A 60,948-nucleotide genomic window follows, 5' to 3' on the forward strand; every position below is an offset into this window, starting at 1 on the left:
AGGGGCAAGTGACTGGACCTGACATGTGGAAGCCCAGTAGTTTGGGCCTTGGGTCCAAAAATTCAATTTCACAATCAACAGTCAGTGCACAGATCGTTGCTATTTGGAGGGCAGACTCCTTTTTGTCCACCTGCCTACCACAAGCTGTATACCAGTTGTGAAGAAAAGCAACTGACTGGACTAACTCCATTTTTGTCTGTCTCTGGCTTGATTTTTGCTTCTTAACTTTTTCCTTCTGAGTCTTTCTCCCTTCTGCTGTCACCTTGGCTTCTGGAGATGGATATTGGAATTGATGGATAAACATCTTTATGATGAGGGACAGAAACTACCCCCAAATAACAATGACAGCAACTTTTCTAGAACCTCTTGAAAAGCCAGAATTGAGATAAGGATTGATTAGACCACCTGCTTTGTTGTCTATGCGTACCTCCACCCTCTTTTGCCTCCCTTTACTATAAAATCTCCAAGTTCCTATAAGCCACTTAAAGATGGACTTGGGGTCACTGACCCCCTTTATTCTCCCTATGTGAGCACATTCAATTAAATCTCCTTTCTTCATCCTTCACCACCACTTGTCTCTAATTCTGTTGGGTGGCTAAGGACTAGATGTTGGGGATCCTCACAAATTGGCTATAAAATATATACTCCTTTTCTTGGATTTTGATTTTAAAATAGTTTTTGGGTTTTTTGGGGTTTTTTTTACTTAAGTATGTGATAAAACTCACCAGTGAAATCAGTTTTTTTTTCAGAACTGGGGATTGACCTCAGGGCCTTGAGCTTGCTAGATAGGCACTCTACCACATGAGCCATACCTCCAGTCCCAATTAAACCATCTTTTTGAATATTTCGTTTAAAATTTTTGAATAACTGTTTTAATAAAATAACTCTTTAACGTCTAAAGGACTAGTCAGCATTTCTACTTTCTCATGTGTCAGCTTTGGTAACTTGGCAATGCTCTCTGAGTTCTTGCTCAATTTCAGCACAGCACAGTGGCAGTCTCTGCACCCTTGGGACCTGGTGCCTGGATTAAAGTCCTTGATTCCAGTGGCAAAGTTCTTAACTCTCTCAGCTCAGTTTTCCCATGTGTAAAACGAGGATAATAATATAAGAACCACGCTATTGCATGAAGTTATTATCAGTATTAAATAAATTAGGGTTTTCAAAGTATATAGACTAGTGCCTGCTATATGGTAAAGTTCTTTTTGTTAACTTAGATTTTTTCCTTTTTTTGTGGCTATTAACTAGATTTTCACTTTTTGGTATAATTACTTTTCACAATTCTATTCTAAAGTCATTCTTTAAAAATCTCAGCAGGAGCGGCCTCTTCTTTCCTTCCTCCTTTCCTCCCTTTGTCTCTGACCTTCCTTCTAGCTCATCTCCCTGTTTCTCAGGATCCACTCTTTGGAATTTCTTTTGGTGCAGATGAATTCCAAAGGCTGCAGATCTCCTTTTTGTCTTCCTTCATATTTTTCTTATCAGTTTCACCAGAGGAAAATCAATCTTATTTTTCTTTTCAAAACCCAGATCTTGATTTCATTAATCCTATTATGTGTTTGCTCTCTACTTCATTAATTTCTGGTTTTGCTTTTATTTCATTCTTTTCTGTAATTTTTTTCTAATTTTTTAAGACAGATTCTTAGCTCATTTATTTTTATTCTTTTTTACCGGTATATTACTAAAAGCAGTGGGTGATGATTTAACTGCCTTTTTGTCAATTATAACATGTACTATTTTATTATCATTTTTTCAAATTATTTTAAAACTTTCATTTTAATATTTTTGACTCATTGGTTTGGAAGTATATTTCTAGCTGGGTTCTGGTAGCTCACACCTGTAATCCTAGTTGCTTGGGAGGCTGAAATTGGGAGGGTTGCAGTTAGAGGCCAGCCTGGACAAATTATGTTATTAGACATCCAGTTGTGGTGGTACAAGCCTATAATCCCAGCAACTCTGGAGGGAGAGGTAGGAGGATCACAAGTTGGAGACCAGCCAGGGAGACATCAGCAAGACACTATCTCAAAAACAAAATACCAACAAAAAGGGCTAAAGGTAGGGCTCAAGAGGAAGAACACTTGCCTAGCATGCTCCATGCCAATTACAGCTATGTAAAAACTTCTCACTCTGAGCTAGCAAGTGCGAGGCCCAGGCCCACAAAAAAAAAAAAAAAAAAAAAAAAAGGCCCTTCCCACTCTGATTCTTTTTTTTTCTGTCAATTTTTTGATTTCCATAATTTGAAGCCTGTTGCTAAAAATAGAAAAATTAGAAATGTTTATGTCTTCATAGTAAATTCTGTCTTTTTTTTTTTTTTTTGGTGATACTAGGGTTAGAACTCAGGACTTTGTGCTTGCTACACAGGTGCTCTGCCTCTTCATTTTTAGTCCAAAATTCTGTCTTTTAGGTGACCTAAACAAAATTCCAGTAGTATATCATGTTTTAAAATCTATTTTGTCTGATACCAACATACATCCACATTATTTTTGTTACTGTTCTGCAAGGCATATTTTAAAAAAATTTTTTGCTTTCGATCTTTAAACTTGATTTTATTTACTTTTTTGGTGGTGCTGGGGTTTGAATTCAGGGTTTTGGGCTTGCTAGGCAGGTGCTGTAAGAGGTTGAGCCACACGTCTAGCCCTGTATCTGTACATATTAGATGTGTCTTTTGTAAACAGACTAACAGTCCGTGTTTTTTGGCCTGGGCCATTTATTTGTTGATGCATTTAAATCTATTATCTTACCTTGTACTTGTAATTTGTATCACTTTATGTTCTCTATTTGCTTCCTTTTTTGTTTGTTTGATTGATTGTGGTCTTTATAATGCCATGATTTCCTACTCTTAGTTTCGAAACTTTTACAAATTATATTTCTTCTATTGTAGTGGTTATACTAAAAACTCAATTTGCATAATGATTTTTCAAAGTCTGTGGTTAACCCAAACTTTCCCCTCATTTCAGTTAATTCAGCATCCTAGAACACTTTACTCCATTTACTTTCTCCCCAAGTTATAAGTGTTTTTCATTTTTCACATTATTCCATAAGTTGTTTTAACCTCATTTTAGCTATTGCTTTACCCAGCGTTCATCTGATTTATTGACATATGTACTCTGCCTCTGGCATCACTGTCCTTCCTTCTGATTCATTGCCCTGCCTCTTGGGATATACCCTCTGGACTCTCCTTTCATACATGCTTTCTTTTGATGAATTCTTTCAGTTTGTGTTTGTCTGAAGGGGTCCTTATTTTATCTTTACTCCTGAAGGATATTTTACTTGTGGACAAAATTTTCTGTTGATAGCAACAATCTTTCAGTATTATACACGATTCCACTGCCTTCTGGCTCTCATTATTGTTCTTGAGAACTCAGTTGTTGAACTAATTGTCACTCCATTGATGTTAATATACATTATTCCCCCAGTGATGCTTTTAAGAGTTTCTTGTTATCGCTGGCATTCTTCCAGTTTGCTACAGTCATTCTAGGGATGGGTTTAGATCATGTTTTTGTCATCATGGGTGCGGGGGTTTGAACTTAGAGCCTCACGCTTGCTAGGCAGGCATTCTTACCTCCTGAGCCACCCCACTAGCTAGGGATGTGTTTAGTTTGTTTAGTATGCTTGACATTCATTAGGGAATCTGGGGGAGGATTTTTTTTTTTTTGGAGGTACTGGGGCTTGAACTTAGGCTCTCATGTTTGCTAGGTAGATGCTCTAGCACTTGAGCCACTCTGTCAGCCTTGAGGGAGGTTCTTGAATGTAAGGATTGATTGCTTTCATCAGCTACGAAATAGCTTCGGTCATCCCCTCAGCATTGCTAGAAGATGTGGCTTAAGTAGTAAGGTACCTGTGCAGCAACCGTGAGGCCCTGAGTTCAAGCCCCAATCCTGCAAAAACACAAAACGTTGCATCTATTTCATTCTCTCTCATTTCTTCCTTCAAGATTCTGATTGCATGTATACTAGATTCTCTCAGTGTGTTCTCTTTATTTATTACTTTATGTTCTGGGTTTGCTGTACTTTTGTCTTTTCATGTATTATATGGACAGTTTTTCCTCCCAATGTTCTCATTCATTGATTTTTCTCTTTGACTTCATCTATTCATTAAGTAGAGAACGGACTTATTTATTGAGTTTTAAGTTTTAATTATATTTTTTTCATAGAAATTTTATTTGTCCTTTTTTTTAAATATCTTTGGTTACCTTTCATACTTTCCAATTTCCCACTGAATATTTCAAGCTTGACACAGAAAGCATTATTATCTTACAACGTGTTTCTACCACATATTTTTTTGGCAGTACTGAGCCTTGAATTCAGGGCCTCATGCTTGCTAGGCAGGTGCTCTACCATGCCCCACAGCCCTTGTTTTCCTTTAGTTATTTTTCGGATAAGATGTCACATTTTTGCCTTAGCAGGCATGGGACTGAAATCATCCCAGTCTCCACCTCCTAAGTAACTAGGATTACACACATATGCCACGGTGCCCACCCTGTGTTCCTGGTAGTTTTTATACCCATATTTCCTTTGGTTAGTTCTGTAATCTGTTGTTTCTAAGATTTTCATTCACAGTTTTTTCTTTCTTCCCTGTGTACATGGTTATCCTTGTTCTATTTAAATTTTATTCGTAGAAATAATTTGAGGCCAGGAATGGTAATACCTTCCTTCATTTGCTTTTTCCACGTATCTGAGCAATAAGGACACCTTACTATAATTCACCCAGCTTGAATTTTTCTGGGCCATTGAGGCATTGCAGAATCTAGCCCCAAATTCTTAAAGTGGCTGTTTTTCTTTCAGTTTGCTCTTATCCCTTGGGGGTTCTATTTCAAAGTAACCTTGTCTATCTTCTATCTGGACCCAGAATTGAGTCCCCTCTCCATGGTCCTGAGAGGCTTCCTGGAGTCCACTCAGCTTCTTAGCTGCCTTTTCTGCATGGAAAAACACACATGAAAGCCAAAGTAGCCTCTAGTGTGGACTTTAGTCTTCTGTTCCCATCTTACCAAATCACCATCTGGCATTTCCTGTCTAACTAGTCAGCACGTTGGTGCTTTTATGAGATGGTTTTTATATTTTCCAGATTTGCATTTGTCCTCATAGGAAAGCTTGTTTCAAATTGCTTTGTCAAGAAACATGGAGAATTCTCCACAAGACTCTCTATGCTCATTTATTTGTCTTAAGTATTTTATCTGCTTCTAGGCATTCTCATCAAGGAAAATCTGACTCAAGGTAAGAAAGAAAGTGTGGTAGAAAAGAAGGAAGGACGAAAAGAGAACCAGGGGTCTAATGTCTGTGGTAGAGGTGGTGCCCATGAGAAATTCCCAGGACAGAGACTGCTGTTGACATTATTTTCAAATCATTACCACAGTCTGTTGGAGGTGGGAAGATGTGTACATTCCTCCCATACCTCAAAGAGGGAAGAAAGAACAAAGAAACAGCTTGTGCTTTTTAGAGGTTAGTGAGGTTAAGGAAATGAAGAATTAAGAGAGAAAAGGAAGTCTCCGCAAAGACCATAAAGGGCAAGAATCTCTAGGTAGAGCAGGAGCTGGACAGAGCCTAATTTAGTGAAATGGAGCTATTGTTTGGACCATGGTCAGGGGAAATGTATCATTCAGCTTCATGTTACTATAATGAAATACCTGAGGGAAATGGTTTATCCAGCTCATAGTTTGTGAGGTTCAAGTTCAACTTTGGGTAGCCCCACAGTTTGGGGCCTCTGATAAAGGTGTCAGACAGTAATGGCAGGAGTGACTGGTCTCATTTTGGGCCCGGAAGCAGAAAGAGAGGACTGTCAGGGTTCCAGAATTCCCTTCAAGGGCACACCTCCAATCACATAAGGAACTCCACAGAGCCAAACTTCCTAAAGGTTCCACCACCTCCCAATAGCACCACCCAGAGGACCAAGCCTGTAACAGGTGGATTTTGGGAGATAGTCAACATCCAAAGCATAGCAGGAGGATTCTCAGAGCTTATTCTGATCTAGACAGACCTTAAACTTTATGACAAGACAGAGCAGATTAACTTAACGGCCAAAAGTAGAGAGAAGAGTATTTGCTTCAGTGATTAAAAGAAGTAAAGAAGCCAGGCACCAGTGGCTCACACTTGTAATCCCAGCTACTCAGGAGGCAAAGATCAGGAGGATTGCAGTTCAAAGCCAGCCTCAGCAAAGAGTTTGCAAGACCCTATCTCAAAAAAACCCTTTACAAAAAAGGGCTGGTGGAGTGGCTCAAGGTGTAAGCCCTGAGTTCCAGCCCCAATACTGAAAAAAAGAAAAGAAGTAAAGAAGTAGGGAGCACCTGGATTTGAACCAGGGACCTCTTGATCTACAGTCAAATGCTCTATCCCTGAGGCATACCCCCAAGCCTGTCTCTAAGCCCTGACTGTACCTATTGAATTAAAAAATCATCACATCTTCACATGGCTTGCCACACCCAGACACCAATGATGGTGTCCTAACCATCGTGTTGGCTCCTTATGCAGCTGAGAGATAAATTATTGCTGGAACCTCACTGCCTGCTGTCCACCTCCACTCTCACATGGTCACTGAATCAAGTCACTTGTTGATCCTGACAGTCACATCTGTCTTCTGCCAACATTCTTGAATCTCCAAAACTGATTGCTTCTGTGCAAAATTAAGCCCTTCCTGCTAGACTGTGCTCCTTCTCATCCACAGTAGGACCTCCACAATTCACCAGGCTCCCTGCCCTCGCTGCTGTGGCCTGTCATGGTAGCCCCTTTTTTGAGGACCAACAGGGGAGGCTGCTCTTGAACTAGAGATTTATCCCTGTTCTAAGGTCTGCACCCCAACATCGGGTCCCATGGGGTGCCCTTTCCCTTGCACCCTGCAGGGACTCACACCTCTTACCCAGGTGACCTGCAGTCAGCTCTGCTCCCTCAGGCCACCTCTATCAACCCTGTTTGGAGGGAGCACAGGCAGATGGAACTACCATGGATTCTGGCCCACAGGGGACCTGAGTCATTGTGTGAAAACTAAAGGGGTGCCTAGCAGTGAGGTGAGCATTTTCTAATAACAATAACTTGAGGCCCTGGAGTCAGAGAGAACTAGGTTTGAATCAAGACCTGAGTTTAAATCATGGTTTTACTACTTACTAACTAGGATCCTAAGAGAGTCACTTAACCTCATTGACCCTCTGTTACCAGATTTTTTTTTTGCAGTGCTGGGGATCAAACCCAGGGCTTTGTGCTAGGCAACTGCTCTGCTACCAACCTACACCCAAGCCCCATTTTCAGATCTTTTAGCTTGGGAATAGCAATAGTACCTGTTCCTTATGTGTTTGTGGTTATTAAATAAAAAAGGACACCTAAAAGTGCCTGGAAGAAAGTAAACAGTCACTCATAAACCCTAGCTCTCAGCACTGCTAAGAGTGTTATAATAAAAAAAAGCATTGATAAATTCCATCACAGCACTCCTTAAAATGGTAAAGAATTAGAAACAACCAAAATATCCAACAGTGTGAGCCCAGGCCTCTTCCACCTCCAGAGGGAAGTTACTCCCCTGGCCTTGGAGGACTCCCCGCAGTAGGCCCTTCTGCACTGAACCCGTCATTGTTGGTTATGTTTAGCACACGTAGCACTGCCTGCGTGGAAACCCCGTCCCACTGCTTCATCCCCGGGCCCCCTGGGCCCTCATACCTACCTCCATCACTGCACCCATCACTCACACCCATAGTCACCATAGGGTCTTTCAGTAGAGAGGGTTTATGTCCCTGTCCCTGCAGTGGCCAGATCCATGCTAAGAAGTGAGGCAGGCTGGCTCTGCAATAATTCTCTGAGTCCTGTCCAATAATCTCACACATGGTCACACCCGGGCCTTAGACTGAGAGGACTTTGACCGTTCAAGGGGGAGGACCATTGAGTCTGATGGAGCTGCACGTGCAGCTTACAAAAGTATGACAGGTCAAGTTAAAAAGGGAGAGAGAATTGGCCTCTGGCACTGTCAACATATCAAGCAAGTATGAGTCACCAATGACTTGATAAACACTATTTCCATGGACCAGGTAAAATGCAAGCTGAATTGGAGCGGGAGTAAGGCAGCAGTCAGTGATTACAGACATTTCTTTTGAACAGTTTTGCTGGAAAAGGGGAGCACAAAAGTGGGCAGAAACTGGAGCAGTCATGGGATCAAGAGGAACTTTTTAAGAGATGGGCACTATTAAGGCTGTGATAATAATCCTGAGAAGAGAGAGAAACATGCCAGAGAGAAAAAGGCATTGTCATCTTGGGGTCCTTGAGAAGGCATGGGGTAGGATTTAATTTAACTTACAAGTGATTGGTTGGCCTTGGGAGAGAATGAGAACTTCTTCCTAATAGGAAGGAAGGCAGAGTCAGTGAGTAAAATGGAGACTGGTTGGTTGGAATTGATGGGAAAAAGATGGAGCTGATTCTCATCTGATTGCTTGTTTTCTGAATAGTCAACATATTCAGCTACAATCGAAGATGAAAAGGAAGTATTGAGGATTTGAGAAGATCCCGGAAGAGATGAAAAAGTCATCCCAGAAATGGAGAAAGCCAATGGACAACACAGAGTAGCAGAAGATTTGGTCGCAGGTGAGTCCAGTCAGTCCCTTTGTGTGCTTCCCCCACCAACACCCTACTGCACTTTTGGACACGAGCTAAGTGCATTACTAGGTTGTAATTTCACAAGGTGAGCACAGAACAGGAAGAGAGGGCCAAACATGGGTATTTGCAAGAGAGTGATTACTGCACTGGGCCATAGAATCTAAGCTCAGTAGGCAGAGGTGACAGGACATGAAGAGACACCAGTGATGAAAAAGTGACCCAGGCAATGGAAAGAGGTCGTGATGATAAGGTCAGAGGACAGAAGGTGGAGGTCAGCTACTGCACTGCAAGCCAGATCTCAAAGGCAGGGCTAGAGGCACAGCCCAAGCAGTAGAGCACCCAGCACTATCAGAAAGGAAAGAAGGCCGGGCGCAGTGGCTCACACCTGTAATTCCAGCTACTCAGGAGGCAGAGATCAGGAGGATCTCAGCTCAAAGCCAGCCTGGGCAAACAGTTCACAAGACCCTATCTCAAAAAACCCATCACAAAAAAGGGGTGGTGGAGTGGCTCAAGGAGTAGTCCCTGAGTTCAAACCCCAGTACCACGCAAAAAAAAAAAAAAGGAAAGGAAGGAAGGAAGGAAGGTAGAAAGGAAGAAAGAGAAAGAAAGGAAGGAAAAAAACAGAAGGGAAGAAAGATCTCAAAGACAGTGGCTTTACTGATGGTCACGTGTGTGTCTCAGATTCCTACCTTATATTCCGTAGTTTTAGCTTGGGGCTGTCTGCCACCACTGGTCTAGGATCCTGCATTACTTTCCTGTGAATCTGGTACACAGTGCTTAAATCTATAAAATAAAAATAGATCCCTGATATCTGTTTTTGAGTGAAAATGAACGGGAAGTAAATTCTTTACAAACACCTGTGCTGAGGTCTCCTACCTCCTAAAGCAAGAAACGGAAAAGTTCATTTGAATGTAGTGCAGAGCAAAGGACGGAACTCAGGCCAGGTGGCTGAACTGCAGATCAAACATTCCAAGTACATCCTGAAAAGGTCAGTCTTTCTACAGGCTCTTATTCCCCAGAGCCTCCCTCTCACAACAAGACCATGCAAACCCCATGGGCCCAGCCTTTCCAGCTGCTTCAAGAAGGGCTTCCTTGTCAGAACTGGCCCTGAAGAAGAGACAGGGAGGAGCTTTGGGAAGGGGTAGAGAAGTGGGGGTGACTGTGGGGACACAGAAGAGGGGAGTGCTAGTCCATGCATTCAACAGCTATTTATTGGGCCTCTACCGTGTTCAGTGTGTGTCAGGTGCTGGGGGCCCCTAGCTGAATAAGAGTTTATCTTGGCACCCCAGAGGGCTCATGGTCCAGAGAATTGTCCCCACTGTGACATACCTGCAATGTGACCATTCTTCTAGTCTCAGGCCTCCAGGTGAAGTGTCTGCACCCAAGGCCAAAAGAGGTCTTTTGCACTTGAGCGTCACGTACGGGCCACAAAAGAGAAACTATTTTCTTGAAGTTTCTGTCAGCAGCATGGAGAAAGGGAAGATTGCAAGGGCTGTGGGACTGGACCTGCAGGTGAGGTTGAAGTAGCAAGGCTTAGCCCAGCTCAGGTCGTTGACTGAAATAGTGTAGGTCTATTCTCCCCGTTTTATCCTCCAACCCAGACATTGCCGGATCATTGTCCTGTTTTGTTTCAAGCTTCATCTGATCACATCGCTCCCTCTGGTGGACATCTGTTCATTGTTCTCACCATCTATTTCTCCAGTTCCTTAAGGTTTTCCCATTGTTTCCCCGCTATCACCACCTTTCCCTGCTACGTACTACTCCATCCCAAAAGACGGACTCCACCTGCAAGTGGAGAAAACAGGGGACACCTGGATTTGAAGCAGGGCCCTCTTGATCTGAAGTCACATGCCCTGACATTGAACTGGGCCTCAGTGTCGTGTCATCTTAAACATCATGTTGTACTAACACTAGCTGTCAGTGGCAGACATTAAATTTCAACTGGTGCAAAATAAAATATTTATTGGGCCACAGTGAAAATATCAGTGAAGAAGCGACAGCCAGGAATTCAAATGCTGTCAGATGTCTCTTGCTTCATTTTTCTCCTTTGGTTCCCTCTTAAGTCAGCTTTGATGTCTCAAAGCAGTTTCTCCAGGCAGCTGAGACCCTGCCTCCACCATTTATTAGGCTCACACTTCCACACTTCTGTTGCCAGAGACAAAAAGGCTTGAGCTGGAAAAAATCTTAGGGAAGGACTCTAGTTGGTTTGGTTAGGATTGTGCCCCACCAATGCAACTAGGGGACAAAATATGAGAGTGCTATAACCACTTCAGGAGTGAGGGTTTTTTTGTTTGGTTGGTTGGTTGGTTTGGTTTTTTTGGTGGTGCTGGCATTTGAACTCAGGAACTCACGCTTGCTGGGCAGGCACTGTACCACTTGAGCCACTGCACCAGACAGGAGTGAGGTTTTGAAGGAATATATCTGCTCCTGTCACCAGGGAAGAGTACAGGCTGAGGAGTATCCCTGAAAGGAGAGAGGGAATCCTTGACTCAACTCCCCGGTTACCCAAGGTCTGTAGGATTTTTTTGGTTTTGTTTTTTGTTTTTAGAACTGGGGCTTGAACTCAGGGCCTACACCTTGAGCCACTCCACCAGGGTCTTGCAAACTATTTGTCTGGGCTGGCTCCGAACTTTGATTCTGCTGATCTCTGCCTCCTGAGTAGGTAGGCATGAGCCATAGGCACCCAACTAAGCAAACTTTTGAGACACCCATAGTTCAGGATTTCATAAGCATGGAAACTGTGCAGAAGAAGCACAGGACCCTGTGAAGGGCCTGCATTTGGTTTCATGCTCTACTGTCTTCATCTTGAAACCCTTAATAATCTTGATCTTGCCTTTCTCTCCTCCAGGTGTGCCACTCCAGGCCAGTGACCTGGAGTCATAACTCAGCACAGCCCAGCGTGGAAAGTCCCATCTCTGTCCCAGGAGGAAATAATTTATATGCCAATGAATTGCCAGACCTGGAGAGCAGTGTTAGCAGCTTCCTAGGGTTGCTGACAACCAGGGGCCTTAAAAGAATGGAAATTTATTTTCATTATTCTGGAGGCCGGAATCCTGAAGTCAAGGTGTCAGCAGGGCCAAGCTCTCTAAAGGCTCTAGGGGAGAATCTGTTCCACATTGTTCTCTTGTAATCTGGAGTTGCTGGCAGTCACTGGTATTTCTTCACAGGTAGACATGCCACTCCAAACTCACCATCCCATGTCCTCCTGTGTGTACCTGCACCTTCTTGTGGTGTTCTCTTCTCACAAGGATAGCAGTCATATTGGATTAAGGGCTCACTCTACTTCATCTTACTTAAATCCTAATTATATTTGCAAAAACCCTATTTCGAACTTAGGTCATACCCATAGTACCAGGGGTTAGGACTTGAACATATCTTTTGAGAGACACAATTTGATCCATGACAATGGGTGAAATGCACGAGGGTCTGGATCACTGGGAGAGGGCAGACATGAGGCTGGAACAGGAGGGAATTCACTGCCATGGGTAGCCTCCCCATGACTCAGGATTCAGTGTTTCAGTAAGGACACCTGGGGCTGGCATTAATCATTTGCTGAAATGGGCCCTTGAAGCTTGGTCATGGCAATAGCCTACAGTAAATGGAGTGGAAATTCTAGAAAGGCACAGTAACAAGGAAGCAATCAGAAAGCTTTTGGGGGGTAGGTATCTTAACCAGCTCAGGCTGCATAATGAAATATAGACTGAATGGCTTCAACAACAGAAATTGACTGCTCGGAGCTCTGGAGGCTGAAGTCTGAGATCAAGTGTCAGCACAGCTGGGCCCTGATGAGGATTCTCTTCCTACCTTGCTGCCTTCTTACCATGCAGAGTTCCAGCCTCTTCCTATAAGGGCACTAATCCCATCACAAGGATGAAGCCACTTCCCTGATGCCCTCACCTAAACCTAGTACCTCCTCCAAAGGCCCTATTCCAAATACCAAATTGGAAGTTAGGGCTTCAGTGTATAAGCTTGAGGACCCAATTCAGTCTGCTGCAGAATGTTAAGATGAATTTACAAGACCAGAGAACCTGCCACCTTTTCTCCCTGGAGGATAAGGAACTTTCTCTCCATTGTTAAGGTTAAGGGAGGCACAGGCATTTCAGGGTGACAGTCGTCTATAACCTGGGATTCCTGGTAGGAGTTGCTGCTACAGAACTGAACTCCCCAGTGCCAACCAAAATGGTGGGATTCCAGATGACTGAAGCCAGGTCAAACTCAAGAGCAGTCTAGGATCTGACTTAGTGGAAGCTCATCTTCACTTGAAAGGACCTAACACTGCTCTTGGATGATGCAAGTTTTCCTTGCTTAGTAATGTATATAAAGACTATATGTATATAGTCTATATGTATATAATGTATATAAGACTATAAAGATGTCTTATAATCAAGGGACCTCACGCTTCATGAAAAATAGTTAATATATAAAAATTATTCAAGATGGAAGGTGGCAAAGAGTGCTGTTAAAATGGCATGATCAGATCAATGACATTAAAATCAATGCTATTTATGGAAACATTTTTATTCAGTAGTCCATAAACCCGAAGTGCTTTCTATGAGTCTAGAACAGTGCTGGCACTGAGGCCCCTGTCTTTTAGACAATGTCAGCCTGGTCCACCAAGCCCACCCAGACCCTGCCTTCCTTTTTGGAACCCTGTCCTGGATTTCAATCCATCCAGTACTTTTTTTTCCCCAGAACTTCAAAATGGAAGCACAGTTGAAAATAACTGTAATTAACTACTGATTATCAGAATGTGGGATCAAACATATCATAAACAAGATCTCTAGTAGGGTCACAAGGAAGCAGGAGAAGTTCACAAGTCTTCATACATCATATTTACAAAGGTTTTAAGTGAATATGACAAATTACAGATCTTCCAATAAAAAAACAACTCCACAAACAGACATGAAAGACCAGAGGACAGTGCAAGGAACTGCCACACGCCTTTGAGTGTGACTCTCAGTTTACCCACACCTGCTCCTGTGCCCTCCAAAGTGGGTAAAATGGCACAAACAGCCCCAGCCCCTCCAGTGGGTCCTTGGGAACATGCATATACTCTAAGTACCCAGGGGCACCGAGTGTGAGATATGGGATTTTCTAACACCTGGGGTTCTGAGAGTCCTAGGGGATCTTGGAACCCAATTTGGGCCAAGATCCCTGCAGCTAATGAGGAACTCAATTTATCAAAACAGCAGAACTCCAAATTGGCCAGCCACCCTTTATGGATGAGATGGTGACAAGTGCCACTAGGATATTAGGGGACTGTTCAGTTGCTGAGAGACCACACTCACATTTCCTTCTTATTTTCGGTGTTTCTACAAATTTATTGTGCCCATGCCACCTGCCAGTGTTTGTGTGCCCTCGGGTGCCACTGTTCATGGGAGATAGTTCTCACAGCCCACAGCTAGCAATGAGCTATCTACCTCCAGCACAGGTTGGGGCTTCAGAATGAACCATTGTCTGCCTGATCCAACAACAGCTTGAAGGCAAGCCATGTGCCAAATGGACAGTGCCTTGTGGGGGACATAATGGCTGCTCATGAGCTCTAGGCCACAGCCAGACTAGGCTCCCCAATGGGACAATACAGCCTACAAAGATGCCTTTCCCAGATGGTGGTGAAGGGGAAGGTGGGAGCCAGGGAAAGTTCCCATAAATCTTGTCACAACTCACCAAGGTTCTTGGATCCATGTCTGTTGGGCAAATGGACTCAGTTTATTAAAGGGAAGCTGGGTCTAGCCTGGTCTCCACCTTAGGAAGCACTTTTAAATCTGCATGGTTAACATGCATGAAGCCAAAAGCACGGCTTGAAGCAAGCAAGCCATCTCCATCTCAAAGCACTGAGTCCTTACCCTCTCCAAACCGGGATGTATGTCTCCCAAAAATCACTGCCTGGATGGACAGAGGCAAAAGCAATCCACTCCCTCACCCCTTTCCCTCCCAGGCAGTCAGTTCTTTCCCTCCACTGCTCAGATCCTGCCTCTAGGCCTCCACTGCGACAGGAAGCCCCTTGGGGCTTTTGCCAACCTGGCAGGCCTTGGCAAAACATTCCTACCCTGGGAAGCCTAGAGGACTGCAGAGGGCCCTATGACCTGACCGACTAGTGCCTCTGAGGAGGTGGCCTGGATTCAAGGGGCACCAATGGCTAATGTCCTCAGTGGCCCCATCAAGGAGTTCTGAGTGCTATCCTGCATTCTCCATCTTCACACGGGACAGGAAACTGTGCAGAGACCGTCTCAGGCCTTCCTGATCACTCAGCTGCCTCCCACCAGGGTGCAATCTGTGGTCCTGTTCTATTCTGTTGCCCTCAGATCTGGGTGTTACAGGAGGGTCACTGAGGGACCCTCCCCACGCTGCATCTTTAAGGGGATCATGGCTTGAGAAGTCCCTCTTGCAAGCCACATAAGCAGAGGCAGCCCGACTGGCATGACTGCCCTGATGGCGCACAAGCCAGGAGCGACAGGTGAAGCTCTTGCCACACTGACCACAGGTAAAGCGCTTCTCCTGAGAGTGTCCACGCAGGTGTCGCAGGAAGGCAGGCTTGTGTGCAAAGCACGTGCCACACTGGGCACACTGGAAGGCCTGCTCTCCTGAGTGTACGCTCTGGTGCACAGTCAGGTTGGCCAGGCGTGTGAAGCGCTTTTCACACTGGGTGCATGGGAAGGGCTTCTCACCTGTGTGTGTGCGCCGGTGTTCCACCAGCGTGGACAGACGACCAAAGCGGCGGCCACACTGTGAGCACGGGAAAGGCCGCTCACCTGTGTGTGTGCGCCGGTGCTCTAGCAGCGTAGACAGGCGGCCGAAGCGCTTCTTGCACTCGGTGCACTCATAAGGCTTCTCCCCGGTGTGCGTGCGATAGTGCGTGGTGAGTGTTGACTGGTGGACAAAGCTCTTGCCGCACTGGGTGCAGGTGTAGTCACGCTGTGCCTTGTGTGCACGGAGGTGGCTGTTGCGGGTGGTCGGCTGTGTGACACTCTCAGGACACTGGCCACAGGCAAAGGGTTGGGGGCCATGGTGTGTGCGCTTATGTTGCACAACAAGTTCCTTGCTGCTGAAGTTCTGGCCCCTCTCAGCCCAGGGCAAGCACTGCTCTATGCCCTCAGCGCCTGACACAGCCTGGCTCTGTGGGCCTGGAGGGAGGGCAGCCATCTCTCTCTCCCTGGAGACAGGAAGTGGATCCCTACAGTTGCCCTCTTCGCAGTCCTCTTTGCCAGGTTCTCCTTCAGTTGCCCAGGCTGGCTCCAGCCCCTCAGACTCTCCTTCTAGGCTCTTCTCTTTGCTGGCCAGCCAGGTCTCTGCTGGGAGGGGACACAGCAAGTGAGTCACTTGTGCCCCAGGCTCTGGGGCCAGGCCATGAAACTTTGCTCTCCTGGTGTCTGCAGCCTGCGTGTCACACAAGCCTGTCACTAAGAGCCTCACTCTGGCCCCAGCCTACTTAATCTCCAATTTGCCTTCTGCCTGTGCTCATGACATCATCCAAACAGGGATGATGAGGGGGTCCTCCCCACACAGAATACCTCTGCCCTCCACTCTGTTACTCACGCTTCAAGCCCCTCTCAGATCTCTACTCTCCACGGAGCCTCCCAAGAGCAGCACACTGATGTGTCTCCCTGACAGTATAGCCATGAATGAGACATCTTGTCCACCACACCTTAACACGTCCATGAACAAGACAGCCCAGCTAAGATCCGTATCCACACTGTAAGCACAGGTGCTTTCTCCTAGGATACTGTCCATACCTTCAGCAGCTTCTCAAAGGGCTCTCTAGACCTAGATATAGTTCTTTCCTCCTCTAATACACTGTGTATCTGCATTAGTCTTCTCTCTCTTCCTAAATGCAAACTCCATCCAGGGATGGGGAACCTGTGTCTTATGCACCATGGATCCCTGAAGTGCCCAGCACCATGCTGGCTAAAGTTCATAAAATGAAGCCAGCAAATAATTTCAGGAATAAAAACACAGTAATTTCATGGGAAGATACCTCCAGCAAAGGTACAAGGCCACAGAGCTATGAAAACAACACAGGTCACCTGCTTGCTGCCCCTCCCCGCCTTTCAGGACACTCATACAGAAGAAGGACTGGCTGGAGGTACTACCCAGGGGACCCTTGTTTCTTAAGGCCTAGGGATTGCAGCCCACAGCCTTGTCCCCTAAGCCTTACCTGAGCCCAGGTGTGTAGTGGTCAGTTCCTGCAGGTTCCTCCCACATGCCTCTTCCTCTTGCTTAATCCAGGGCAGAACTCCTGGGGGAGACCCCAGCAGGCGTGTTTCTAAGGGGGAGAGGAGGAAGCCCTGAAAGCATCAGATGTCATAGGGCTTTTTTTCCCTTCCCAGTCTCAGTCTCGGACCAGTCACTACCAGGCACTGCCAGCAGAAATGTAGATCCTGGTAAAGACAGAGTAGATACTGGGATTTCTGGAACATGTGGTGTGTGGCAAGGGATCGGGAGAGCCAGGGGCTGGGACTCAGTAACTAGCAGCCTTCCATCACCCCCGCTCTTTGGTAGTACCAGAGCACCTGGCATTTGTCTGGGCCCATGGTTTCCAGGCCTCCACAATCAGCAGACAACCAATGGGATATGAAGGGCTCTGCCTTTTCCAACCAATCTACCTAGCCTCTCTATGCCTCAGTTTATTAATCTACAACGTGAGGAAACAAAAGGCTATAATAATGTTAAATGGATCAGTATTTATAAAGTATCTAAGTACTGATGTGTGTTTATTAAACTAGCAATAAATGTGTTGTCCTCCTTTTCCCTTCTGCTTCCATCTTAATGGCTCTGACGTGGTAGTGAGCCATCCTGAACTTCAGTGACAAGGCTACGCTCTGGGAAAGGCGGAGCAATACAGAGCCTGTAACACCCTGAGCTACCAAATAAGCCCTGTAAAGAGGGAGAAACAAACCATTTTATATATATATGTATATATATACATACATATATATATATATATATATATATAAAATTTTTATTTTTATTTTTTTTGGTGTTACTGGGGCTTGAATTCAGGGCCTCACATTTGCTAGGCAGGCACTTTGCAACTTGAGCCACTCTACCAGCCTTTATTTATACTAAGTATTTTAAAGATAGGGTCTCACAAGCTATTTGCCTGGGATGGCTATGAACCACAATCCTCCTGATCTCTGCCTCCTAAGTAGCTAGGATTAGAGGCATAAGCCACCAACACCCAGCTCCCACCATTATCTTGTTTAAACTGCTGTCCTATTGTTTGGATTTGGTTTTATTCAGTCTGTTTCAGAAGCCTATACAACACAGGACCCATGAGTAGAAGCCAGCCACTCACTCACTCTTTTTTTTTTTTTTTGGTGGTGCTGGGTTTTGAACTCGGGGCATCTAGCTTGCTAGGCAGACACTCTACCCTTGAACTATGCCACCAATCCCTCTAAGGCCCCCCCCCTAAGAATGGAATAACTGTTCCTCCTTCCTGCCTTGGACTTGACTCAGAATAGGGAGACCTTTTGTAGGTAGGAAGGAACGGAGGGAGGAGAGAAGGGGTGGGAGAGGATGAGAGGAAGGAAAGAAAGGAGGGAGGGAAGAGAAGTTTCCAAGCCACCATTGTTTAACCATTGTTCATGTCGCATAACACTGTGTGAGGTTCTGACCTAGGAATAGAGGGGCACACATGTCCCTTTCTGCTGTACCTGAGGCACCTCTAACCCATCATGCTGAGAAGACGCTGGCCCAGCCATACGTGTCTGCCTGTCACATACCAGGCTCCATGATTAACCAGAGCCCTGAAAACCAAGCTTAAAGAAAGCAGTCAATACAAACATACCAACATGAAAAGATCCTTAAGACACACTGTTGAGTGAAAACAGCAAGCTGCAGAATATTCACAGTATATTTGTGGTTTAAATCCTATATTTTTCACATGTGAGTAAATGGAAAAAAAATAAAATTTTTTAAAACCCTGTATTTTTCTATAGTACATGCAGGTACACAAATGTATGAGAAAGAAAAAAAGCCTAAAAGGTCACTGCCAAAATGCACATGTGGCTAGGCTGGAAGGGGCTAGACTGGGGGCAGGTGACCAGTTGAGAGAGCCCTTTTACTTCTGCATTGCTTAACAAGAATGCATTTGTATATGAGTGCATTTGTATAATCAAACATAGGTTTTGACTTTTTTCCCCAGGATTAGAGGCTGGTCAGTGTCATGACATCCAACTACCTAAGGAACCCATTCACATCTCTCCCAGATTTCTGGCAGGAGAAGGCTGTCTGTGGAAACTTCTAGTAAATAAAGCAGGCTTGCACCCACACAGTCTGGGTCTGCTGGTTTGTGGCAGAATGTGTGGAGGCAGCTCCTAGAAGCAAGGCTTGGGCCTGGGGTGAGGGAAGAATCTGTGCTGTCTGGATAAAGATGGAAAATTAATAGAGAGTAGAGTACAAGACAGTAACTGCTAAGACAGAGCCCAGGCAGCCTCCAAGTTCCCTGAGAACACCTCATTCCAGAGCATGCCCCAGCTGCACAGGAGAGCTGCGGGCACCTACAGGGGCACATCAGCCAGGCCCAGCCTACTCTGCGTCTGTCTGGGAGCAGCACAGTCTTGAATAAGCTCTGTTACTGCCCATGCCTACCATGAGGCTCCAGCTCCACCCCCTGCACCACAGGAGAGGGCCCTACTCAGCCCCTGCAGTGGTGTCCTCTGGGAAACCACAAGAGCCACTGCTTGCCCAGTCCTCACTCACCACCCCCAGCACCTCCCCAGCACACTGGGTTGCTTCCTGCAACCTGCCACTCTGAACTCTGTGGTACCCAGGCCATAGCAGGGGCTCAAACACTTCTAGTGTTAGTCCAACAAGCTGGCTACTTGGTACCTTGTCATCACCCACATTCTTCCTTGGTCTGTACTCCCTGTGACTTCATTTACCTACTCAATAAGCGTGTTTCAAAAGAGAGCCTTTCTCCCCAAATAAAATGTTAAGAATCTAACAGCAAAAAATGGTGTCTTGGCTGATTCTTTGTGTTCTGAGCAAACAGAGCTCCCATCCTGATTCAACCAGAGCAGTCCCCTGAATTTCCCCTGTTCTGTTTCTAGCTATCATTTGAATAAAGGGTTTCTCACTTAAAAAAAAAAACTTTGAAATCTGCTTTCTGATCCAATGCTATTATCTGAAAAATAACAAAATCTGAGCTCCCATTCTAGCTTGCTGTTCATTTACTATGTATTCATCACTTATTATCCCAGTGTGTGCCAGGCACTGTGCTTGGTGCTGGAAGGAAAGCATTATAGTAAGGCTCAGATCCTTCCCTGAAGAGAGCAGAGCCTAAACGAAGCAGGAATCGGGTTTCAGGGTGAGGAGCTGGGAGAGCCAGGCTGAGGACCATGACATCAGAGGTCTTGAAGAAGAGCCCCACTCTTCCCACCGTGGCGGTGGGATCCTCCTCTCAGGGTCCTGCATGTGCTTCAACAGCCTCCTCAATCTTGCCTTCCTGAGTATCTGCCCCACTCTTGGCCCTTCACAGGTCGCAGAGCGGTGCCAGGCCACAATAGTGACCCAGGGGACATGCAGGAAGGGGACACAATGTGCAGCAAGGCAAGGCCTCCCAGGCAGCAATGTGACTGAAAAGGACAAGAGGAATGGCTTCCACCGTGCCACCCTTACAGACAGGAGGAGCCCAAAGTCACCTAGTTAAGCCATCTCATGTGACACTGAGGGAAACTGAGGCCCAACAAGGCAAGTCAGTTATATATCACAGCTCTTAGACCTCCTGCTGTGCTTCCTTCCTTGAGCTCACTCCTGCCTCTCAGCCAAGCACCCTCCCTTACCCAGCATCTGTGTAGCATGCTGACACCTCCTTCTCAGACAAACCCATGTGCCAGGAAAGGGAAGGAAGGTGCTTTGCTGGGGCTCAGTACCCTGAGAAAGTCAAAGGGTGGACAAAGAGCCAACTGCTCAACCTGCCCAAAGCAGTGAGAGAATTCCAGGGTGCAAGCAGGATGGTCCGGGAATGGACAGAGCTACAAGCATCTAGGCCTCAGCAAGTCTCACACAAATGCGTGCCTGCGCATAGCATGTAGGGCCAGCCCTCATTTTTTGGACCTGGGACACAGTATGCCCCGCCTCTCAGTAGATGTCTGAGAATCCCCAGTGTGGAAAGCCCAGCTCAGGGAGTTCCAGAGATACAAACATACAGGGAAGCCTATGAGGTGTGAAGGAATGGACAGGGAGCAGACGATTCCAATCTGTGTTTAGTCTCATGAGGCCTTGTATAAGCCTCTTAACTTCTCTGCATTTTACTGTATAAGGCCTAAAAATGGAAATTAAAGATACCTTCTATCTGCCTGAATACAGAGACCAATCTCAATGTGCTTTCGGCTCTCAGATCCAGTCTCAACAGCCTGAATAAAAGAATGAGGGCTGGCAGAATGGCTCAAATGGTAGACTGCCTGCCTAGCAAGTGTGAGGCCCTGAGTTCAAACCCCAGTACTACCAAAAGAAAAAAAAAAAGAATGAATGAAACTAAGGTTGGAAGTCCGTGGGGCTGGCATCTTCTTACCCAGGGAGCCCAGTGTCTCCTGGCTCCCCTTTGGGATCTGCTTGCAGAGCTCCTTCTGCCAGTCTCCCAAGCTGCCCTCCTGCTGCTCTGAGAAACACCGGGCTACCTCTTCAGTGCTCATGGGAACCTGGAAGAACAGATCCCCCATACCTCCAGTGAGTTGCTACCACTTCACAGACCCACCAGAACCAACTCTAGTCTCCTCTCCCCTCCCCCAAACCAAAGGGCATCACCGGCCTAACCACTGGGCAAATGCCAGTTCCTCTCCAACATGTGTACTTCAGATAAAGGACAGAGCCAGTGGCTAGGGGACTGAGGGCCAAGGCTCTTGGGGTCTCCTTCCCTCTCCTAGGCACATGTATCTTCTGTTCTACGTGTGGGCTGTGTGATTTCCCCTGCCTGAGGCAATCCTCTCTCAAAGATCATTCTAGAATAAGATGTACAACTGCTGCTGCACAACCATTTCCCTCCCAACAACCCCACTCCACCTGCCACACTTTCCTTTTGACATTTTTAAGCTCCTTAAAGTCCACTGGCAACTAGCATTAGGTGCCAAGAGGTCAGGCTTCAGCAGCAAAATGGTCTCCCACAACTCTGCCTATGAAGACCCTACACAGTCAGTTCAGTACCTTGGGGACCTCCCCCTTGCTGCCCGGTGGCAGCCACAATACTGAAGAGTTTCTGTTGCGCAGCAGGTTCTCCACATTCTCCAGCCGCCGCTGCAGCAGCCCGTACTCCTGCAGCAGAGTCCCCAGCACGGCCCACTTGCCCTCCAGCTGATTGCTGAGCTCCACGGCCCTCTTCTCACAGTCAGCCAGCTTCTTCTCAGCTGTCCCTGTTCGTACCTCCAGGCTCTGAAGATGGACAGCTTGAGACTCCATCTTCTTCTCCACAGCCTGAACAGCAGCCAGGATGGCCAGAAGAGAGCTCTCTGTGGATTGGATCTGGGCCTCTTGTTGGAGGGGAGTCCCTACATGCCAGCCCTGTGACCAGACACAAGGAGATGAGTCAGCCACCAGGAGAGGGCCCGGAGCCATTCCCACATACAGGAAAGTCAGGGTACTCTCAAATGGGGGAGACTCTTTCCAGATGCCAGACCCCCCACCACATGAGACCCCAACTGACAGACAAAAACAACAAACACTAGACTCCATAGAGCCTTCAGGGGAAGAATCTTGTACCAAAACCCAGGGTATGGTTGGAGGTGTGGCTCAAGAGCTGAATTCAAACCCCAGTATATAAAAAAAGACCCAGGGCAATGGAAAAAGGCAATAGCAAACATGACCACCATAAATGGATGGAAAGTGTAATGGATCTGAATTCCAATCTTCTACCTATATTAGTTTAGCCAGCTTTTAACTACCTTTTCTTCCTCTGGCAATACTGCCCAGCAGCAGGAGTCATGGAGTGAGAAATCTGTATCCAGAAAACCTGCCAGGGGTCCAGTACATACCTAGGTAGTAATCTGAGCCCACACCTTCTTCTAGAGCACCCCGAACTACTGGGAACCAAAAGCCACAGTCTGACAAGGTCACTGTGGCTTAGCAGCATTCCGACAAGGTTGGACTCTGCAGGTGCACCATGTCTCTATCACAGTGGGAAGGAATGCTAAATGGTTTTTTGACTGAAAAGAAGTTTATACTTAGTCAAGGACACTGGCAGTAAAAATACAGGATGGCAAAAACAGAAAGGTTATAACTAGGTCAGAGTGTTTTGATGTTTAAGTCTCTTCCTCGTTTGTATAAAGCTTGCTGAGAAAAATAAAATTTTACCAGGTGGTAATCTTGATATGTGTTTTGTCATTCCCGTCCTGAGTAAGTGAGTCCTTTCGTATGTCCTGTCTTGTTTATTCCTTTCTTGAGCCCTTTCGGGTCAAGGACCTCTGCGATCCCGGCACCACACCCCAGTATTGGGCTCGGATGTGGGTAAGACCTGGGTTTTCTGCTTGCTGATCTCTAAGGCCCTTCCACTTGTCATCTATTAGTGTGTGACTTCCTGACCTGTATGAGATACCAGGTCCCAACTAGCCAGGTGCCTTATCAAACATTCCCCTGGGAAGTCAGAGCCTAGCTGCCAGGAAGCAGAGGCCAGAGAAAGCTGAAAGCCATCACCTTAGAGAAGTCAGAACAAGGAATATTCCAAATAAGACCTTGCCTACAGGAGGTGGACAATGTACAGTGCATTACTAGAAATGATAAAATGAAGAGTTCAGGAATGCCTCAGTGGGGGATAGCTGAGATATAATGGGAATATTCCTGGAATGGACTCAACACCAATCCTGCCATTTGATTCCTGTGCAGCTTGAGGTAAAGCCACACTGCTCCTCTTAAGGTTCGGCTTTCCCTTATGAGGATATCATGGTTTCCCTACCTCCTAAGGTGATGGTGTGGATAAAATGTATTAAAGCCACGGAAAAGCACTCAGAGTATGATCAACACTACCACGTGTATAAATATAAAACAAATATAAAGTCCATGAACCAATGACCAGAATGTATTACAAACCAAAGACTGTGATTAATTTTGTGCAGCTAAGTTTTCCCAATACCTCTCCCAAAAAAGGACTCAGCAAAGTGCCCCACACATACTAGGTACTAGTCACCAGAAGCTGTCACTTTCATCCTCCTCTTACAGCACGATGCAATGAAGTGTAGCTGGGAGGAAAGAGCTAGTCTTCACATTCTTACCTCCCTGCCATGAATCTGACATCCAGGAATGCCTCTAAAACCACTGTAAAGCTATTGCTACCACAAGGTGCCCTCTACCTCCAAAGAGAAAATCTCAACAGCCCAGCCACACCAGCCAGGGAGGGAGTGGGTTAAACCTGAGCCTGAGTACTCAGTAACGCAGACCCTCTCTCAGCAGCAGTAGGAAGGACTTCCTGAGGAATTCTGGAAAACAGCCAGCAGGCACAGGAATCCTTCCGGACTCGAATCAGAGCTCAGGTCTGGGAGACCTTCAAGGGACCCTCCAAGGAGCGAGACCCCGGTTCCCCGGCGGACTGGAGGAAGTGCACCCTCCCCAGACCCTGCACCAGTCTTGGCTTGGCAAGGGGGATGAGAATGGAGTGGCCGGGCCGTCTGACATGATTGATTGTACGTGTGTTAGGGGAGGGGGTGCCAAAGGTCAGGTCCAGGAAGAGGAGCCTTGGAGTCTCCGGAATGAAGTCGTTCACTGTCCGTTCCCACACACCCAGACCCACAGGGCCGGCCCTCGGGATCTCATGGTTCAATAACCTGTTCTACAGACGAGGAAACGGGGCAAGGGAGGGCTTTATCGTGCGGCCCTAGGCGAACTGTCCTCCTCCCACCCAGGCTGAGCGCTCCCCAACTTCAGGTGGCCGCAGGCCGGGCGTAGAACATCCTCCCGGCGAATTTGGGACTCAGCTCCACGTGCCCACGTCTTACGTGTGGGATGCCCTTACCGGCGCGGTGGCCGCCTCGGCCATGGCTCAGCCCAGTCCCTCCTGGTCCCAGGAGTCGGGGTGCGCAGGCAGCCCCACGTAGGCCCAGCTGCCGGGTACTTGCAGGTGACTCCGGGGTGGCCCTCCAGTCCAGGCGCTCCTGGGTCTCGCACGGTCGTCAGGCACTGCATCTACACGCGCTGGACGCGCGGAGTCGCAGTTCGGATGGGGACTTCGGAGCTGCAGCGCGGCGTGCGGGCCGTGCGAACGCAGGCCCGCTTTGTAGGCTGGGTTCTGCCCTTTCCTGGAACCGGCTCCCTATTGGCCAGCCTAGAAACCCCGCCCCTACCCTGCGCTCGGTAGGCTCCTGCAATCCGGAGCCAGCTGCCATTGGCCGCGTCTGGAAGCCCCGCCCCCAGAGCGTGCGCCAGGTGTCAGGGCTGCCCTTACTGGCGGACTCCGAGCCATGGCTCATGCCAAGCAACTCACTGGCATTGTCAGCTGTGACTGCTCAGTGCAAGCTGTCACCTCCTAGAAAGCAGGAACCGGACCACTTGCACGCAGTCAACTATACCAACATGTTTATTGAGCACCAATTATGGCAAGACATTGCCATCTTCACAGTTCATAAAGGTCCTCAGCGTCAGGGCCCAACCATTTCTTCGTATTATGTGAGGAAGAAGAGGCACAAAGCTGGGAGAGAATGGCACCCAACCAGGACTCCCATCTCCAGATGTGGAGCACCTGGGTTCCTGTACTATGCAGCCTCCGTTGATTGATTTCGACTTACAGAGTTCTTTAAGCGCATCACACTGAACACGAGGCAAACTCAATAAGTCTAGCCCAGAGCTGGGCACGTTGCATGCTTTGAAAAAAAAGAAAAGGGACCTGAGCCTTGTGCTTAAGGGTACCTTAGAGGGGGCTGACTACTAGAGAAGCAGGTGTAGGAACGGAGCAAAACTCTTAGCCCTGAGGCACCTCCAGAACACCTGAGATTAGGTCTTGAAGCTGAAGGCTAAGCTCTGAGCAGTTACATTTGAGCCACGTCCCACCTGAGCGCTTGCTGACAGCCCTGACTTGTGGGGGCTTCAAGACAAGGGCCTGAGGAGCAGACAAGCATGATCCACAGCCCAGAAGGGCGGTGCCTCTCTAGGAGCAAACCTGAACCGTCACAGACTTGCATACTTACTGTCATCACAGGGATGATGGCAATGTTACCATCTGACCCCAACTCTGCTCAGGACTTTGGGAAAGAGGCAAGGGTCAGAAGGGCAACAGGAAGTGGCACGGCCACAGACCTGGATACCTAGGAACAAGTCTGAATGCTGCTCTGGTGCCACAGTGCCAGATAAGACAGTAAACTATCAGGAGAGCTGGGGGCTCACAGCCCCAGCTTCAGAAGCACCCACGCCCAGCAGGTCTGTAGACAGTACCCAAGGTAGAGTGACTAGGAGGCACAAGAAACCAGCCATTCTCAAGACTTCTCCATGAGGGTGACACTATTGCCTTAACGTCCTCAATTTACTGTGCTTTGGTAAAAGAGCCTCTGAGCACCAGCCCAGTGGATAAGTCTGACCTCACTGAGCCTGGTGGAACCTCCACTCTCCAGAAAAGAAAGGTCCTTTCTGAGGGGATTCTGCCTGGGGGAAAAGGGATGAACATGGAAGAGAAAGGAGGTTCTGAACTTGAAAGGAAGGACAAAACCAGGCTTCTTATCTGCCCAGTGCCTCTAAACTTGACATAAACTCTGAGATGGGACTCACTGGGGCTGTCCTCTGATGGACAAGGAGTATGATGGAGGTGTCTGAGGACTCACCCAGACCTTTTAGTGCAACTTGGCCCCAGAGTCCAGGTGGGCTGACCAGTCTCCCTTGGACCCAGATCTTAGTCTTAGGGAGGGTCTTCCTGGGCTCACTCTGCATCCTCCTCAAGGCATCTTCAGGGGTCCAGTCAGTGGGTCACTCATACTCACGAACCCTGAGACCTTGGAGGAAGGTCATTCACTCCTGGTTTCCTTTCCCCTCTCAACTGATAGCAGAAGTAAACAGTAAATAGAAGTAAATGCCCCCACGGGGGAAGAACTAGGAAGACTGGGAGCCAATAGGCCAGGAATGCCTGGGGAGACTGTTTCCAGCAATCAAGGCCTCTCCATCAAAGCCCACACTGGGTCTAGACTGAGCTCCACTTCCTACCCTGTCAGCCCCACAGGAGATGGCAGAAAGTTCCTGTCCCTCAGGAGCTCCTGGTCCCCTTTGCAATTACACACAATACTTACAAAAGCACTAGAAAAACTTCATACTAAGGGGAAAAGTCTCAAAGTAGCAAAGTAGAAAATACAAATTTCCAGTGCCTTCCCTCATCTGTCTGTCCACTGTGCCATTTCTCACATGGACTACAGACAGATCCTTGTGCAGTTAATCCCAGTCCCTGAGGGTTCTACAGCCCCATCCTGGAAGGGTCACAATGTCTGGACCTCCTGACTGTGGTGCCAACCAAAGGCTCCAAAAAACTGTCACCCATTTCAGTCCTAATGAATCCTTTACAAGTCAGGAACATGGAAAAGGGGACAGAGTGACAAACAGGAACTGCAAAACGGAGGCACCTTGTCACACACATACACTGTCACCAAAATGGTTGTTGCTTCTGATTTGAATGAAAAAAGACTCTGCAAAGCCATCCTAGAATGATGAACCGCCATCAGGTGAGGGAAAAGCCACAAGAGAGAGTGCAGGTCCTGCCAGGGTACCCAGGAGCCAGAGGGTGCCTGAAAGCAACTGCCTGGTCAGCCCTCCTCATGGCTGGTGCCCTGCAGAGGTGAGCTCCCCTGGCGGGTGGTGGGCACAAGGAAGTGCAGGCCTGCCTGGCCTCGGGTGTGGGTCTGCATGTGGACAGCCAGGTGGTGGTTCCGGTTGAAGGCCCGGCCACACTGGGGGCACTGATAGGGCCGCTCGCCAGTGTGGATGCGCTGATGCCTGAAGAGGTCTGAGGGCCGGCGGAACGCCTTGCCACAGTAGGGACAGGAGGGCCAGCCCTGGCTGTGGCCTGTGTGCTGGCGCTGGTGCAAAAGCAGACTCTTCCGCTGTTGGAAGAAACGCAGGCACTCGCTGCAGTGGTATACCTTGGTGGCTGCTGGCCTCTGCCCCATGAAGGATCGGCCTGCCAAGGAGCGACGATGGCCCATGGGCTCCTCAGGTAGCCAGCGGATGACAGGACCAGGCACCACCACCTCCCCTGGCTCCAGAGTGGAGTGGCCTTCCTCCCAGCTAGTGGATGAGCCACCACACGCCTCTCTGGGTTCCTCTTCCACATGGGTCCGCTGGTGGATGGTCAGGTTAATCTTCAAGCGGAAGCTCTGCCCACAATCAGAGCAGAAGAAAGCCCGCTCCCGCCGGCGAGGGAGGACCCGAGGGGGCTCTCCTCTAGCCCCTGCTGCCTGGGACTCCCCCACAGGCACCCTTGGCACTCCCTGGGCATGATGCTGCCGGGGGCCTCTAGTCCTGCTTCTGGGACCTTTGGAGATTCTACACTTGGGCCGGCTTGGGGACCCCATGAAGAGCTGCTCGGGCACCATCTCGTCCTCAGATTGAGCTTCTATCTTGATGGCCACACCAGCACCACCTGGCAAAGGAATCTACGTTGGTTCCAACTAGACCACCAGCTCAACCAGTGTCTTGCTTTACTCAACCCAGGTCTTGCTTCTAGGCTTGACCTGTTCCTACCTCTCATGAATCCTTTCTCCTTTGTGTACCCAGAGCAGAGCAGGGTCCTGCTCACAGGCATCATCAGGCAGACACTGCCTCATCCTGTCATTCAGCCTTGTTTGCGGTCTTAGGCCTCATTCCTGGAGGCCAAGCTAAAAACACAGGGGAGAGGACAGGAAGCTGCAAGGCCAGGGGTCAATGAGCCTGCGGGATTGGGGGTCAGTCTGGTGGAAGACAGATGGGTGGGAAGATGGAGGCGAAACACAAGAGGCAGAGACCCTGGGCAGTGAGACACCCCAGTCATGGCAGAGGTGGTGGTAGGACACCAAGAGGTGTAATAACAGGAATTACAATCTGAGAAGGACAAGACGCATACGGACCTTGGCTGCCTCTGAACTATGGTTAAGAGGCCTCTGAGGCCTGGAGAAAGTAAATGACTTACTGAGCTCCAAGTCACTCAAACAAGTCCATCTGAATGCCCCCACTTGCTCACACTATACTCTGGTGATAGAGAGAAGACACTGGGCTGCCTGTGATTCCTGCTGGGTGTCAGTGTGTCTCACCTGATTCTCGGGTGTGACTGAGGCAGAGGACATGCCAAGTCAGAGTTGTGAAAAGTACAGGCAGAGGCAGCGACAATGGTCGCAGAAGTGTACCAAGACCCGAGACGTGAGGTCTCAGCAGAAGGCTCTCATGAGTCCCTAGTGGACGAAGCAATGGTCCTGCCAATGAGCCCTATCAAAAAGCATACTCCAGGCAGAGGGACTTACACTTAAATTTTAAGCGAAAACATGTAAAGTGCAAGACACCAGAGGCTGTGAGCCTGGGCCTCCTCTCAGCGCTGCTGTGAGGCTGGAGGCAGACCACAAAAATGGCCTTTCTGTTGAGCAGCACCTTTCCAGCCAAGCCAGACTGCTATGGGGAAGACCAGAGCCACAGGCCGACCTAGGCCCTACAGCCCCCATGCACATACCTGGGATGGGAGGGAAGCCTCAGGAGGAAGCCCCTCACCAGGTCCCCCCACAAGGCCACTCCCACTCCCAAAAGTGCCTCCAAGCTACCATGAGGCTCTGCCACAGCCACAGGTACCTCTTCCCCTCACTCACCTGACCCCACACTAGGCACGATGTCCTTGGGAGGTGAGGTTCGTGACTCAGCCCCTGAAGATTCTCCCTCCTGTTTAATTGAGGACAAAACACTGGTGCTTGCTGGAGGTCCTGTGAGAGGGAACATCCCATGAGGGTCTTTTCAGACATGGGACTCCTATAGGGGGTATAGCCATCTCTCCAGCAAGCTCTAGATGTGCCCAAGAGCCTGCCAGGAAGAGGGGACCCTCAAGCTTCCATCTGGAGGGCTTGAGGTGAGAAGACAGCTATGAAGGTTACCCCCCCAACTCCCATGCAGGCCTGGGTTCACAACTTGTGCCTCTGCATCTGACTGTCACCATGACAGACCTCAAAAGGAAAGAAGGTTTAGAGAGGCCCAGGGACAGACTTCCAGGTCTATGATAGGCAGGGACACTGTCCTCTTACCTGAGAAGGTCCCACCTCTCCAACTCCATGAGCAGAGACCAAACTTATACACTGTCCAGGAAGGAGGAGCACAGGGAAGGGACGGCTGTCACCTCCACCTGTGGGAGGTCATATTCAGTGGGGGAGAGGCACAGAAACTACTGGGGAGAAGGCAGCAGGGACTAGAAGTCAGGCCAGCAACAAAAGGGAAGAATAGGGGCAGTAGGAACTGGACCAGCCCAGTGTGCATGGAAAGAGACACCGAGCTCTGGGATCATGGCCATGTGCCATGGTCAGTGCCCTCTGAGTTACAGTGTCAGAGAAGGCAGGAACGGCCTGTGAACAGAAGCAGACCGGGAGCTCTGCAGAGGTGACTGAAGCCAGAGATGCCAACAGGTCTTCAGAAAGGGTACTGAGACACTGCTGGCAGCTCCAGCTAGGAATGGAACATAACTGCCATGTTAATATGACCACAACCCCAGAAGACCCAATCTGCACCCTCCCGTCACTCCAGCCAGGCAGGTATACCAGGCCCCTTGAAGCTCTAATGCCCTTCCTGTAAATGCCAAAACCTACCTTCTTTGAGGCCTATCTCAGGGGCCTCTGCCCAACTACATCCCCAGCAACCTTTCCCACCCACACAATCCTAGCGTAGGTTCCCAGTGCCACGTTTGTTGCCTGTGCACTGGCATGGAGCACATTCATGCTACTGTCCCAGCCATTCTCACTCACTGGTGTCTGGCACAGGTGGAGTCACTCTTGTTCCTTCATCTTGCTGCAGCTCAGGGGCTTGATCTTCTTTTGGCTCCTCCTCAGGAGGCCTGACTGGGCTAGGGATCCGCTCTGGATGTGGAGGGAGGCCTGGGGAATACAAACCAGTGACACTGAGCTCAACAGTGAGGTCCCAGCCAGATGGCCGGTGACGCTGGGGAGTGATTAATGTCCCTGAGGTCCTGGGACATTAGACCAAAGACAGAATGTGGTGATGCGGTGGCTTTTCCCATCATCCAGAAGCTAGATTATCATCTAAGGCCCCCAAACCCTAGAGAAGGACTGCATAGCTCAGCCTCAGCAAGTCCCCAGAGAGGACTCAGAAGGGCACAACAACAGAGGAGAAACAGTGAAACAGGGTGGCTGCAGGCTTCCCAATGGCACAGCAGAAAAGACATACTGAAGAGATGGCCTTGGTAGCTTCAATGTTTCCAAACATCAAGTATTCTCTTTTAGGGCAACTCTTCGCCCTATGCCTTTCTTCCTCATAGCCCTGACTTCACACAAAAGGTCTTCTCTGGGCTGGGTGACAACCCAGTTGTCAACAGTTTCCAAGCAGTAAAACCCCAAAATGAGCACATGTGCTCCCTCCACAAGACCTGAGAAAGACATGCATTATAAGCAAAAGGTCAATGGTAAAAGAGCTGATGGAATCTGTCACGCGATATGAAATCAGCTGAAGGGTCTCATCATCAATGTGACATGCTGAGAGCAGTCTGAAATCAAGCAGCATAAATGTTCAGACAAGAAAGCCGACTCGCTGAAGAAAGTGGCTTCAATGAGGTTGAATTGACCACACCGGCCTTTTCCAAAATGCAGAGTCCAGAGGACAAGAATGTGTCAGAGACATAAAAGCTATCTGAGCAGGGCTATCTGCTCAGCCTCAACAGGCGCTTCTCTTCCAAGGGTAACCAACTGGTAACCAAACTACAGCCTTATCAGAGGTGAAAAAGAATAATCAGGCTGTATCGATAACTGATAGTGCTCCCACTGATGCTCCTTCACGTACAAGAGAGCAATGAGGGACACCACTGGGTCATGTTGTTCCACAAGCACTATTTGCAGACCTATCACCAGACCCTAAAAATGTTACTTCTATGATAAACCTAAAGATAGCCCACTTCATCAGCAGATCCTAAAAATGTTAATATACCGTCTTCAAAAATCTTACCTAAGGATCCTTCCTAGAACAAGCAGAAGCAGTATTCATTCCACTAAACCATCCAAAGCATCACAAGACAGTGACCCTGAGCACAATAAGTAGGAGTGAGAAAAACAGAGGGCTAGATCCTGACCATTCAAGAGCCAAGGATCAAAAGCAATCTTTTTTAACAATGGAAGGGAGAGCCCAATCCTGGGACACTGACAGTATGGAGAAAGCAGCAGTCCCAGAGCCAAGGAAGCACTGCAAATTCGTGGTGTTTCCAGCCCAATTCTGGTTATTTCTGAGATAGGGTCTCGCTTTTTGTCTGGTCTAGACTGGACTGTGAGCCTCCTCTTTATGCTTCCCATAGTAGCAGGCTGATGGATATGTGTCACTATGCTTTTTCTGTTGAGATGGAGTCTCACCAACTTTTTGCCTGGGTTGGCCTAGAACCATGATCCTCCTGATCCCAACCATGAACCTCCCAAGTAGCTAGGATTACAGGTATGTGTCACCTCCTGGTGCCTGGCTCCATTGAGAATTTTTTATTCCAGATCTGGGGCAGGAAATACAGAAGATGAGCCCAACATCTTATGTCAGAATGCCATCATGTCACATTAAAATGACCTGTGAACCAGGCTGAAGAGTTTCCCACTGACCAAAGATGTCACCAATTTAAGCATGAAATAATGATGGCAAAGGACTAGCTGATATAAAATATTTAACAATCTGTGAAGTCCTCGGCGCCAGTGGAGAGACCCTATCTCGAAAATACCCATCACAAAAAAAGACTGGCGGAGTGGCTCAAGTGGTATAACACCTACCTAGCAAGCATGAGGCTCTGAGTTCAAACCCCAGTTCCACCAAAACAATTAGTAATAATAAAAAAACTGATGAAGGAAAGAATTGGGCAGCTACTTTGCCTTTTCTGTATCACAGTTCGGGGTAACTGGATTGGTGAGAGAAACTATTCTTTGTAAAAGAATTTCACCTTTTAAATGCAAAAATAATGGCAGAATTTTACCGTTTTGCAACCTTCAATGTATTACCAAATCGAGGCAACAATCTTCAGTGGCTACAATCACTGATGAGAAGCTGATGTGGAACGATCAGGCTGACAGTCACAAAAAGAAAGCTCGCCAGACCTTCTGTGCCTGCTGTTGAGAATTAGAAGGGAACAAGATAGTACCACCTCTGAAGAAGCCCTGCCAAGGCCATGGAACCTGTGTCTACACACGCCTCTACGTGTAACTCCAGCTTGTAGGAAAAGCAGGAAATAGGAGAACATGTTAAATGGCACCAAATCCAAAAGCTGGGAAATAATGGCATTAGAAAGACACAAGATAGGGCCAGTCAAGATGGTTCACATCTGTGTGAGCCTGTAATGCAGGTGCATGGGAGGTGGAGATTGGGAAGATCTCAGTTTGAGGCCAGCCCAGGCAAAAGTTGGCAAGACCCCATCTCAACAAGCAATTCAGGCATGATGGTGCTTATGTATAAGCCTAGCCTTATAAGAATAAGGGCCAAGGCCAGTCCAGGCAAAAAGTGCAAGACCCCATCTGAAAAAAAAACTAAAGCGAAAAGGGCTGGGGCATGGTTCAAGTGGTAGAACATTTGTCTATCCAGTAGAGGGTACGGAGTTCAAGCCCCAGTACCACAAAGGTTTGGCTCAAGTGGCCAAATTCAAAGCCCCAGTACTGGAAAAAAATAAAGCGTAAGATACACGACATTAGAATGTCAACAAGCCGGGTGCTGGTGGCTCACGCCTGTCATCCCTACTCAGGAGGCAGAGATCAAGGAGGAGCGCAGTTTGGAGCCAGCCCAGGCAAATAATCCTTGAGACCTTATTTCGAGAGAAAAAAAAAAAAAACCCTTCATAAAAAAGAACTGGTGAAGTGGCTCAAGGTGTATGCCCTAAATTCAAACTCCAGTACTGCACAACAAAAAAAAAGCCAAAAAACTAACAGCATTGAAGGGGGCTTCCATCCACTGACAAACTGATGAAGGGTGTGATGTCGCTACACGCCAGCACATTACTGGACGCTAGGGCAGGGAAACAGGGAACAGCTGCTGATGGGTACAGATCGTGGGTTTTGTTTTGTTTTTTGGCAGTACTAGAATTTGAGCTCAGGGCCTCACACCTGCTAGGTAGGCACTCTACCACTTAAGCTTTGCCCCCATCTCCAGTACTGGGTTTCTTTTGATGGGACACAAAGATCCTAAAATTAGATTGTGATGATGGTTTCACAACTCTGCGACTATACTAAAAACCACTGAATTGGAAAAGGTTTTTTTCAAAGCAGGGTCATTCTACATATCCCAGGCTGGCCTCAAATTCATGACCCTCCATCCTCTGCCTCCTCAGTGCTGGGACTGTAGGTGGAGACCATCATATCAACTTTATTTTATTTTTTGAGACAGGCTCTTACTATGGTGCTCAGGCTAGCCTTCACTCACAATCCTCCCCCCTCAGCCTCCCGAATTGCTGGGATTACAGGCACGAGGAATTGTGCACTTCAACAGGTAAATCATGCAGTATGTAAATGACATCTCAACAAAGCTGTTGAAAATGGGGGAGGACTTTTCTGGGATTTTCATAGACTTCAAATGCAGTATGTAAACTTTGGGTTATTAGGACAGGATCCAAGCTGTGATTGAAAACCTTGTTGAGAAAGTTGGAAAAGAGAACAAGGACCAGGTATTAGATGATTTTCTACGGTGTGACGATGGTATTGTGATATGTTTAGAAACAGGAGAAAAGCAGATGGGTGAAGCAAATGAGGCCAAATCTGGATGCTGTTGTGTCTCAGTGACAACCACTGAGCATCACTGTTCTGTTCTCACTACTTTCATTCCTTTTTTAAAATTTTATTAATCCCCAGAGGATTCTGATATGCAGTCACCTTTAGATTGCATTGTCCCAAACACTAGGTATGAAAGCAACGGGTCCCAGCCCTGTCTCCCAAAGGCCCATCCCACAGTGAGATACCAGTGCAGCGGTGGCCTCCTGTGGCAGGCTGAGCTTGGGAACAGGTGGTACAGACACCACTGAAGGCACCAGGACATGGCAGAGATGCTGCTGTACCATCACCATGAGTCACAACTGGCCCTGCTAAGCATGAAACACCCACTGAGTCAGTGCTCTGTTTGTCACCTCAGTCTTCACAAATCTGTTTGCAATTGTGCCCCTCGTACAGATGCAGAAACCATATGGCTCCAAGGAGAAGTCCACCTTCAGGCATGCCCATGGTGGCCTTGGACAGAGCACAGCCCACCCTGGGTTAAGGGCCTGAGCTCGCTTCCAGGTCCCAGATTGTCCTCACCCAGGAAGGTGGGGCTGTGGTTCACTTTGGCCCAGCTGCTCTTCTCTGACTGCCCACACTCACCAGTGCCCAGCTTCGGTGGATGTGTGGCCTCTTCCTCACTCCCCTTCTCCTGGCCCCACTGGTCTTCAGGACAAGGCTTCTCTCCCCTCTCTATCCGAGTGAGGATGTCGGGTTTGGAGATGGCATAATCTACACACAGAACAGGGAGGGGATGGGAAAAGAGCTGCGTCCGGGCTGCCCAAACAAAAGCAGCAAAGAAGAAACACAGACTGCAGGAAGCCAATGCCGGATGGAGGCCCAGACACTCTCTAGGCAGCCTTACCCAGGGAGACCAGCGTCTCATAGTTGCCCCTCAGCACGTGCTTGTACAGCTCCTTCTGCCAGTCCTCCAGCTTGCCCCACTCCCACTCAGAAAAATACACGGCCACATCATCAAAGGTCACGGGCACCTGGAACCACAAGTGTCACACTCGCTCACCCACACACTTACAAGTCCATGGGCTCCCCACCCCAGGGCACCCAAAGGCTACCTTGGGGACCTCCCCCTTGCTGCCCGGAGGCAGCCGCAGGATCCAGAAGTTTCTGTTGCGCAGCAGGTTCTCCACATTCTCCAGCCGCCGCTGCAGCAACCCATACTCCTGCAGCAGAGTCCCCAGCACAGCCCACTTGCCCTCCAGCTGATTGCCGAACTCTACGGCCGTCTTCTCACAGTCAGCCAGCTTCTTCTCGGCTGTCCCAGTGCGTCCCTCCAGAGTCAGCACTCGGGTCAGACAGGAATCCACCTTCTTCTCCAAGGCCTGAATGGCAGCCACCACGGTCCACAGCGTGATTTCTGAAGAGTAGAGGTACGAACTCTTCTCAGCGGCTGGCTGGGGAGAAGAAGGAGTAGGAGGCCTCTCGTTGTTCATCTGCTTGTCCCTTTCTGGAACCTGCTCACAAGAGAGAAAAGAAATATTACCACAATCATACCATCAAAATGTTCACCTTGGGACCGAGCGTGGTGCACACCTGTAAAGCACCAGAGGCCTGGGATGGTATTTGAGAGCCCTTCACAAGAGGCACGAGAGGGATGATCTCTCTCCACCATGTGAGGCTGCACTGACAAGGCAGCCATCTGCAAACCAGGAAGAGTGCTCTCACCAGGAGCCAGATCTGCAAAATTTTGATCTTGAACTTCCAAGCCTCTAGAAGTGTGAGGACTAAATTTCTGTAGTTTCCACCATTAGTCTGTGATATTTTGTTACAGCAGCTCAAGCTAAGAGAGTGGATATGTGGATGGTGACCATGCTCTGGCACGGGGATGCCATAAGAAATAGTCATAGGGCCTTTTTTTCCTCTACCTTTTTCATTCCATCATCTCTCAGTGGCTTAGAAAAAAACTTTTGAGCCAGGTGCCAGTGGCTCACGCCTGTAATCCTAGCTACTCAGGAGGCAGAGATCAGGAAGATTGCAGTTTGAAGCCAGCCTGAGCAAACGGTTCATGAGATCCTATGTAAAAAAACGAACAAACAAACAAAAAAAACCCATCACAAAAAAGGGTTGGCAGACTAGCTGGTAAGAACACCTGCCTAGCAAATGTGAAGCTCTGAGTTCAAACTCCAGTGACACAAAAAAAAAAAAAAAAAAGCTTCCAAATACAGTTGCTTAGCTGGGTGTCTGATGTGCAATGCCCCAGTGCTGGTTCATGTTGCTCCAAGTCTTGGAAAGAGAAAGTGACATCTCAGCCCTTCACTGAACTCTTCCTTTGTCGTTGGATCACATCAGGTCTATCCACTTGACTTCTGAGGTTATCTCAAACCCACCCACTTTTCTGGGAAATGCCACTGCAATTCTGCCTAACTGATTTCTCCACATCTAACCTTTGCACCCATGATATACTTTCCACAGGGTACTTAGTAGTCTTTTAAAACATAAACTAAGCAGCCGGGCGCTGGTGGCCCACACCTGTAATCCTAGCTACCAGGGAGGCAAAGATCAAGAGGATCAAAGTTCTAAGCCAGCCCCTAGCAGAAAGTTCAAGAGACCCTATCTCGAAAATATGCAACATAAATCAGGAATGGTAGAGTGGCTCAAATGGTAGAGGACCTACCTAGCAAGCATAAGACCCTGAGCTCACACTCCAGTACCACCAAAAAAATCCCCAAACTAGCTCCCCAGTGTAGCTACAATAAAATCTAAACTTCTTCGTGCTACAGCCAACCTCACATCCTCAATTGTTATTTGCCACTCCAGTCATATGGCCTCCAGTGGTTGCCTGGACTGCATCTACTCCCCACCTTTGCCAGGCTCTACCATGCAACTCTACACACCTGGGTACCGTCTTACGTAAGGCTCCAGCCTGAACACCACCTTACAGAGCTTGTCACTGGCTGACATACGGAGCACAGGCCCGTCAGTCCCTTCCTTCAGAGCACTATTAATCTAGAATGACTTTGCCTATTTTATGGTTTGTTTTACCTACATGAGCATAACCCCTCTGAAGTTATGTGTCACTTGCCATTGTATCCACAGCTTTAAAAAGTCCCTCACACCTCTAATCCTAGCTACTCAGGAGGCAGATATCAGGAGGATTGTGGTTTGAAGCCAGCCTGGGCAAATTGTTCACAGAGACCTTATCTCAAAACAACCCATCACAAAACGAAAAAGGACTGGTGGCGTGGCTCAAGGTGTAGGCTCTGAGTTAAATCCCAGTACTGCAAAAAAAATAAATAAATAAAAATAAAAAGTGCCTCACAGCAGATGCTCAATAGCTATATTTTTTTTAATGATTAAGCAATGCAGTCATTCAACAAAAGTTACTGAACGCCACCGTAAAGCTACAATAGGAATGCAGACAAAATTAATGTGATTCTCTTTCATCCAGGAAAAAAAAAATCTGTACAGAAATACATTTAAGGGGGCAGGGTATGGCTCAAGTGGTAGAGTTCTTGCCTAACAAGCACAAGGCCTTGAGTTCAAACTCCAGTACCACCAAAAAAAAGAAAAGTGTAGAAATGTATTTGGTCTTTCATATCCACAGGTGTTACATCCAAGATTTCAATCAACCCTACATAAACATATTTGGAAAGAAAAAAATTTATCTGCATTGAATGTGTACATACTTTTCCTTCTTGTCATTATTCTCCCCAGAACACAGCACAACTATTTACATAGCATTTCCATTGTTAAATTCTAAGTACTAAGTGATTATAAGTAATCTAGTGTTGAGCTAAGTATTCAGAAGGATGTGTGTAGGTTACATACAACTTCTAGGCTACTTATGTAAGGGACCTGAGCACCCCCACACCTGCCTACCAAGGGACAATTGTAGTCATAGCAATAATGTAATAGGTGAGGCTAACAGGAGGGCCAATCTGTTCTGTTGGGGGTTTTCTAGGATCTCAGGTGTTGCAAGAGAGGGAGGAGCCAATGGGTAGTAATAGTCAGGAGGTAAGAAGAAACAGGCCCTGGGGAGACAGGGCCGACATGTCACCTGGCCAGGCACTAAAGGCCTGCCAGCCTACCAACCCACTCCCAAACAGGGCCATAACCTGCAGAATCTCCAGCCCCTTTCTCTCCCTTGCATTCAGGGAACCCCAAAAGACACAGTGCCCCAGTACCGGCAAACAAAACAAAACAAAACTACCAAAGTCCTGGCCTGCGCCCTGTACTCGATATCCACCTGATGAGCGACCTTGGGCCTCTGTGGCCTCAAGGGCTGGGCGCCCCTGCCCTCCCTGCCTGCTGCCCCTTGGGGCCTCAAGTGAAACTAGCGACGGGGACCGGCAACCGCGTCCATCTGCAAGGTCTGTCGTCGTCTTCAGGCAGGATTCCAGCGCCCGGGCTGGCGGGGGCCGCGGAGGACCCAGATCGCGGTCGCCCGCCGTCGGGGCCCCGCCCGCCAGGCCTGGTGTTTGGGCCGCCCGCTCGGTGGCCTCCAGGCCGGTTGCCTCCACGGCCTCCAGGCGGGCCGCGGGCAGAGAGCCTGGCCGGGGCAGGGGGCCGGAGGCTACAGCGGGCGCTTCCGCGGCCGGGTGGGCCGAGACCCTCGCGCGCCCACGCGGCTGCGGCGGCCCTGTGCGCTGGGCGGAGCGGGGCGCTTACCCGGGAGGGCGCCGCTTCGGCCATGGCTACCCGCGTTCTGGTTGGGCGGCGGTCCTCGCCGACCTGTCGGGCCTGGAGCGGACGGCGGCGGCTGCGAGCGGGAGTTGCCCAGCCTCGGAGCTGCTGCGCGGCGGCCGCGAACTGTGTCCGGAGCCACGTGCCTCGCTGGCCCTTTAAAAAAGAGCTGTGCTGGGCGGCCGCGCCCCGGGGTGCGCACAGCGCCCCCTGCAGCCTGTAGGACCGCGCGCCCGGCCCGCGGCCTTTCCGCGCCCGCCCTCCACCCGCGGCCGCGGGCAGGGCCCGGGAGACGCCCGCCCGCCTGGCCCCCAGGCGTCCCTGGAGAAGGAGCCGGTCGCCCGCGAGCCTTGCGCCCCGCGCGGGAACCCAGGCAAGGCGCCCGGGGGAAACGCGCAGATTTTGAAACTTGAGTAGACACCTACGTGGGGAATGGCGTCCTCCCCGTCATCACACTGTTCTTGGGCCTCTAACGGACCTAAAGGGGGCTTTATTCATTTACGTGCACGGGGGATGACAGAAAAAACCCCAGAAAGGTTTTTAAAAGCCTCTTTCAGTTTTTCAGAATAAATGGAAAGAACTAAGGGGAATTTTGGTTTTTTTCATTAAAAAAAAAAAAAAAAAAAAAAAAAAAACCTAGGGCTGGGTTGCAGTTCAATGTAGCGCTTGTACACCGAGAGCAAGAACTGGAGTTGAATCCTCTACCCTAGCCCTGTTTTCTAGGATCTTAACTTCTAGGATTTCTCTGGGGCCTGAGCAGATACTCTGGACACTTTTGACAGCCCCTGAAGCCCTCTCTGCCACACCCAGTCTGGGGATCCTGTTATCCTTGACTCCAGACTGGGATGGCACCCAGGCCAGTCCCTTCACAGTCTCAGCCACTGGCTGACCTGGGCTGGCCCCTTCTGCCCTCCTGCAGCTTGTGTTTGCACCTGCAAGGTCACTCATCTCTAAGGTGCCCTGAGGCATCTGGAAGAAGCTACTCCATCTAGGACTGATTTTCCGCCTCTGAAACCAGAGTTAGCTCCTGAATATAAAGTAAAATGTGCGGTGTGCGGTTCAGGCTTTCTTTTCTGCCTTTCCTGCATTTCCCATTCAACTTATGGTCTTTGTCCAACAAGCCAGTAAACTTTTTCTGCTAGGAATTAATCAGCAGTTTTGTGTGTGGGGGTTTTTCTTGTTATTTTTTGTGGGGGTGGGGGGATTATTTTTCCAAAGATTTTTTATTTTTCCAAACAAAAGTGTGGTTAGCTGGGATGGTAATTAGCTCAGTGGAAGAGCCCTTGCCTGGCAAGGGCAAGGCCTTCAGTTCGGTCCTCACAGTACATAAAGAAACTGACACCCTTTCCAGGCACACCCCTGGAATTTGGAGCAAGATGAGGAAGTATCACTTTACAAATTATGTCATGTTTACTCATCGTTTGCAACAAAATGCAAATCAATATTTAGCATTATTCATTGTTGAAATAACCCACCTCAACTTAAAACTGTGGGCTTAAAATTTTAAGAACCTTGATAGGATCTCACCAAGAATCAGTTAGTCTAATATATTAAAGATTATAAAATACTGGTACATTGTGATCTTTAAAATACTAACTTCCAAAGGGGGGGAAGGGGAAGTGGCCCAAATAATGTATACACATGTAAGTAAATGCAAAAACAATAAAAAAGAAAAGAAAAAACATAACTTCCAATACAAACAGGAAGAGTCCGAAAATAGACTGGAGAAGAAAAAAAAAGCTAGTATTTGAGGATCTTTGCTTAAGGAAGAGTGCCTTAATTTTTGACAGCTGGTATTAGTTTTTTAGAAAGCTACTCTAAGTCAGTGGTACTCAAATGTCACTGTTCCCCTCAGGTGCTTGTTAAAACACAGATTGCTTGGCTGGGCTGGGCACAACCCTGTCTCCAGGTCTGAGGGCAGATGGTGTGGGAATGGTGAGAATTTGCTAACTAGTTCCCAGGAGATTCTGGTTTTACTGAACTAGAGGTCACAGCTTTAGAATCACTGCCCTCATAGCTACCCAACATTCTCTTGCTGACTTTATAAATGTATTTTAAAACAAATACTTTGAGCCTGGCACTGGTGTCTCACGCCTGTAATCCCCCACTCAGGAGACAGAGATCAGGAGGATCGAGGTTAGAAGCCAACCTGGGCAAAACAGTTCATGAAACCCTATCTATCTCGAAAAAAACCTATCACAAAAAAGGGCTGATGAAGTGGCTCAAGGTGTAAGCACTGAGTTCAAACCCCATTACGGCAAAAAAAAATAATTAAAAAAAAAATACTTCGAACCATAATTTGGTTTTCTGAACAGGCCAGTCTGGGTGTCAGGCCAGTTGTAGCTGTGATATAACTTAAAATTACTTTCATTATTAATACTTAATCTCTTATGGTGTTAAAGTTTTTTTTTTTTTTTTTCTTTTTTGATCAGATCTAAAGGCCTGGTACCTCTGGGTGAATTTGTACTGCGGTGCCAGGAATTAGGGTTTGCTTTTAAAATTTGTGTTTCAACTCCAGCTCTCTGCAGAAAATGTCCTGCTGGGAGTGAAAATGGCTCCCCCCCCTTCCCAAAAGCCATGGCCCCTCGAGAGAAACTTATCTCCCAGGTCCTACTGGGACCAACAGCTTCTCTACATATGCCTATTTCCTGGCTTTTGTGTAAATTAACACTGCTATGAGGAGACATACACATTGAGAATGGCTCTCTCCATTTTGGCTAAAGCTATAGATTCATTTCTCCATTTATGTATAATAACATTTTCTCTTAAGGCAAGTTAAGACCTGACCCAGAGCCAGGTCTTATGGGGTTCTGACCATAGTTATAAACTGACAACACATGAATTGCTAACATGGAGGGCCAGGCCCTGAACTGACAGGGGCACAGGTCACTGAGACAGCCAGCTATCTGGCTGTACTGCAGAAGGTAGGGTCATCAAGGCTGAGGGCCATTGGTTTCATACCTAGGATCACTCTCAGTTTGGCGTTAGAACACTCAAGCAAGTACTGTTGGCCCTACCAATAGGTAGGAGCTGAAAGAGTTCCCCTGGCCCACTTCGTCCTATAACCCAGGCATGTCATTTAAGTTGGGAAGAATGATAACGATGTTAGGAAGAGGAGGAGGAGTAAAGGGAGACAGGAAGTATAACCCAGTCCCCCTTCCCACAAAGCCTTCCCTGTAGCAGGCAATACCAACTCCACTTTTTGTGAATACCCATAGGGAAGGCCCTGGGTTCAATCCCCAATACCACAAAACAAAACACACGCATGCACGCACATATACACACTTCACATTGAGCTGGGCATGGTGGTGCATGCCTGTAATCACAGGAGACTGAGGCAAAATGACTACAAGTTTGAGGTCAACCTGGACTACACAGTAAAACCCTCTCTCAAAAAAGAAAAAATTTTTTCATATGAAAGTTGCAGCTTTCTATGTAGTAGAATGGAATACTACATTAGTCTAGGAAAGGGCTGTACAAATGTGTAGTAGAGAAGGAAACTAGATTTTGATAGAACTTAAACTCAAGTAGGGCCAAGACCTGTCTTGTTCACTGTTGTATCCCAAGTATTTAAAGGTACGTGCCTATCATATATTTGCTCCCTTAAAAAATGGATAAGGGAAGTTCTCCCAGAAAGGCTTACACACTGAAACAGCGAAATCCAAATGGTGTATGGTTCAGAGAAGAGCATCCCTGAGAGAAAGCAGGGCTTATTCAGGACAGGAAGTCCAATGCAGCAGCAACACAACTGAGACTAGAAGATGAACCGACACCAGTGGGGTGGGTTGTGGAAAGTCTCAGTTCTGTACTAAAAAGTTTGCTCTTCATCAGTAGCTTAAGAGTACCATGACAAGGTTCTGGAGAAAGCCCATATCCAGCTGTGCCCCATGACAATGACTGGTTATTGTCACAGAAAGGGTGTGATGAGGAGTAGAGCAGTTATATTACCGAGTACCTCAAGTAAAAACCCATTAGGAACTTCACCATGGAAATAGGAAGAAGACAGATTGGTTATGTATGTTTGACGTTACAGCCCTATGTATTGATTTGTGTAACTTCATCTTCCCTTTGCTTCAATCCACTTCCTGTTTTCTTCCCAGCACCTCCTGGAGCAGGCTTTCAATGCAGGACAATTGAAGGAGTTCATCTGTTGCATCACTTAAGACAGTGCCCATGTATAACAGTCACATGAAGATCTTGTCAAGATACCAATTCCAATCAGGGGTCTAGGATGGGGCCTGAACCTGCCCTTCCATCAAGACCCTAGTGGGTGTCGCCGCTACTGCTGCAGAGATCACACTTTGGCTAACAGGAACTTAAAATCTAACTATGACATCGAGTTGTGCTTTTTTTATTTTGGGGGAATGGGGAGGAGGTCTGTGGTTTGAACTCAGTACTTTCAGTTTACAAAGCAGGCACTCTACCAATTGAGCCACACCTCCGGCCCATTTTGCTCTGGTTATTTTGGAGATAAGGTCTCTTGAACCATTTGCCCAGGCTGGCTTTGAATTATGATTCTCTGGATCTCAGCCTCCCAAATAGTAAGGATTATAGGTGTGAGCTGTTGACACTCAGCAACAGCACTCCATTGCCATGTGTAGGCTCTGAAGTAAGATGATCTTACTTCACATTTCCTCTGCCACATTACCTCACTGCTATGTAAAACAGAGTGAATCACACACATTGAATGAGGGCTAGTTTTCATGGAAAGAAAGAAAGGGAAAAAAAACCCCACAGGAACAGTAGCTCACACTTATAATCTTAGCTACTTGAGAGGGATAGATAAGGAAGTTCACAGTTTGAGGCCAGCCCCGGCAAAAAAGTTCACAAGACCTCATCTCAACCAGTAAAAGCTGAGTGAGGTGGCACAGGCCTGTCATTCCAGCTGCATAGGAAGTATAAATAGAAGGATCACAGTCCAGACATAGAAAGCTTATCTCAAAAAATAACCAAAGCAAAAAGGGGCTGGGGGCATGGCTCAAGTGGCCCTGAGTTCAATCCCCCAGTACTGCTAAAAGAAAAAAAAAAGAAACTATCTTGTTCCTCTCCACCCCACCCCCTACAATACAAGGCACAAAATTAGCCACACTAAACCGTTCGACAAATAAGGTTAAGAATAACTAAGAATGGGAAAGAGTGGGAATCCATGGTGTACAGTCTCTCACATCTAAGACAGCATGTCTACAGCTGCCTAGTACTCACCTGGTGCCACACTTTATTTGGTAACCTGTCTACCTCCCAAAAGCCAGCGCCAGAAGGTCAGCTCTCCACCACCCCAGGTAAGCTCCCCTGCCCAACCTTGTCCACATGCTTTTTTTTTTTTTTTTTATGGGATTGGAGTTTGAACTTAGGGTTCACCTTTGCAAACCAGGCTCTCTACTGCTTGAGCCATACCTCCAGTCCATTTTCCTCTGGTTATCTTGGAGATGGGGACCTCCAACCTCGACCCTTCTGATCTCAGCCTCCCAAGTAGCTGGGATTAGAGGCATAAGCCACCGGCACCTGGCTCATACCCTTTTCTTATCTATCCTAGATTTAAGGAAAAGTGCAGGTCAGACTACACCGTGTCTTCTCTGTCACTGCTTGAGGAGCAAATGTTCCTTTCCCCTTGGCACTAGGGCAGTGTTCTTGACAAATGGAGAAAAGAATCCAATTTGAGCCCTTTTTTTGGCTAATAGCAAATTTTATTCTAGGCAACTGTAAATCATCCAAGGGACAATCAAATATGACCCAGGAGCCCACTCTCATCTCTCCAAACAAGAGTGGGTCAGGAACATAACACTCCTGAGGCAAGCATCTGTGCTTTTTCTCTGGGACAGAAATTGCAAAGTATAATCTGAACAACCTCAAGTAATGACTGGTGTAAAAGAGGAACAAACTTATATAAGCACTGGCACAAGCTAAACAACCTCAACCTTGAGTAACAAAGTAGTCTTCCACCCTCGCAGGTACAGAAACATAGCCAGGGCAAGGCCAGAAGTGCATGATGAGACACCACAACTCCCAGAACTGTGTTCTTGGCCCCTTTGCGGGAGTCTTTATTCTCAGCAGGAGCTTCAGGATCTCTCCTTCCTCCTCTCTTTCCTCTTGGTCCTACTGAGCAATTAGCCCATCTAAGAGCACTGAGCACCTCCACCAAAAGAAGCAGTGAGTCCCAGCTCTCTGGCCTAAGTTAAGTGTGGGTGGGCTAAAAGAGCCCTATAAACTATCCCCTCCTAGAGGGTAGGCCCAGTTCCCATTTTAGGAACAACTTCTACAAATCTTGAAATTTGAAAAAACATGTGTTGGGCTACATATATATATTTTTTTTAAATCAGCAAGTATCTAACTCCAAAAAAGGATCTTTAGAGCAGGGTAAAACAGTTCATTTAAATTATTTCTACTTGTTATTCACAAAGAAACTACAAAATAGAGTGAAATGGAAGGTTATACTATCTAGAATTCTTCAACACACCTGCTCACTTCTGTGACCCAACTCAACCTATGGGAAGATATGAAATCCTGGGACAGGCCCTAAAACTGGCCACCAGTCCCTATGAGGTGAGTGCCAATCCCAGGCTCCGAGTATCTGAAAGATGGGGAGACCAGAGACCCAAAGGGGCCATAGAAACAGCAAACCCAGCACCAAGGTCCAGATGGCAGTGAGAGGCCAGGCCCTGGACCCCTTCTTCCACATTTCTCAGGACAGCCTTTGGGCTTGGCCTGACACTTGGTGAAGGGAAGAAAAACCAGAAGCAACTTCCCTCAGGAAAAAGTTAGTCCCTGACTCCACACAGTCTCTTCGGGGGACAAATGCCACCCCCCCTCCACCCCCGGATGGTGAGGGGCTGGCACCCTTAAAGCAGGCCATTGGACCTTCCAGACTCCGGGGCCAACCCGCCCCGCTCCCGCTGGTGGATTTTCTGGTGCTGCAGGAGGTGCTGCTTCTGGACAAAGCTCTTCTCACACTCAGGACAGCTGTAAGGCCGCTCACCCGTGTGGATGCGCTGGTGACGCACCAGGTCAGATGGGTGGCTGAAGCTCTTGCCACAATACCCACAGATGAGAGCACTCCGACTTTTTCTCCAAGGGATGTGGCCAGGCAGTGCAACCAGGCTGTTGGGTGAGAATCTCTCTTGGACACGTGGGCCAGTGCTGGGCCCCTCCTGCAGGTGGCAGCGCTGATGGGTCACCAGGCTCACCTTGCAGCTGAAGCTCCTCTGGCACACGTCACACTGATGTAGCTTTGTCTTTTTGACCTGCGGTTTTAGCCTTGGCCTGGGTCTAAGGTTCTCCTCTGGCTCTGTGGTGGGGTAAGACTCCCAACCCGAGTGGCTCTGCAAATGTATGGCCAGCTGCTGCTTATAGCGGAAGCTCATCTCACACTGAGAACATTTGTAGGAGCTAGAAGTGTCCCTTTTCAGCTTCAGACCCTGCCCACATTCCTGACCCAACTGTACCTGCCTATGGGATTTCAGCTTCCGGGGGCAGTCCAGAATTCTGCCACTGGTAGGGTCTCTGCTGCCCTCAATGGACTCCTCAAGGTTACAGTCTCCCGGGCATGATTCCAAGAGGACAGAACCATCCTGACCATCCCAGAGCTCAGCTTGCTCTGGGCCCAAGAAAGCCTGTTCTTCAGCAGCACCAGACAACACACCAGGAAGACCTGCAGAGCCCTCCTGCTTGTACAGCACCTCCTGTTTGACCATGGCCCCATCTGCTGCAAGAAAGAAAACAAACAAAAAAATCACATTCCACACCTTTGGCACCTCTGGAGCCAAACACTTGAGAACTTCATAAGGACTCAAATCAAAGCTCCCAGGCCAGCTGAGGTAGCTCACTGCTGTAGTCTCATCTACTTAGGAAGTGGGGATCAGATGTATCTCCATTTTGAGCCTATCCCAGGAAAAAAGTTAATGAGACCCACTCTCACTTGATAAGTCAGCAGAGTGGTATGTACCTGTAATCCCAGCTACACCACGGGAGGCATAAGTAGGAGGATTGCAGCCAGGCCAGTCCAGGTAAAAATGCAAGACTCTGTTAGAAAAAGAACTAAAGCAAAAAGGACTAGAGATATGGCTCAAGTGATAGAGCACCTGTCAAGCAAGCTCGAGGTCCTGAGTTCAAACCCCAGTATTGCCAAAACACTAAAATAAAAGCACCTTAGGAACAAGTGAATTGGGACAACCTGGAGAAGATGAGACTTAAAAGGTTCCAACACTTGACTGGAAATTTAAACACCTTACTCTCAGAGAACAATGTTATGATAGTTCTCCAAACTTTTCCACAAACTGGTATTTAATCAAATATTTAATCAAAATATCAAAATACACTAACAATCCTATTAGTTTAGGAGTGTAAAAATGACAAATTTGAAAGATTGAAGAAAAATACACTAATCTACAGCTTAAAAATTCAAGTGTTCAGCTCTGTTCTTTCAGTATATTCTGTTCAAATGATCTGTTTATAAATGCCTTCCCTGAATTTCCTTCTCTCCTGGTGCTCTGACCTGCCAACTCTCCATCTCCAGCCTATCATGCCCTCTATTCTGTAGAGCAGGAAGAAGGGTGCTCCCAGAGAGGTAGGAGTTAAGGAGCACTTATGACAGGTGAACTAATGATAGCCACAGAGGAGTCTAGAACCAGCACATGCAAAGTGAGGTTCCTGATACTGTTTGGCAGTTCAACAGTGGGAAAGCTCCTGTAAGCCACAGGCTCCAGCGGGACGGAGGTAGGAGAACAGGATAGAGTATTCTGGAGCTACTTACCCAGGTGGGTACCATGAGGGTCTTCTTCCTCCAAGTCACCCAGCATTTCCGAACTCAACTCTGCTTCTCCCTCTGGCTGGCCAAGGACCTCTGGGTTGAAGAGAGCACAGTATGAGGCCAGGAGAGTGAAAGCTCACTACACACTGGTCAAGTGCTGATGAACAAACTGACCACTGTCAGAGAGCTGGTACTAACATTTTAAAAGACTCAAAAACTACTATTATTGGTCTGTTGCACAATTAGGCATTTCTGGACAATCCTAACCATTGCTTCCTCTAGTTGCTGCTTCATCAGGCTTAAGGCCTCTGCTGTTCTTCCCAGCACCACCACTGCTTCACCACATGCACCTGGCTAAAGTCTTACCGAGGCTCCGTTTCAAGGAGCAGAGGCACTGCCAGGTAAGGTAGGAACTGTGACAGACAAAGAAACAGCCCCAAGGAGAGCGTGTGACCTAAGTGAGGTCAATCAGCTCTCTGGCCCAGTTGTTACTTCCCTCCCCTCACTCTGGTCCAGCCACACTGGCCTCCTTGATACTTCTCCATGGGCTTACATTTTAAAAGATTTTGCCTACCAAACAAAATGCATTTGTTATATAATAGGTAGTATTTATACAGATTAGTGCTGGAGGCATGGCTTAAGTAGTAGAGCATCTACCTAGCAAGTGTGAAGCCCTAAGTTCAAACCAGTCCTGCCAAACCACTCCCCCAAAAAAAGATTTACACAGATTAAGCAGCATTTCTACTCTTCATAAAATAAGCGTTAAAGCCACAATAACTATGACTCTAGTCAAATGCCAAGAAAAAAGTTTTAGTCAGCCTATGCTGTGTGCCTGGTGCCTCATACCAGGTAGCATAGGATCTTATCTATTAGTAAATACTCTCAAGAAGTGACTGTGTGACCACAGAGAAGAAACAGAAAAGGCACAACACCGGGATCTTTCCAAAAGCCTCTGTAGGTGGGAGGACCTGAAGACTCCCATTTTTCTTCCCAGCACAGGCCTACAGAGGATCCAGAGCCAGTCAGTCATAGATGTGGTCAGAGGCACTAGCTACTGGCCAGGAATTACAAGATGTCTGAGAAGAATCCAAGGTAGAAAACTGTGACTCACTCAGAGAAACCAAAGTCTCATAGTTGCTCTGCATGACATTTCTGTAGAGCTCCTTCTGCCAGTCCTCCAGGTTCTCCCACTCCTGCTCAGAGAAACAGACACCATCGTTCTCAATAGACCTGGACACCTGCAATCACAAACAGTACATATGAGCACCTCAACTCACACCCATGAAGGACAAGCCAGTGATTTACAATCTTGGCTAATAAAGGGCTGAACTCCCTTTCTCGCACAATTTTTAATCCTCGGTGGGGCTACCTTTGGGATTTCTTGTTTGTTGCCTGGGGGCAGCCGCAAAACCCAAAAGTTCCTATTGCGCAGCAGGTTCTCCACATTCTCCAGCCGCCGCTGCAGTAGCCCGTACTCCTGCAGCAGGGTCTCCAGCACAGCCCACTTGCCCTCCAGCTGGTTGCTGAGCTCCACGGCTGTCTTCTCAAAATCTGCCAGCTTCTTCTCAGCTGTCCCCGTGCGTCCCTCCAGGCTCTGTAACCGGGCAGCCTGCGACTCCATCTTTTTTTCCACAGCCTGAATAGCAGCCACCACTGTCCAGAGTGAGACCTCTGTGGTCTGAAAATAGGAGCTTTTTTCTGTTGCTTGTGAAGGAGGTATGGAAGAAGTTAAAGGTGTGGAGCGCCGTTTTCTCCTATGCTGAAGGATGGAAGACATGGGTCACTCAGACAAACATCAAGCAAAGAAAGCCGTATCTAAGTCCAGAAGGGCTCAGAGCTACCTAGTTTCTTTTTAAAAAAATATATTCTGGAGGGCTGGCACAGTGGCTCAAATAGTAGAGTTCCTGCATGAGTCCCCGAGTTCAAACCCCAGTACTGCCAAAAACAAACAAACAAAAAAAGCATTCTGGAATATAAAATATGATGGAGGCATAGCTCAAGCAGTAGAGCACCCACTTGGCAAGCATGAAGCTGAGTTCAAACCTCAGTACTGCCAAAAAAAAATTTTGATTACATTCTTTTCTTATTCTGATACTGAAAATTCTGTGTATATTGTAATAATTTTGGAAAACACTGAAAAATAGAAAAAGTATGCAAAATACCAGCATACACAATTAAGATTTTGTGATTTTGGTGTATATTTCATAAGCTTTTTTCATCTTTTAACTTTCATCTTTTTAACTCGTACAAAAAAATCAAAATCATGTTGTGCATGTTTCAGTGCCTGCATTTCAAACTTAGTATTTGATGGGACTTCCCCATGTCATTTTTTAAAAGCCAATTTTTATTTGATATTTTGGACTCTACAGTAACTGATGTCATTTATATTTACTTTGCTTCCACATCCCTGCCAGAGGTCAAGGTTGATTATGACATCCTTGCTGAAAACCTTTCAACGATTCCCTACAATAGAGAAAATTCCCCTTAGCAGGATCTATAAGACCTAATTCATTTCTCTTTACACCCTAGCAGCTGGTATAAGTGAATAACACATATTAAATCCTTAGTAAACATTTGCTGAAGTAACTTGATTAAACCTATTGACATTTTCCTTATAATTCTCATTTTTTTAAATCTTTTTTGTGGTACTGGGGCTTGTACTCAGGGCCTCATGCTTGCTAGGCATATAATTCTCATTTTTATGGTCTGTCCTTAGCAGTAGGAAAATTACTGTGGTTGAAGATCAAAATTCCAACACTGGGGAAGTCTTTCTGAAACTGCCTTCTTACCTCCTTGTCTTACTGCATGTTCATTTCAGTCCTAAAGCCCTAACGCTTCATATTCTTTAATATGGCACACACTTCATTCAAGGCTGCTTCTCTAACACTCTGGAAAACAATGAATACAAAACACTGAGAGGAAAGCTCTCTGAAAGAACTACTGGGGCCAGAGGTCATGGTCTGGAGAAACATGGGAAAAATTCAAACTGACACAGACCTAAATGCTCAAGTTTGGCCATGACCTACTGCAGCTATTCATTATGGAACAAATGGGAGAAAATTTACAAAGGCCTCCTAAAAAGATTTAAAGGAAAGTTTTCTATAAAGTGATAAATATAAGTAAAAAAATTAGATTGGCTAAATTAATTTTATCACATTTGTTTGCTTTTGACTATGTCTAAGTCACAAGCTTTCTGAAGTCTCCTCTTCCCTTCCCTTGGCCCAGCACTTGATAGTACTTTTTGTTTTTCTTTTGCGGTACTGGAGTTTAAACTCAGGGCCTACGCCTTGAGCCACTCCACCAGCCCTTTTTTGTGAAGGGTTTCTTCAAGATAGGGTCTCGTGAATTATTTGCCCAGGCTGGCTTTGAAAAGCGATCCTCCTGATCTCTGCCTCCTAAGTAGCTAGGATTACAGGCATGAGCCACCGTTGTAGGCCTTGCTAGCACTTTTTATAGACAGGCTGATAGGTACCAATCTGAACTGAAGAATAATCCCCTCTTCTTCCACATATAAGAGAATAAAAAGGATCATTAAACCAAGTTTCTTCTCTTCTTCTGTTTTGATTATCTAGCATGATGGAAACAATTCACATGTCCATCAATTGCTGAATGATTAAAAAATAATAATGTGGTCCAACATCTGTGTTATAGGTTGAAATGTGGTCTTGCCAGAAGATATGTAGCAACAGTAACCCCCAGTACATTAGAATGTGACCTTATTTGGAAATAGGGTCTTTCAGAATAATCAAGTTATGAGATCATTATGGTGGGCCCTAATCCAATAACTACTTGGTGTCCTTATAAAAGTGGAAATTTGAGCACAGGCACACAAGAGAGAAGACAATATGAAGACACCCAAAAGTAGACAGCCTATGAAGATGGAGGCAGAGAATGGAGTTGTGCTGCTATAAAACAAGAAATGTCTGGGGTTACTAAAACCGAGGAGTGAGGCATGAACCTCATAAAAAAAACAAACAAAACAAAACAAAACAAAAAATCCTGAAGATATTTTGGTTTCAGACTTCTGGCTTCCAGAACCAAGACAACAAATTTCTGTTGTTTAAGCCAGTCTGTAATACAATACCATGCTACAGCAGCACCAGGAAACCAATGCCCTACAAAAGACCACTACCCACCAATAGAAGGAATAAACAGCTGACAGATACAACAATATGCTGGGTCAAAGAAGCCAGACACAAAAGGCTCATACTATTATATTCCGTTTAGATGACATTCTGAAACAGATAAAAGTATCAGGATAGAAAGATCAGTGATTGTCGGGGACTGGGGTGGGAGGAAACTGACTACAAAGGAGCACAAGGAAATTTTCTGGATAATGGAAATACTCTGCCTTGATAAGCTGATGGCTACTCATTTCTCAAAACTCACTGAGCAGGACAATAGAGCAAATTTTACTGTATGCCTATTGCATCTCAATAGACAGGACTTAAAAATGTCAAGGCAGGAAAAAATGGTTGTTCCAAAAGATAACTAAAAGTCTAAAAACAGAAAATACTTAAAAATTAGAATATTTAAAAGTAGAATATTAAGTAGAAAGAATAAGTAACTCAAAAATATGAAAGTAGCAATGTAGGCAGTCAATAAACAAATGAAAAGACAACCATGTTAGCAGTTAATAACATGAACTTCAACCAACTGAAGCCATCAGATTCACAAACATGAAAAAGACAAGGAGTGACATTCGGAGCGAGTCATGGTGTGGTAAGCTGACATCTTCATAATGTTTCTGGAAGGCATGAAAAACAGTACAAACAACCTTAGAAAAGGAAATTTTAGAAGTCATTAAAAATTTCTTATCATTTCCACTTGTGGAACATAGCTTACAAAAATAAACAGTGTTAGTATTTAATAACACACTCACGAAGAGGATTGATTGCTGGTTAATTCTCTTTGGAACAGTCAAAACCTGGAAACAACTTAGATGTCTGTTAGTAAGGGACTGGTAAAGAAATTATGACAACCAAAGATGGCATTATACAGCCGTTAAAAGGAATCAGTTATTTGGGTGTAGTAGTACATACCCATAATCTGAACTACTCTGGAGTCTGAAACAGGAGGATCATGGTTCAAGGCCAACCTGAGCAAAACTTACCTCAGGACCATATCTGAAAAACAAACTAAAAATAAAAGAACTGAGGCATGGCTCAAATGGTAGCATGCTTGCCAAGCTTAAGGCCTTGAGTTCAATTCTCAGAACCAAGAGTGGTGGGAGGAATGAGTTAAGTCTATATGTGTGATTTGGAAAAGTTGATAGGTTTAAAAATCCAGATTTCAGTGAGATACATTTATTACAATTTCATTTTCCTAAAGAAGAGAGAATATTTGTGTATGGTTGGTGCAGCACACAGAAAGGCTTGGAAATATATTCACCACAGGATTTTTAACATGAGTAACATGAGTAACATGAGTTCCACCTTCAGGGGGATGAAAGGAAAGGATAAATTTTATTTTATTTATTTATTTTTTTGTGGGTTTGAACTCAGGGCACTCTACCACTTGAACCACACCTCCAGTCCATTTTGCTCAGGTTATTTTGGAGATAGGGTATCATGAACTATTTGCCTGGGCTGACCTTGAACTGCAGTCCTCCCAGTCTCAGTCTCCAGTGCCTGGCTAGATTTTACTCTTTAAAAATTGTTGGTTGTTTGGCCTGCCAGCATGGCTCAAGTGGTAGCAAGCACAAGGCCCTGAGTTCAACCTCCAGTACCTACAAAAACAAAACAAAACTATTGACTGAATATTCAATGAACATATAACATTTGTAATGTACTTTTTCTAAAATTCAATATTTAATAAGAGTATTTCTGAAGGCAGTGAAAATACAAAAAGTATATATGCTGACCATACTTCTGGACTCTCCTGCCTTTGAACACTGCATTGTCAGATCTTGACTCAAACAACATTCATGTCATTATAGTTCAAAAACCTCATCACCATTAACAGTCACTGTGTTAAGAAAACTATAATCTGCATTATATATAAAACAAGTAACATTCTGAAGTGATACTTAAGCTGAAATAGAGGATATGAAAGGCATTTCTAACTCTCATTTCTTTTTTATGAGCATGTATTAATTGTACAAAGCAGTTTCTCTTTTCACCATGATAGTTCCACGCATGCATATAATGTACTTTGATCAAATTTACTCCCATTATTCTTTCTTATCCCCTCTTCCCTTTTTAAAAATTTTAACAGGTTTAATTATTCTATTTTTATACATGTGTATGAAGTACTTCAATCATATTCATCCCCTCCTTCACCCTCCAGCCCTTCTGCTGGTTCCCACCCCTTAACAGTGTCCCATTTTACACTCATGTCATTCATTTTTTAGGTCTACATTCTGCGTATAACAGGGAACATTCAATAATTTGTCTTTCTCAGGCTGGCTTATTTCACTTAACAGATGATTTCCAGTTCTATCCATTTTCCTATAAACAATATAACTTCATTCTGCTTTACGGTTGAATAATACTCCAGTGTGTGTGTGTGTCCCATTTTATCCATGCATCAGTTGATGGTCATTTAGATACTCTTATTTTTCAATACTGAAGCTTTTAAAAGGCATACTTACATAATATATTAAAATACATAAAGCAGTGACAACAAATATTCATGTAACCACCACTCAGTTAAAATATATACCTATGTGCACACTCATGTGTGCACACACACATCTCCTTTAGGGTTCTTTGTGTTATTCTGAGGTAACTACTATCCTGAGTTTGGTCTTTTACCATTAACTGCTTTTTTTCATGTTTTTACCATGCTTGTTTCCAAAACATCATGTTTAGTTTTACATGTTTTAGAACTTTATATAATTGGAATCACTCTTCTAAAACTCCTGGGAATACCCTATTGTTGCATGCAGCTGTAATTACCTCATTCTCACAGCTATCAAGCATTCATTGTTAACACTATTTTTCCAGTCTAGTGTGACATCGCCATGCTTCTGTCATCACAGCAGTGTTATGGTAGCAGGATAATGAACATGTCCTAGGAGACACACATGAGTGAGCTTCCCTAGAGTACAGTCCTAGGAAGGGAATTGCTGGGTCAGAGAGTATACATGCATCCTCAACTTCAGCAGATAAAGACAAATGTTGCATTTTACGTTTCCTGGCCATTTGGATTTCCCCTTCAGTGAACTATCGGCTCAAGTGCGTTTCCATTTATGTTCTGGGTTATCTGAATATTTCTCCATAAATTCTTGAGACTGACCTGTATCAAGGTATATGTGTTACACATATCCTCTTGTATCTTTTGAGGGGTTTTACTCCTTATTTCTTTTGATTAAAAAGCCTTAACTTGGACTGAAGAGTGGTTCAAGCAGTAGAGCATCTGCCTAGCATGTGTGAAACCCTGAGTTCAAACCTCAGATCTTAACTTTGGGCTGGGGGTGTGGCTAAAATGGTAGAGTACTTGCCTAACATGCACAAGGACTTGGGTTTGATCCTCAATACTTAAAGGGGAAAAAAGTCCTTAATTTTAATGTAGTTGTGTTTATCATCAGTGTTCTTTTATGGTGTCAACTCCTGTGTCAAGTATTTAAAAAAAAACATATTCCAAAATACTATCTTTGTTATTTATTTTTTGATGGTACTGGGATTGAACTCAGGACCTCGTACTTGCTAGGCAGGTGTTTTGTCATTTGAACCACTCCAGCAGCCCTACTTTTACAATTTATAGGTTTGCTTTTCAAGTATTTGCCTTCTAAGTATTTATCTCAACTAAAATTCATATTTGTGTTCAAGTCAAGGCTCAATTTCCATATGGGAAACCGATACATCTAATACTAATAAAAAAAATCTATCATTTATCCACTAATTTGCAATGCTATTCTCTATCATAAACTAAGTTTACATAAATATCAGTGGTTCGTTTGTATGTTTTGTGGTACTGGGGCTTAAATTCAGGGCCTTCACCTTGAGCCACTCAACCAGCCCAATTTTCTGTGAAAGGTTTTTACCAGATAGGGGCTTGTTATTTGCCCAGGCTGGCTTCGAACTGAGATCCTCCTGATCTCTGCCTCCTTAGTAGCTAGGATTATAGGCACTGAGCCACCAATACCTAGCAACACCTATTTTTTAGTTGTATCTCCTATAAAGCAAATAGTTGGATTTTCTTCCCATCTGACAATGTTTACCTTCTAACTACCATACTTAGTTCACTTATATTTATTATAGTCAATTTATTTTTATCTTTTTGTGCTATTTATCCCATCTTTTTTCTTGTCTTCTGCTAGATAATTTTTTCTTATCTTCCAGTTTGTAAGTTACATAATTTCCAGTCTTTTCAGAAAATATCCTAAGGAATTATGGCAGTATATTACAAAGACCATTAAATACCTGAATTCTGATCATCTCTTCCTAACTTCTACATTAATGCTGTAGTAGAGTTTAATTTTTTGTTGTTTTTAATGTCATGAGAAATTATCACTGCTTTATTTAGGAAGATGCTTTTGTTCAACATAAAACTGAACACATTTTCGATTATAATGATTTTCTTTCAGTCTATTGACAGCACTGTTTTATTGTTGTCAGGATTCTACTGTTGGTGTTGAGAAGCCAGTCTACATTAGTCATACCAATGTAGTAAGGTAATCTGGAGGTTGGGCACAGTGTCTCACATCTGTAATACTAGCTATTCCAGAAGTGGCGATCAAAAGGATCAAAGTTCCAGGCCAGCCCTGGCAAAATGTTAGACCCCATCTCAACAAAACAAGCCAGGAGTGGTGGCACACACCTATCATCCCAGCTACACCAGGAGGACACCCCAGGGGACATTGTCTGAAAAATAACTTAAAACCAAAAGGGATGGGAACTTGGCTCAAGTGGTAGAGCAACTACCAGTCCCTAAGTTCAAACTCCAGTACCACCAAAAAAATAAACAAATAAAAAACTTAATATGTATTTTTCCTCTGGTTGCTTTTAAGAATTCTCTCCATCTTGCACTTTGACTATTTTATGTCTAGGCAGAAATTTCTTTTTGTTTATCCTGACTGTATGTATTGATATTTTTATCAGTCCTATAATTCTATCAGCCATTAGCTATTCATCAAATATAGGCTCCAAAAAAGGGGAGGGAGGTAGGGAGAGGGAAAGAGAGAGTGAGAGAGAGAGATTTCTTCAGAAATTTAAATCTGGTCAATGTTAAATTTTTCTTTCCATCTCCCATATCACTTCTCATATTTCCTTTCTTATTCTGTGCTGCTTTCTGGATAATTTCTTTACTTCCACATTCACTTGATCATCTCTTCAGCATGTCTAATGTAATAGTAAAGCTTTCTACTGACTTTTCTTCAATTTTAACATTTTTCATTCTTTTAGAAGTTCTATTTGATTCTTTGTGATACTGAGGTTTAAACTCATCAATTTGATTATTATTCAAATCTGTTTGGTGATTTTTATAGTCTGTTACCCCTTACTCATATTTCCCATCTTTCCCTTTATTTTTAAATATAAATCCTGTGTCTGAAGTCTTTGAGGGTCTAATTTTGTTGGCCATTATTTTTATGGGCTTCTTCTCATGGCTTCTCTTGTTTGGTAATTTATGTAATAAGCTCATTATTTCTTAGAACTTTTACCTAGAATTAAAGTCTGAGTTAAAATGTAGATTCCTCCAGAAAAGATTTGTGTTTGCTTTTGATAGACAGTTGGTAGCTCGTAGCTTCACTTTAAACTCTTGGCTTGAAGTTTCTTGGGCCATTCAAGTAGTATGAATTCAGGTACAATCCTATCTGAAGGTCACTATGAATTCTCAAGGAGAATTTCATACCCATCTCTCAATAGCAAGTTTTGTTTTTTTTTTTTGTGGTACTGGAGCTTGAACTCAGGGCCTTCACCTTGAGCCACTCCACCAGTCCTATTTTTGTGAAGGGTTCTTCGAGATAGGGTCTCACATACTATTTGCCCAGACTGGCTTCAAACCACAATCCTCCTGATCTCTGCCTCCTGAGTAACTAGGATTACAGGCATGAGCCACTGGCGCCAGCTACAATTTTTTTTCCAATAATCTAGTGCTAAGACCTCACTTCCAGTTCACCTTTAGACAGAATGCTGCCCTTTGAAGACTCTGCTTTGTGGGTTTGGGATGCGGGCTTCTTAGACCCTCCTTCTTAACCTCTGAGTTTTGTTCTTTACTTTTTTGGCAGCACTAAGGTTTGAACTCAGGGCCTTACACTTGCTAGGCAGGTGCTCTTATTGCTTGAACCACTCTGCCAGCTGTTTTGTGTTGGGTATTTTGGAGATAGGGTCTGCAGAACTATTTGCTTGGGGACAGCTTCAACCATGATCCTCCCGATCTGCCTCCTCAGTAGCTAGGATTACAGGTGTGAGCCACCAGAGCCTGGCTTAGCCTTTTAGTGATGTCTGGTTTTGGGTTTTTTGGTGTGTTTTTTTTTTTTTAAGCTTCTTTTGGGGTGCTGGAGTTGAAGCCTGAGCCTCACAAGTGCTCTACCCTTTGAGCTATGCCCTGAGTTCCATGAGTTTTTCTTCTATTTTCTAGGTCTCCTGATGTCAAAAACACCAAAAATGAACGTTCTACAAATGTCCCCAGGACTTGGGGCATGGCTCAAATGGTGGAGCACCTGCTTATCAAGCCAAAGCCCTTAGTTCAAACCTCAGTACCACCCAACAAAAATGCCCTTAAAGTTGACTTCACAACTCTGCTCTTTAAAAAGAAAAGGAAAAACCCAAAAAACAAAAGATTGGGGCTTGAACTCAGGGCCTCCGGCTTGTCAAGCAGGCTCTCTACCACATGAGCCACAATGGCAGGCCTTTTTGCTCTGGTTACCTTTCAAAAAAGATAGTCTGGTGTTTATGCGTGGTGTACCTGGCATCTTGCCAATTTGGGATCACAGGTATGCGCCACTTTTATTGGTTGAGGGTGAGGGGGTCGTCCTGGCAAACTTTTTGCGAAGGCTGGCCTTCAGGGACCCTCCCGATCTTCACCTCTGGAGCAGCTGGGACTGCAGACGTGAGTCAGCACGCGGGGCTCACCACAGGTTTTTCTTAGTCCTGCTCTCTCACAAAAGATCTCACATGATTCCTAAAATGTTTCTGGACCAAAACAGAACTGCATAAAAAAACAACTCAAGGGCTGGCAGGCTGGCTCAAGTGGTGAAGCCCTTAATTCAAACTCTGATACCGCCAAAAATAAAATAAAATAATTCAAATCTGGCGCGGATGACTCATGCCTGCGATCCTCGATACTTGGGAGGCTGAGATCCGAAGGATCAGGGTTCGAGGCCACCCGGAGCAAACGGTTCGAGAGACCCTATTATCTCCAAAATAGCGAGAGCAAAATGGACTGGAAGGGTGGCTCAAGCGATAAAGTGCCTGATCTAAAAAGACAAAACCCTGAGTTCAAAACCCCAGTCCCACCAAAAAAAATTAAAATTCAGTTCCACCTATCTATAGCAAAACCTCCTTTATTTTTAAGTTACTACTATTTTAGAATAATATGAGAACGTTAGAAATCATCTCGTAACTAACCCAACCCTCTCAATTCCTAATTAGGATAACAGAGGTAAAGAATGAGCTCCCTAAAATCACCCAACTGGATAGCTGAGCCCTGAGTTAAGACTGAACTCGATTCTGAACTCCATACCCAGGACATTCCTCACACGGGGACGGCTAGGGTGGCGGGGGGAGGAGAGCGCGCATCACTAGCTTCCTAGGCAAAACACAGCTACTCCACGCGTCCCCGGGGAGAGGAAGCCCCGCCGGCTCCGGCTCGGGCTCGGGCTCGGGTTCGGGCTCGGGCTCAGAGCCGCGGCTGCGATCGGTAAGGAAAGCAGCAACAGGAGCGTGGCAACAAGAACCCGCCACACGTCGGGCCAGAACGCGCCTGTCGCAGCCAGGCAAGGAGTCCCCGGCGCTCCGCCGCACTGGGAGAGTTCACCGGTACCAACGCGGGACCAGGGCTTTCAACCCGCGCCATCGCTCCAACTCAGAAGCCGGTCTCTTTTGGCACGAAAGAGAAAATGTGCGGTCACGGTCACAAACCGTGCAACAAGCTCTACGGAAGTTTGTGGGCGAAAGCGCAGCGCGCCGAGGCGCTGAGTCTGACGCAGAAGGAACCCGCAAGGAAGCGTGCAGAGCGCCGGGGTCGCGGGGAGGAAGGTAGGAGGAAGCCCGGGCCAGCTGGAGTCCAGAAAACCAAGCCCCCGACCGAGTCCCAGCGCGAAGCCCCGCCCCGTCAGGGGTTCGGCCGTCCCGAACGCCTCCAAGACCGTGTGGGCCGGCCTCTTACCCGAGCAGGCGCCGACTCTGCCATAGCTCCTGTCGCCCCTCAACTCCCTGGCCCTCCTGATAGCCTTTGGGCTGCGTGCCACTGCGTTAGACACCCGGTCCCTCAGGGAGGCCGCCGCCGCCGCCGTGTTGATACAAAGTGCATTCTGGGAGCAGGGCGCTCCCCGGCCCAGGATGGAACTCAGCGGCTATTCTCTCCGCACACAATTTCCATTGCTCCACCCTGCGGCGGGAGGGTGAACAGCAGCTTGGAGCATTAAGCGCTGGCAATCCCCAAAGTCAAGTGCACTTTCTGGGCCCTTACTGTGTCTTCTGTGTACCCAGCACTCTGCTAAATGCTTTGAGGGATTTAAAAATGTAATCCGGGCACCAGTGACTCACCCCTGTAATCCTACTTACTTGGGAGGCTGAGATCGGGAGGATCGCGTTTTGAAGCAAATAGTTCACTGAGACCTCAATTCAAGTGGTAGAGTGCCTGCTTTGAAAGTGTGAAGCCCTAAATTTAAACCCCAGTCCCAGAAAAAATAAATAAAACTTTTTTAAAAAGTATAAAACTATTACTTTGCTCTGAGGGAAGAACATGTTAACCGTGTTGGAGAAAGGAGATATGTTCCCAAATGGTTTTATTCCAAAAGCTTACCTGTTATTTGGCTTTTTCGAACTAGAAACACAAGTTTCAGTATCAGTAATGTTTGATCAGGGGTCCAGGTCAACCTGCTGAAGCCTATTAATTATGGTAATCACATGACTTAGAAAATTCAAGAGAGCCTTGATTGCAAATAGTAAATGCAAATGCTGAGTGTTAGACATGTGTTTTGGATTCTGGTTTGGAAAACATGTCCACATTACCATATTTTGTGTGTTGCAGGGCAGGGTATGGGGTGGGGTGGGGATTGGGGTTTGAACGC

The 60,948-nt window shown here is 46.4% G+C and overlaps 3 protein-coding genes and 1 non-coding gene across 11 annotated transcripts; all 4 read right to left on the minus strand.

Annotated features, from left to right (window-relative positions):
• Positions 1–6,265: 6,265 nt before the first annotated feature.
• Trnay-gua (transfer RNA tyrosine (anticodon GUA)) lies at positions 6,266–6,337 on the minus strand. Its single transcript has one exon. It is a non-coding gene; the product is annotated as a tRNA-Tyr (tRNA).
• A 6,721-nt stretch (positions 6,338–13,058) lies between these two features.
• Positions 13,059–30,412, minus strand: LOC141418881 (uncharacterized). 3 transcript variants are annotated; one of them, XM_074061148.1, is made up of 5 exons: positions 29,282–30,412; positions 21,702–22,055; positions 21,073–21,199; positions 16,714–16,821; positions 13,059–15,850 (listed from the first exon to the last, which is right to left on the minus strand). In XM_074061148.1, the coding sequence occupies exons 1-5, from the start codon at positions 29,429–29,431 to the stop codon at positions 14,736–14,738; spliced, it is 1,854 nt and encodes a 617-aa protein (XP_073917249.1). In that variant the 5' UTR covers positions 29,432–30,412; the 3' UTR covers positions 13,059–14,735. The 3 variants fall into 3 exon arrangements, with proteins under 3 accessions (XP_073917249.1, XP_073917261.1, XP_073917255.1); XM_074061160.1 differs by lacking the exon at positions 29,282–30,412 and adding an exon at positions 24,496–24,882 and having other exon boundaries at positions 13,059–15,847; XM_074061154.1 differs by lacking the exon at positions 29,282–30,412 and adding an exon at positions 24,496–24,882.
• Positions 25,034–39,222, minus strand: LOC109683440 (zinc finger protein 783). The gene is made up of 6 exons (XM_074061204.1): positions 39,011–39,222; positions 35,458–35,856; positions 35,250–35,376; positions 34,988–35,116; positions 30,419–30,547; positions 25,034–28,092 (listed from the first exon to the last, which is right to left on the minus strand). The coding sequence occupies exons 1-6, from the start codon at positions 39,032–39,034 to the stop codon at positions 27,257–27,259; spliced, it is 1,644 nt and encodes a 547-aa protein (XP_073917305.1). The 5' UTR covers positions 39,035–39,222; the 3' UTR covers positions 25,034–27,256.
• Positions 39,223–41,449: 2,227 nt separating this feature from the next.
• Positions 41,450–60,225, minus strand: Znf212 (zinc finger protein 212). Of its 6 annotated transcripts, none has more exons than XM_074061178.1 (7): positions 60,042–60,195; positions 53,362–53,496; positions 50,161–50,231; positions 49,138–49,527; positions 48,880–49,006; positions 47,772–47,861; positions 41,452–46,724 (listed from the first exon to the last, which is right to left on the minus strand). In XM_074061178.1, the coding sequence occupies exons 4-7, from the start codon at positions 49,387–49,389 to the stop codon at positions 45,862–45,864; spliced, it is 1,332 nt and encodes a 443-aa protein (XP_073917279.1). In that variant the 5' UTR covers positions 49,390–49,527; positions 50,161–50,231; positions 53,362–53,496; positions 60,042–60,195; the 3' UTR covers positions 41,452–45,861. The 6 variants fall into 6 exon arrangements, with proteins under 6 accessions (XP_073917272.1, XP_073917279.1, XP_073917290.1 ...); XM_074061189.1 differs by lacking the exon at positions 60,042–60,195 and adding an exon at positions 54,668–60,021; XM_074061176.1 differs by lacking the exon at positions 53,362–53,496 and having other exon boundaries at positions 60,042–60,198.
• Positions 60,226–60,948: the final 723 nt, after the last annotated feature.

This window comes from Castor canadensis, chromosome 2, assembly GCF_047511655.1.
Source record: "Castor canadensis chromosome 2, mCasCan1.hap1v2, whole genome shotgun sequence".
Taxonomy (NCBI): domain Eukaryota; kingdom Metazoa; phylum Chordata; class Mammalia; order Rodentia; family Castoridae; genus Castor; species Castor canadensis.

Excerpts from the sequence above, each read along its gene's own strand:
- LOC109683440 (XM_074061204.1), bottom strand. The coding sequence starts at position 39,034 with ATGGCCGAAGCGGCGCCCTCCCGG. Across the intron at positions 35,377-35,457 it reads GCAAGGGGGAGGTCCCCAAG|GTGCCCGTGACCTTTGATGA; the intron begins GTAGCCTTTGGG and ends TTGTGGTTCCAG. Across the intron at positions 35,117-35,249 it reads TGAGACGCTGGTCTCCCTGG|ATTATGCCATCTCCAAACCC; the intron begins GTAAGGCTGCCT and ends TTCTGTGTGTAG.
- Znf212 (XM_020159290.2), bottom strand. The coding sequence starts at position 60,065 with ATGGCAGAGTCGGCGCCTGCTCGG. Across the intron at positions 49,528-60,041 it reads CAGAGTCGGCGCCTGCTCGG|CATAGGAGAAAACGGCGCTC; the intron begins GTAAGAGGCCGG and ends TCCATCCTTCAG. Across the intron at positions 47,862-48,879 it reads TGAGACTTTGGTTTCTCTGA|AGGTCCTTGGCCAGCCAGAG; the intron begins GTGAGTCACAGT and ends TCTTCAACCCAG.
- LOC141418881 (XM_074061148.1), bottom strand. The coding sequence starts at position 29,431 with ATGTCTGAAAAGACCCTCATGGGATGTTCCCTCTCACAGGACCTCCAG. Across the intron at positions 22,056-29,281 it reads CGTGCCTAGTGTGGGGTCAG|GGCTGGCATGTAGGGACTCC; the intron begins GTGAGTGAGGGG and ends GTCTGGTCACAG. Across the intron at positions 21,200-21,701 it reads GCAAGGGGGAGGTCCCCAAG|GTTCCCATGAGCACTGAAGA; the intron begins GTACTGAACTGA and ends CTGTTCTTCCAG.